We start from the raw sequence: 70,237 nt of genomic DNA, 5'->3' as shown, positions 1-70,237 counted from the left end.
GTTGTAATTTGCAAAGAGAAAAGCCAGGGCTTTAGAATGAGAACAGTTCAAGTCCTAAGTCTGCTTTCTATGGCCTGTGTGATCTGCAGCAAATTGCTTAACCTCTCTGAACCTTAATGTCTTCATCTTAAAATAGATTATTGTGGGAGATCCATGTGGTTTTGTGTGGTTAATGTTTTGACAATGAGCTTTCCAAGAGAAAATAATGCTCTGGTTTGTAGCATTTGCTGATGCTACAAATGTAGCATAGCATTTTGTTATGTAAGTACTCAGACCATGGCTAATTTCAAGCCGCCAACTTGGTGTCTTTGGATGCAGCTGGGAGGAGGGATCCGCAGACCGGCTCCAGCATATCACTGGTCCTCCCATGAGATGCCTCGCCCAGGATTTTGCAGGTGTCAGAGTCTCAACAAAGTTCCCTTCCTCACCGCCTTCCACTGGAGGGACTCTGTGTGACCTGAGAAAGAATTCTTGGGTTTATTTAACATGTTTATGCAACTATATATTTGTATGTATTGAGCTCCTATTATGTACAAAACCCTGTCCTTGGAGCAGAGTATAAGTGCAGGAAGAACAGGCAGGAGATCTGCTTTGAATCTGTTATTGTCAGCGACTCCAGCATGGCTAGGCGATTCTCCCATAGGCCGTCATCTCCCTCATGTAGCATTTTAACCACCTTTGTGCTTATCTTTCCCGCCAAGCTGTGATCGCCTTAAAGACAATGACTGTGTGTTTGGTTTCCACGCTCTCTGACACCTTGAAGGTCTCCAACAAGTATTTGTCAGGTGATTTCTGAAACTCAAAAGCTATCTAAGGAGGAGATGAAGCTAATGCATCTGAAACATTCAGAGAGTAATACAAGAGCCATAATTACAAAACTTTCAATTTGATGAGCATCCTAGTGCTTCAAAACATTTTCAGTTCAAACAGTTAATGCCTATTGAAGGCTTGTGGTATGTCAGGTATCAACAATCATTCAATGTTATCTCATTCAATCTTTGCAACAACCCAGTGAAACTGGTGCTGTTATTACCATTATCCCCATTTCATATATGAGTAAACTGAACAACAGCTGTTAAATATTTGTTTGGGAATGGGCCTTTTGGCCAACCCAATGGGTTTCCCAATGGTTTAAATTATATGGGTAGTGCCTGGATATGCACCTCAAACTTGATCATGACGCCCCAAGAAGCGGAGAAAGGGGGTATGCTGTTATTTCTATCAATATTACAACATCTCTCCTCCATAAAGGTGAGAAAACAGGCTTCAAGAGGGAGAGAGAGATTAAGTGACTTGTCCAAAGTCACACAGCTCACAGGACATGGAACCAGGATTAAGACCTAGGCTTTCTAACAGGATAATAAAGTACAGCGTGCGGGGACGCACAGAACAAACACTGTGTCAGAGAAAGGTGGCACTGCTGGATGCCAAGTGGTCAGGGGAGCTTCCAGAAGATACTGCACTTGAGTCGGAGCCTGGGGAGCTGGAGGTGGACCTGGATCCGCAGACGTCATCCTCCTGTCCTCAAACAGGGACACACACACACAGAGCCTAGTGGCCTTGATCCCTGGTCTCCAGTGTGGAAAGCAAGGGGATAGCGTTCAGACAAGCTCACCCCATCTCATGGAGACTCCACAGGACATGTGCCCAGCAGCAGCTGCTGTTTCTCCCATGTGGATGTCTGTTATTTGTATAAAGGATCCACCAGCCCCTAGGTTGCTTAGATGGCATTGACCTTTCTCATGGCCTTCATCTCTGACTCCAGGAGAGGCTATCATGCTTCCAATCACTTAGAAAGTGCCTGTCTCCTACACATAAGCTAGAGTCAGCCCCTCTCACTTTGAGGGCAGTGATGCAACCACAAGGGCAGAGCCTGAAGCCATGAATCACTGCTCGAGGAGGCAGTGTGGACACTATCCCCCAGGCAGGCAGAGTGTGAACCACGCTCTGGGCGGGCAGGAAGCCAGATGAGGGAGAGAGAAATGAGACAGTGAAGTTCACTGCTCCATCCCCAGATTCTGGAATCCCTGTCAGTGCTTAATTTGTGAGTCATGCTGCTGCTGCTGCTGCGTCGTTTCAGTCGTGTCCGACTCTGTGCGACCCCATAGATGGCAGCCCACCAGGCTCCCCTGTCCCTGGGATTCTCCAGGCAAGAACACTGGAGTGGGTTGCCATTTCCTTCTCCAATGCATGAAAGTGAAAAGTGAAAGTGAAGTCGCTCAGTCATGTCTGACTCTTAGCGACCCCATGGACGGCAGCCTACCAGGCTTCTCCATCCATGGGATTTTCCAGGCAAGAGTACTAGAGTGGGGTGCCATTGCCTTCTCCATTGTGAGTCATGTGAACTGTTAAATAATTTTCAAAAGATTAAAAACATATTAATCAAACAATTTCATATCAACAATTTATTTAGCTTATTAATGAAGCAACCAGTGAGATGACAAAGCTAGATTTGAAAGAGAATAAAGGAAGAAAAAAATCAGTGAAAGAAAGGAAACAAGCTGGAATAGGATTGCTAAATTTGATAAAGAACATTAATGTCTTATAGGGCAATAAAATCATAGAATTTGGGACTATCTTCTCTACTGGATGGAAGATATTTGCATATTACCAGTTTCTCCCAGTTAATATCCATCCTACAGGGTTGGGCCCCTAATGGATAGTGAACAGCAAATAAACAAACGACACTCCCCTCCAGTGGCCTTGTTGCCTTATTTCCACGTTTTCTTAACAGCTCAAAGGAACCCAGCTGGTCCTGTGCTGCTCGGGATTCTGCCAGTTGCTGAGTATGCTTAGTTCAAATATGCATTCCCAGACTGGGGTCAGAACCACAGCACGGGTTCGGTGACCCTTGGACCTATTGTGAGAAGCACTGAGCTCAAGGACCCGCTGATCGCCTGTCCTCCATAAGCTCCTATGAGGACTGGTGGATTGCAGTGATGTTTGGGTTTCCTGCATTGGTGCCTGTTCACAGCCAGAATGCAGTATATGCAGAGCTCAGAGAGATAGCGGCTTCAGGTCCAGACCACCCCAACAAAGCAAATATCTCAATAAAGTGAATCACATGAACTTTTTGGATTCCCAGTGCATACAAAAGTTATGTTTACACTATACTGTTGGTGATGGACAGGGAGGCCTGGCGTGCTGTGATTCATGGGGTCGCGGAGAGTCGGACACGACTGAGCGACTGAACTGAACTGAACTGAATACTGTAGTTTATATGTCCCCCAAAGTACATACCTTAATTAAAAAATACTCTATTGCTCAAAAATGCTAACCATGACCTGACAATGCAGGGTGGACACAAACCTTCAAATTTGTAAAAATGTAACATCTTTGAAGTGCAATAAAACAGGGTAGGCTGCAGTCCCAGAAAAGTCAGATTATTTCCTTTTCTCCAGTGCATGGTCACCCTGGTAACAGACTAAAGATCCCTTTGGGGAAGGCTGGGAGAAAGATTAACTATTAATTTTTCACCATGTAGTAAAGATCTTCCTCAAGGGGCCCTGGCCTCCCCTTCATTCAAGGGATTCTGGGTAAATGAATTGGGTCTGGGAATTGACTGAGGGGTGATGACTCCCTTTTTTGGTTATTCAAGTTAGACTCCTGTTCACTTGATGTAGAACTCGTCCACTTAAACACATCAGGTAAGATGACCATTCACGTCTCTCCTGGGAACACCACGGTCAACCAGCTGGTTCGACAGGTCCCTGTGAGTCAGACTTTTCTGACTGCTTCTTTGACTCTGCTCTCCATTAGGGCCTGGAGACAACGTGGGCTCTGGGGAAAGAGCCCATGAGAAAGAATAAGAAGTGAATTCTGGTGCTGCCTTTGCTACTAACTAGCTGGGTAACCTTGGGCAAATTAATAAGCCTCTCTGAGTCATCTTCCTTAACCTTTAAAAAAGGAGTACTAACCGTGCCCTGCTGGGAAAGAAAGCTGTTGTGAAACCTTTGAAAAATATAACCATGTCTTTATTATTATTTTTTCATTGGAGTATGGTTGATTTACAATGTTGTGTTAGTTTCAAGTGTGCAACAAAGTGATCCTGTTACACACAGTGTCTTTAGACCATGGCTGCTTGTGTAGTTTTGGAGTTTCAGATGGTGTGAGTGGAGGATGCATCTGATCTATCAAAGTGCTTTGGCTCAAGTGATGTGATGAATTTGTTGCCAGCACTTTAAAATAAGGGAATTTCAAATAAGTGTCTCAATTCTGGTTGTTTTTGAAGCACTGGGAGTTCTGGCACATTCTTGCATAAGGGTAATAGACTGTAAGGTATCCTTTAAGAGCTGTTCTTTCCAGTTTACCTGCCTTGCCTGCTACTTCACTCCCAAGGACTGAGTTTATGGAGGCAGCCCGCAGGTGCCTGGTGTGATGCTGAGAAGAGATGCTTACCAAATGCGGACATTGGGTTAGCAGTTCAGTGTGACAAGTGCCACCCAGGGGTCGGTGCCAATCTGAGTGGGAGCTAAGGAAGCCATCAGTTTTCCTGCATCGGGATGGACCTCTGTTCCCTAAACACCACCCCTAGACTCCTTCCTGATTTTCAGCCATCTTGTTCTGACTTTGGGGCTGATTTTCACTTCTCTGATCATCTCTCTAGTTCCATTTCTTAGAAGACCCATCTGACTTGTCTGAGCTGATTCACTTGCCAGATACTAAGGCTAGATCTGTTCTTTTTCAACTATGACTCCAGCTTGAAATCTTGGCTTTGAACTCCCCATTGCTATCCCCCTGGCAAATGCCATCTCGTTGGGAACAGCTCCAGGTTACCCTGCTACTCTGCCAGTGGAGTGTTTACTAATTCAGCACATTTTCCTGGGCATCTGTGGAAGAAGCCCTGCACTCTTCCACCTGCCCTTGGCAGCAGTGACCTGTACTGCCCTCTCACAGCTCAGGGCATGGCACACACTTGCCTCACCTGAGCCTCGTGAATTCTGGCCATTTGGCCTGCCCACCTTCCACCTGCCCAAGGCATCTTGGGCACCCCCTCCCCAGGGATCTAGGCTGCTTCTCAGCCTTATAATGGAAGCTAGTTAAGAATGTCGCCTTGTCTGAGCCTCATGTCATTGCTCTAAGGGAATCTGGGTGCCGAGTCCAGTGGTCAGGGAAGGTCTCCTTTAGGAGGTGGGCTTTGCCCTTGAATGGTCCATGGTATGTGGAGAGTGGGGCTGCAGGTGGATAAACAGCAGCTTTCAGAGTTGAGGGAATGGGGAGGGTGAGGCAGGAGGGTGGAAAAGCACAGATCAGCTCCACCTCTAGTCTCCTCCCCACAACAGAGCAGCAGGTTTCATTTAGGGAGGTCAAAAATAGAAGGATCTTGACTGTCTCCTTTGGGGGAAGTGGTTGGTTGAAGGTGTTTTGAGCAAGGTGGTGAGGGCAGTCAAAAGCCGTGGCTTGAAGAGGTGATCTCAGGAGAACTTGCAGGTAGTCTGGAGGTGAGGCTGGAGATGGAGTTCGGGGGAGAGACTCTGGGTTCTGGGTCCGCCATCATGTCACCTCCATCCACTTGTGGCCTCTGGGCCTGATCTCACCCCAGAGGCCGCGCTTGGCTCAGCTCCTTGAGGGTGGCTGAGGACTGCTGCCTGCTCCTTGTTGCCCCTTCCCAACTCAGGAGGACCTGAGTGAAGTCCGATCTGTCATTTACCAGCCTCTCTGGGAAGCAGGATGTGGCTTGAGGGAAGCAACAGGCAAATTGTGTTGCCCTTGCCCTTGGGTGGGGCAATCAGCAACCCCAGGCCCCTCTGCTTTGGCCCTTCCCAGGTTCCTTCTTTCTTGGCTGGACTGGGCCTGGGAGAGGTGATTAATACTGCTGCCAGGAAGCACCACATGGCAATTACTGAGACACCAGCTTCTTCCAAGGGGAAAACATCGTGGCAGGAACTCCTTGCTTATTAGAGTGGGAAGCAGCTCTGGGAGGGTGCCAGGAGTCCCTGTGTTTCCAGGAATAAGCAGAACAGGGAGTGTGGTCTCCAGCCACAGCTCCTCTGGCAACAGTGGCCAGCCAGTTACCTCCATGGCTGGTTTGCCCCACTGCTCTGGGTTCCCTTCTGGGCATGAGTGCTCTGCTGGCCCGTGGACCCAAGATCTCATCAGGACTTTCAGAAGGGTGTCAGAAGACGGCTGAGCCTTCCTGTCTCAGACCTCGTTATCCCTGTGACTCACCCAGCTCTGTTTCCGGGCCCCATCTCACTGAGTGATGGTGACTTCTTGCCTGAAGTTCTGAGCGTGTTCTATTGCTGGCCCCCTCTCAGAGACCTTTGGGGTCCTCTATGGGGTCTTGCCCTCATCACGGCCACAGACTTCTGCTTTAGTGGGCAGCATACAGCTGTCCCCAGACTGATGAGGCGGACTGGGGAATGCCCAGGCCCTCTGATTACCCTCCTTCCACCCCAAGCCCTCAGCCCTGGCTGGGCTGGAGCTCACATGGTGGCAGGTGGGAGGACACTGAGGGGAAGAAGCCTTAGAGCTGCTCCAGGGCGGCCACACATCCCTGTTAGAAAAGGAAACTGAGCCTCAGAGGTCACATGGCTAGAAGTGCAGGGCACAGCTGGCCTCCTGTGTCCATTTGTCCATCTTGTCCCCAGGCATTTACCCAGCTCCAGAACTTTGCCTGCGTGGCAGGTGATGATCGCAGCATGGCTGGCTGACCTGTGTGTTCTCGGAATGCTGAGAAAGCTGCATCATTTCTATCATTTTTTTCCCCCAGAGTGTGGTAGGGGAGCCTTGAAAAGTTTTAAAGTTTTCTTTGTCTTATTCTCACAGCCACTTTCGTCAGCCAGGCCAGGCCTCCTGTGCAACAGGGATGCAAATTCAACAGGAAACCCGAGAGAGCGGGCCAGGAACAGTGCGGGAGTTGGAGATGATTTTACGATCGTTAAAAACCGCCTCTCGAAGCCATGCCATTGCCAGTGCAGAGCAGTGGACAGAGGAATGGAACGTTCCTGAGCAGGGAGTGGGTCTCCAGCCCTTGGCCCACGCCGCTCCCGCTCCAGGCCCCAGGTGTGGGGGAAAGGCTGCTGTCTTTGGAGGCTGGACCAGAGTTTGGACTTCCAAGGGCTGTGACACGCTACCGGGTCCGTCCCGGCGGGCTCTGAGGGCTTCTGCACAGATCTGTGTCAGCTTAGCGTTCTCGGGTGAGTTCTAGCTCTGCTGTGGTCCAGGCTGCCATGGGATCGCAGGAGGCCAGTTGGGGTTCTGTGACCCCAGCCGGTCAGCACAGGCGGCAGGCGGGCAGGCAGAGGGGACAGTGTGGATGGTCCCGTGAAGCTTCTCCCGCTTCGGAACACAGAGAGCATGTCTCACTGTAGTGACAGCATCACCTTCTTCTGCCACAGACACCCACTTCCTGAATGGTACCCACATGACGACATGGCTCCCTGGGCTTCCTTTGGTTTAGTTGTGCATTACCAACCAGTGGCCTGAGGCCACAGGGACCTGGCTTTGGTGATGGCAGAAGAAGTTTGGGCTTTGGGGGAGACCAAGGGACCTGGCTGAGAACTCCAGATCTGTCATTTACCAGCTGTGTGGTGGTCAGGAAGTTTCTGGGTGGAATGACAGGTGAGAACCGTGTACGTGCGAAGTCACTTCACTTGTGTCTGACTCTGCAACCCCATACGCTGTAGCCCGCCAGGCTCCTCTGTCATTGGGATTCTCCAGGCAAGAATACTGGAGTGGGTTGCCATACCCTTCTCCAGGGGATCTCCTGACCCAGGGATCGAACCTGCATCTCTTAGTCTCCTGCGTCGGCAGGTGTGTTCTTTACCACTAGCGCCACCAGCAGCACCTTATTCTGGGAGAGATGGCATTCTGCTTTCTGTCTTCACACGTAGGCATGATAAATGCTACCTGAATCTTCTTATTTTCACAATGACTTGCCTAAACCTATGTTGTGAAATGGAGTTGTTGTACTGACTCTGGAGGACTGTTGTGAGGCTGAGTGGTGAGACCGGTAAATTCTCTGCGTGTCTTGGTTTCCAAGCACTTGGTAGGGGCTTATAGCCCAGTGGACAAGAGGGACTCTGCTACTAGACACACCCAGGCTTCAATTCCCCACCATGCTAAGTTATGACCCACTTAGACTCCCCTGCTTCGTCTGTAATGAAAGGATTAATAGTATTTACTTCTTAAGGTGGTTTTAAGAATTACGAAAAAGGAGTGTAAAGTGTGCAACACGGTATTGAGTACACAGCCAACGGTCAAGAAACAGTAGCTGCTGTTACTATGACTGTTGCTGTTGCTGTAAATGAGAATCCATTTTCTCTAGCACTTTCAGCAGTCCCAATTCTGACCCTCAATGGCACAGGGGTAGATAATGGTTTTCTCAGGAGAAATGGTTATAAGAAACACTTGGATGGCGAGGGTTCCTGGGTAATTAAGGGTGGGATCTGTGAACCTCAGGCTCAGAGAGCAGTTCCAGGGGGAACTGGAGCTAATTCTGTCTGTTTGCTTCCCGTGCGTGAAGCAGAGTCCATGTGTCCCAGCAGGAGTGATGCAAGCCCTGTGGCCTTCCAGGAAGCCCCAGGAGGAGGAACGGAGGACTGGCAGAGAGAAAAACTTCCTGGATCAGGACAGTGGGCAACTCACTGGAACTCACAGACTCAGGCCCCTGGAAAGGCACCAGAGCCTTGGCTGGGAAGCACCTCCAAGCCAGGCGACTCTCAGCACCTCTGTATCCGTCACGGGCTCTGGGGATAGGCTGACCTTGGGTAGATACTTGCTTCCACCACCTTCCAGCTGGGACTGTGCGTACATTGTTGACCCTCTCTGGGCCTCCGTCTCCTGAAAAATGGGGGCATTATGAGAATTAAAAGAGCGTGAATAAGGAATATTGCTATGTCCAGAACACATTAGGTAATCAAAATGACTGGTATTGATCAACTGGAAGATATTAATATTAATTTGCCTCTTTCTCCGTCACCTCCTGTCCTTGCACTGGAAGCTTGACGCCTATCTGACTCTCTGTGCTCCATCCAAGGAGGAATGGGTGGGGGACCTCCTCTTTGCTTGGGAGGAGTTCTGGCCTCCTGTCTGCTGGTAGGAGCTGTGGCCCTGCCCCTTCACTCAGACGCCTGGGTACTGGAGATGCCACCCCCTGACCATGCAACCCTCCACACCTGGACGCCTGTTTTTGTTTGAGATAATTTTAGACTTTCTGAAGAGTTGCAGAAGTAGTACAGAGAGTTCTCTTCTACCCTCCACCTAGCTTCCCCTAATGTTAGCATTCTATCTAGCCACAGGACAATGATCAAAACTAAGAAAGTAAGGTTTGTTCAGTGCTATAATTAAATGGCAGGCTCCACGTGGCACAGTGGTAAAAAGTCCGCCTGCCATGCAGGAGACGCATGAGATGTGAGCTTGTTCCTGGTTTGGGAAGATTCCCCTGGAGAAAGAAATGGCAACCCACTCCACTACTTTTGCCTGGAAAATCCCATGGACAGAAAAGCCTGGTGGGCTACAGTCCATGGGGCTGCAAAGAGCTGGACACAACTGAGCAACTAACACTCCTACTACTAGCACCCATTTATGATTAAGAAAAAAACTCTCCAGAAAACGGGCACAGAGGGAATCTACCTCAACATAATAAAGGCCATTACAACAAACCTACAGCTCGCATCATACTCAGTGTTGAAAAGCTGAAGGCATTTTCTGTAAGATCAGGAACAAGACAAGGATGTCCATTCTCACCGCTTCACACAGTAGAAGCCCTCCTGCCCAGCACGGTTGATCGACCAATTGAAAAATTTCATCAAAGAGAAGATGCATTAAAAATGATGCTTCAATCATTTCATTGTACCATTAACTTACCAGACTTTTGGTATATATTTTGAGTTTTTTCTTTGAGTATGAATCCACCTACTAGAGTTTTGCCTCATCTTATTTGCATTAGAATCCCCATAATGCTTTAGCTACAACTCCCAGTATTTTCACTTTTATTTTTAAAAGCAGAGCAAAGACTTGAACTTACAAAAGAATATAAATGTAGACTCCTGGATTTCAGAATTTTTTGTGTTATCTTATTCACACATAGCTAGTCAGTATTTTTTTTAAAGCAATTTTTCTTTATCAAAAAATGTCCTCAGCCTGTTCAAATTAGTTTTTATGGAATCAGGATTTTAATTTGGTATTCATCTTTTATTGTTTATTAAACAGTGAACTCGATTAATGGCAACTGGAAGGAAAATTAGCATGGATGGATTTGGGAACAGATGTGACGGGAAAGCAGACAGCTCTCCAGGTGTGCAGGGAGAGTAGCAGAGCTTGGGTTCCTACAGTGGATGGGCTCTGTGCCATGGGTACCAGTCAGCATCTTTTCCGGCAAGAGAACTAAATCGATGGGCCCGCAGCATGGAGGGTCTTGGAGAGCTTTCAAAGTATAAGATCTTTCTGGCCCTCCTCCTGTCAGGAGATGGAATCCACACCCTTCCTCTTAGAGCTTGGTGGGCCTTGGTGACTGCCCTGATGAGTAGAATACAGTAGAAGTGGTGCTGCGTGAGGTCCAAGGCAGCATTTGGAAAATCCCTACAGTGTCTGCAGGTTTCCCTTAGGGCAGACCCTCGAGGAGGGAGAGAAGAGAAATGCCCCAGAAGCCCCAGCTGCTCGAATCTTCCCAGCTCCAGCACCAGACCTATAAGTGAAGACAATCCACATCCAGCCACTTTCTGACGGTAATTGCATGAGAGACCCTGCAGGAGAACTGACCCGTGGACTCACCAGCTTCGTCAGTAACTAATGACATCATTACTGTTTTTCTTAAATGAGTCTGTTTATTCATTTACTTTTGGCTGTGCTGAGTCTTCCTCACTGTGCAGGCTCTTCTCTGGTTGTCATGAGCGGGAACTGCTCTAGAGTTGCTGTGCTCGGGCTTCTCATGGTGACTTCTCTTGTTGCAGAGCAGAGGCTCTAGGGCACCCAGGCTTCTGGAATTCAGTAGTTGTGGCCCCTGGACTCTAGAGCACAGGCCCAATACTTGTGTCACGTGGGCTTAGTTGTTCCTTGGCATGTGGGATCATCCCAAACTAGGGATCGAACCCGTGACTCCTGCATTGGCAGGTGGATTCTTTACCACAGAGCCATCAGGGAAGCTCTGTCATTACTGTTTTAAGCCACTGTTTTGGAGTGGTTTGTTAGGCAGTGAGGACCAAAGGCCTTTCACTGTTAATCCTTTATACATTCTGAACTTTGAATCACATCAATGTATTTCTTATTTAAAAAGTAAATAAAACTAAAATTATCCACCCCCTCAGATAAAGCACACGATCTTTCATCTTAATTTCATTGTTATTTGTGGGGCTCCCACTTCATGGCTAGCATGTCCCAGATGCTGGAGGTACAAAAGAGGAATAAGATACAGACCTTGCCTTGAAAGAGCACAGGAGATGAGAAGATGTAGACTTGCAGGTTTTGATACCACCGATGCCACAAAGAAACAAAATCCTATTTGTGGAATGGAAGAGGCGTAAACAAGTAACCCTCCCTTGAAGCAGATCATGGGAGGCTTCTTGGAGGAGGTGGCATCAGAAACCGCAGGTGCGAATGGAGTTTGAAGAAGCAGGGATCACTGAGCATCATCCTCTCAAAGAACTCAAGATGGTAGTGTTCTCTGAAAAGGATGCAGAAGGTACCAGCTGTTCATTGTCATTAGCATCCTCCCTGGGGGGGACAGGACCCTTGGGCTTCCCCTCCAACAAGTAAACCCTGGTGTATTTATTAGAATTAACAGATAAGGGAGGAGGGTGGGGCGACAGAACCAGTCTTCCCTTGGGGGAATCCCGGCACTTCACAGAGTGAAGACGGCAGCAGAGATATCTTGCGGGCACCTCTCCTAGCTCAGTAGCGGCCTGCCTATCGTGCTGGTACATGAGGCAAACTACAGACCTCGGTTTGCCACATGCCAGGAAGATGGAATGTTTTGTCTTAGGCTGCCATGTGCTGCACCCCATTTGCTGTAGAGATTACCACTTCCTGGGACGCAACTGTAATTAGATGATCAGTCATAGAAAGTCTAAAGCCAAGGCAGACTTGGGGGAGAGAGATTTGTTTTATGGCATCAGTTCAAATATCAGCTGGGCAGAAAGGGCCCCAAGAGAGGCTGTGCTTCAGACACAAGGGCCTCCAGCAGGAGTGCTGAAGCCTTCAGGCAGGGCGAGGAGTGGTAGGAAAATCTCGGCTTTGTCCAAATGGCACTGGTGTTTCCTAAAGCCTCCCTAGCCCTGAGGGTTCCCATCTTCCTGCGGCCACCAGGCTTCAGGGTGAGGATCAGGTGGGGAGATCCTAGAGTACTGTTCAGACCAGTCTTTGCAGTTCAGCAATGTCTCTGCAGCTCGGTTACCCCGGATACTGTTATAAAACAGGGGCTGCAAACTTAAATGTATGCGGGGCCTGGAAAGAAAGGGAACCTGAGTGACATCAGCTGGGTGCAGGGTTGTAAGGATTGGTGAGGGGATTTCCCTGATGGTCCAGTGGCTAAGCCTCCATGCTCCCACCGCAGGGGGCCTGGATTCGATCCCTGTTGAGGGAACTAGATCCCACATGCCGAGACTAAAGGGTCTGCGTGCTGCAACAAAGAGCTGGCACAGCCAAATAAATAAATGAGATCGGTGGGGCCTGTGGTAAACCTGAGGGCACCGTGCCCCGACTCGTTGGAAGGGGGAAGGAAGGGGAGGAGGGGAGCTCTGCCAAAGCCTTGGGACCTGGCCCCTTGCAAACTGGGGTGAGTGGGGAGAACGCAGCGGGTGGGAGCACAGAGTAGGGATGTAGCTCCTCCCGCCGCCTCTGTCCTTGGAGTGCAGAGACAGTCTCTTCCCCAAAGTGGGTCCCTCCCCTGGCTGGGCAGGGCCACTGCCTTCTTTAGTTACTGAGTGCTCTGTGTAAAGGGGGCCGCCTCTTTTGACCCCAGCTTGTTGTTCCCTTGTGAGAATGCTGACCCAGTGTTTCCAAAATCCTAAGATTCTTTTGATGGGAACCTGTATTTTCATGTGACATCTCCAAAGTTTACATATTGGCAACAAGGTGCAATCTTTCAACAATGCAATGTAAGCGCCACAAAACCTATCTGCAAACCACATGTGGCCCAAGGCTGCCAGTTGGCAACTTCTGGTATGAAAGGATTAGCTAGCCAGTGCTGGGTCTCTGTGGCTGGGCTGGCAGAAAACATAACCAAGGAGTTGGCAAACTTGTGACTAGAAAGGAATTTACCAGCCTGTCATCGCCAACCTTCACTTTTCCCAGACAACAAAATAGATGGATCCCGTGTTCTGGCATGTTCTGGAGTGTTCTGGCATGTTCCGGCATGTTCTGGCGTGTTCTGGTGTGTTCTGGACTTTTTGTTGGGCTAATGGGCTGTCTCCTTCCTTTCAGAGAGGACGATGGCTCGACTGGTAGGGACAGGAAGTGGGGGTGGACACCTCCTTTAATGACAGACATAACCACTGCTGAACTCCTATTCTGTGCCAGTCACCCTGTGAAGTGCCAGACACATGCACGCATTTAATCTGCACAGCAGCCCTGTGAGATTAGATCCTATTTCCATGTTAAGATGAAGAAACAGGCACAAAGATAGTAACTCACCCAACGTCACCCAACCGCAGTGACTTATGCACACAGATCTGCCTACAAGACTCGGGCTCCTCTCCTGATACCAGGGGGTGAGTCTGGGTCTACAGCGAGGTGTGAGGTCTGTGGGACCAAACCCCAGAGGCACCCAGGAGACAGGTGCCTTTATTTCCCTGCAGACAGGGTTCCTTCATGCCTGTGTCCAGAGTCTTACTTCACCAGGCTCTCAGGCTCAGGCTGGAGCCCACAGGAGGCCCTCGGACCCTTCAGAGCCTTCTAAAGAGGGAAGATGCAGTCCAGGCCATACCTGTGTTTCCTCAGGGTCCTGGGTGCCCTTAGGCAACCGGACGTTCTGGCATGTTCTGGCCTGCCCAAAGTTGTTCCTGCCTTGGGGCTTATGGCATGTGGCTCATTTGGAGGAAGACAGCCAACTCTGTTTCTCGGACACCCAGCAGGTTAGACTTCTTGGACAGCGACTTTGTGTGTGACAGCACGTGGCTTGTGGGGAGAAGCCGAGGTGCCTTGGCATCGGTGGGTTATTTTCATGAACTTGGCTGCTCCAGCTAATCCCCGAGAAGAACTTCCCCTCCCTCCTGCCACAGCCATCAGAGCTCTCCATCAGCCTGTGCCTCAGGGAGCTGTCACAGCCTCATTACTGCTAATTCATCTTCACTTAGTGCATCAAAAGGCTGGCGGATTTATCAAATAGGGTGGGTGCACGGGAAGTTTGATTAGCCACGTTGTGTTGTTTGCTCTGTTGGGCTGAGAAAACTTAGCTGCTCTGTGTCCCAGGAGTGCCAAGACAAGACCGAAGTGCTCCGCCTCAGATACTCTCAGGATCAGAAGCTAGTGTGAGAACTCCAGCCAGAGGTGTTTCCTTAGTGACTTCCCCGAGGGGTACCTTCTCTGTGTGTCTCTCCTTCCCTCCCTTCCTCTGTTTCCTGACTCCATAGGTGGGTTCCCAGCTGAGCAGGGTTTCTGGTCACATCCCTCATCCTCTGTGGCTGAGCGGCTCTGCCCCCTGGGAATCCTCTATCTCACGCATCCCTCCTGGACCCAGGTTATTGGCTCCTGCTGTTGTCTCCAGCCTTGTTCATGTCAGGCTACTGAGCAGCAAAACCAGAGATTCAGCCCTTTCCTTGGACTCCTGGGGAAGAATGTATGTGTGTGTGTGTGTGTGTGTGTGTGGCCCACTCTTTGATACCCCATGGACTATTGCTGGCCAGGCTCCTCTGTCCACAGAATTTAGGACAGAAAAGCTCCTCTGTCCACAGAATTTAGGACAGAAAAGCCTTCCCCAAAAGTTGTCTCAAGGATTAGCATCACACAAAGAAACTTAACACACCCTGTGGCCCCAGGCTGCTCCCCGAGTAGATGTTCAGGACACAGTCCACGAACATGTAACCTGTGATGAACAACCCTTCATCAATATCCAGGGGAAAGCGAGAGCAGGATGTCAGGTTTAGAGAGCAATGCTTATAAAGGAAGAATTATTTCTGGGGTGAATGGGCTGAGTAGGGACTGGAGGTATAGACGACTCCTGCTGTTGTTCATCTCTGCTGACGTATCTCTAGGGGAGATGAGCATACACAAGAAACTGGATGAATTCAGGTTAGACTGAGGAGAGCCTCCAGAGTCACCCTGTTTTTAGCTGACTTAATAGCTTTGAAGATGCAGCTGATGATGACGATCATAGAGGCCGTGATGGTAGCTAATACCTGCTATTTATTGAGCCCGTTGTAGGAGCCACGGAGGCCATGGAAGGTCAAGCTGGGGGCCTACCTAGAGACCTTAATGGCAATCCTGGTAATGAAAAGCACCAGCTCCGTGAACTTGGGTGAGTTTTTTCACTTTTCTGGGTCATAGTGTTTTGATCTGTAAAATAAAGGGACTATATTAGATAAGATTTTCTTTGACAAACAAAATTCAATATTCTACACTTTTTTCCCCGTCAAGAGAATAGGAACAACTGAATGTCTCCTCTGGGCCAGAGACTGTGCTAAGGGCTTGATGTATCTCATTTAACCTTCAAAATAACCCCACAAGGAAGGCGGTCTCACTGTGTTTCAGAGCTTCACCATTGCTGTCAGCACCCACCAGCACTACCAACACACGTTAACTCTTAGCAAGCTGGATCCTTCTCAAGAGGGGCTTCCCAGGTGGTGCAGTGGTGCAGAATCCGCCTGCCAATGCAGGAGACTCAGGAGACCTGGGTTCGATCCTTGGGTTAGGAAGACTGCTAGGAGAGGGAAATGGCAACCCGCTCCAGTATTCTTGCCTGTGAAAGCCTATGGACAGAGGACCCTGGCGGGCTACTGACCATGGAGTTGCAGAGAGTCGGATACGACTGAACGACTGAGCAGGCGTGCACGCGTGTCCTTCTCAGTAGATGCTAAGGATATACATGTGGGTTTAAGACAACCTCTGCCCTGCAGGCTTCACAGACCCATCACAGAGACTGAACAGACACCGAAGCCAGGAAGTACCAAAGAACATGTACAAACAGCGAGTGAATGGTACCAGCCCCCAACTCTCTAGTGAGGAGGTCTGTGGGATCAATTCACAGATGACAAATGAGGGTCTAGGTTGGAGTGCTCATAGTACGCTAACATTTTATAGGACTTTAGACTTTGTAGGACACTTTGAAATATATCAATCTACATGATTATTTCAGGTATGACCCCTCTCATTAAATTATTATCAATTATCAAATTGAGAATTAGGGAAGTAGCTCATCTAAGGGAACTGGATTATTCTTCTGCCTGTCAGACTCCAGCAGGTGGGTGAAATAATCCAGTGCTGATGGTGGACTCTCAGAGTCCCTCAGGTCTCACTGGATGCCTGGCCCACCTCTGCCTTAGAGAGTAGAGACATCCCATAGCTGTTTTATCCATAGTATTTATCAGGAAGGTTCCTGGCCACCTAGAGTTTTTCCTTGAGGTCAAGGCAGCTGCAGATACATGTAGGACACCCTGAGAAGATCGTAACCAAGGTCACCAGCCAGGTGTCCCCAACATCTCATGGCTTTTAGCTCAGGGCTGGTTGGTGGGAGCCAAATGTTGGCTGTGACTGGAGTCCCTCCAGAGTGTTCAGAGGCTTGGGGGCCATGGAGAAGTAGGAGGTCTCTTTTTCTCAAGGGCGCTCATCCCAGCATGGGTCTTTTGCTGGTGGTACTGGTGGGCACTTACAGCAACAGTGCTGCCCTGTGTGGCTCTAAAACAGGGTGAGACCACCTTTCTCATGGACTATTTTGAAGCTTAAACAAGATGCATCAAACCTTTAACATAGTCTTTGGCCCAGAGGAGACCCTTTTGCTGGGACCTGGCAGAGTTCCACACCCTCTACCCCTGTCCCTAACAGTGATACTAGCTTCTGGTTATTGAGCCTCTTATTGACCCCTTCATTTTGCATTTTCTACATTAATTTCACAACCACTCCAATGAGGAGGGATTTATTGTTCCCATTTTACAGATGAGAAAAACGAGGCCCAGAGCTATGACATTGTCAAGGCCACAGTGTTTGCAGATATTGGAAATGAGACTGAAACCCAGGTCTATCTGTTTGATTAAAAACAAACCAGGCCAACCTGGCTGCTCTCCTTCAATCCTCAGGACAGAAGGAAGCCCCTCCTCTTCCTTCTCTGGCCATCACTGCTTAAAAAAACCTTAATGTTGAGGACAGGGATGGGGGAGGGTAACGCAGTGCCAGTGGGCACATAGCTCACCATCAAGGCTCTGTGCCCATCACCGACACTGCCCTTCTGATCCACTTCTGTTCTGTGGGAGAGGAAGGTGAGGCTCTGTTTGCGACCCCCAGCCTTTCGCTGCAGCAGGGAGACTGCCCCCCACTGCCTTCTGTGACTGTGTGGTGCGTCCCTCCCCTGAGTGAGGTGCCAGAAGCCCAGGACGGGGCTGGGGGAGCGGCAGGGGGCACGGGATGCCTGGACCCACAGCGCCCCACCCCATGGAAGGAAAGGAAACTCAGGTAGGACAGGAGGAAGGCGGCTGAACTGGTGCAGAGGGATGAGCCTGGAGGCAGTCTATGCTCTTCCTTGCCGTGCAGAATCCAGTGTGTCTGTCCTCCTCTGCCTCATGTGGTCCAGGCAGCCTCATGCTCTGGAGACCTCTAGAGTGTTGTTTTCTGGAAAGCATCCTGTTGCCTAAGGGCAGTCAGGACTCTGAGGAAACACGGGTGAGGTTGGGACTGTGTCTTTCCACTTTGTTAGGCTGAGAGGGGTCTGAGGGGCTCCTGTGGGCTTCAGTCTGAGTCCTAATAGCCTGGTGAAGTTATCGACCCAGACTCATCCTCTGGTATAGGAGTGGAGCCTTGGTCCTGTAGGCAGATACACCTGTGTGCATAAGGCCCTGCGCTTGGGTGAACTTGGGCGAATTACCCTCCCTGTGCCTGTCACTTGGTCTGCAACATGGAAATAGTATCTAATCTCAGAGCTGCTGTGCGGGTTAAATGAATGCGTGTGGTTGCTGCTTCACACGGTGACTGCCATAGAACAGGAGTTCAGTAGTGGCTATGTTTGTCATTAAAGTGGGCGTCCACCCCCACTTCCTATCCCTACTAGCAGAGCCATTGTCCTCTGTGAAAAGGAGATAGCCCATGAGATCAAGGAAGGGTCCCAGAGCTCCAGCTGTCCTGGACAGGGCACAGCAGAGATGCAGACAAGGAGATGGTCTATCGGGGGTCCCCCTGGCAAGAAAGGAAGTCAGCATTTATAACAAGAGAGCAGGATGGGAAGGCTGGCTTGAAACCTGGTTTATATCCATGTTGTTTTGGGGGGAGAGTGGGTGATGAGAGCTAAAGAGAAAGTTAGATATTTTAAAAAACAGTTATAGAATATTGTAAACATGCACACAATTAGAAAGAATAATATAATGAACCTCAATGTATCCATCACCCAGCTTTAACCATAATCAGCTTACAGTGGATTTTCTTTCATCTGTTCCATCTCATATTATTTTCAGATAAATCCCAGGCATCACATAATTTCAACTGTAAATATCTCGAGTGTGTTTCTCTAAAATATAAGGACTCTAAAGCGATGAACCGGAATGCCATTGCCACACCTAAACTTGTTATCAGTAACTCCTTAATATCATCCAAGATGTACTCTTTAAATATTCAGTTGTCTCATGAATGTCACAAAAAGTTGGTTTCTTTTGAATCAAGATTCCAATAAGGTCCACACGTTGCAATTGGCTGATAGGCATTTAAGTTTCTGTTATTATGAAGGCGCTCTCCCCACCCCCATCTTTTTCTATTGCGTCCTTGCAATTTAATTTTGGAAGAAACCATACCATTTGTTCTGGTTCATTTTCCACAATCTGGATTTTGCTGATTGCATTCCTGTGAAGTTTTACCCTCTATTCGTCTTTGAGATACGGACACCAAACAGCTATTTGCGTGAGAGTCCTGAAGTTACAGCTTGCTTGCCACCACCCCTCCCACCCCCATTCAGAAAGGGCTTTATCCTTTGTGGAAAGGAAATGTCCCCGGTGTCCCCTGAGCCAGCCTGCTGGGGCTGAAGGATGGGGGAAGTCAGGAGAGGGGCTTCCAGGCGGTCCCCAGCACAAGACGGATGTGGGCTCTTATTTGGACTGGCTGCTCTCTCTGTTTTATGAACAGGGACGTCTTTTCATAAAGCAGAACAATTTTCTGCCAGATAGCGAGGATTGTTTTCCATCCTTCTAGAGCAATAAGGTTCAGGATTTGTCTCCCTCTTGACTTTCAAGAGTGTGTTTTCTCAATTCTTTCCTGAAATTAAAGTAAAGGTCAAGGAGGCTGGTCTGAGGCCCGGTCCCTCCTCCTCTCCATCTCCTGCTGGTGAGTTCGGCAGCTAAGTGGGGTCCTGTCCCCTGGACTAGGGTGACCTGGCCTGGCCCCCAGGGCAAACCGAGCCCCACTTCCCAATTTTTTTCTTCCTGGGAAGCTTGAGGAGGAAGAGGAAGGAAAACAGAAAACAGAGCCAGTCTGTGGACTGCCTTCTGACTTTAGATTTCCTGAGCAGCTTCTGGAGGTTTCGTCCCCACAGGGTCCGCTTCCTTGGGGAAGGGACCCCAGAGCCCCACAACCTCTGCCCTGCTTCCCGCCTGGCCTTCTGCAAATGAGCTCCCCCAGGGATCGGCACTGTGCTGAGCGCCGAGGAGTTTTTTCATCAAAAGGCAGAGCAGGCAGAGAACGGTGCCGCCGCCCCCCACTCCCCACCCCCTCCCCACTCTGAGTCACTCCAGCTAACAGTTAATTAATTTGTGACACTTTGACAGTTTGTGAGAAGACTTTTTTTTTTAATATGAAGCCATCAAAATCCACAGGGACGGGGTTGTCAGGCAGAGACACGTTCCTGCGTGCACCCTTCCTTCTTCTGTTAGACGTAGGGACCCTGGCCCAGCCCCTGGGAGACCTGGGGTGAGGCCATGGCGCCCTGATGGCCTCTCCCAGCACTTCAGACCCAGGGACACGCGGCCAGGCTCAGGGACACGTGGCCAGACCCAGGGACGCTGGCCGCCTTGGGGAGAAGCGGAACCTCAGAGGGGGCATCTGGGATGAAGTCTCAGAGGGGAGGAGGCTGGTTGCCTTCTACTCTGGCCTCCTGCTTTCACTCAGAAGCCCCTTTTCCCCAGCTATGGGAGCTGTGGGTGCCTCTCCCTGGGACCCCCACCCACTGCGGTTCCTTGGATGGCAGCATGCCCTGGGAAGGCTTTAGAGCTACCAGCTGGTGCTCAGAGAGGGGCTGACTCCTGGCCACCACCTTGGCTGGCTGTGACTTCACACCCACAGAGGGCACTAGTCTGGATGACACTGACAAACCCTGGGTCCCCAGGCCTTCTGGTAGACCAGAAGCCCTCCCTCCAGCCTCTGTGCTCCCCTTTCTATAGAATTCAAGTTATCTCCCCACCCACCTCCCGACACACCTACACTTATCTTCATGGAGCGTCCTCTTTTTTCTTTCAATGCTTCTTAACCCTGTGTGCCCAGGAATGGCCTACATGGATAACTGCCCAACCATCTGGACATCTAACCTCAGCTACCTCATGACTGGGACCCAGGGGGCCAGATCACAGAGGAGGCTCCTGGGTACCCCTTGAAGAGAATCCAGGGGAGAAACAACAGCCAGGGTAGAGGAAGACCAAGGGGCTGACTCCTTCACACCAGGGTGAAGCACTAGCTCCCATGGATGCCTCTCAGACAGTTAAGGCGCACCTGCCAGAGCCAGGCGCTGTGCTGGGAGGTGAGAAAGCCACACTGAGTCGAGACAGGTGTGAGTTGTACATTGGTGAAGCCCACACTTTGGCAAAAACAGACACTAAATAAATAATCAGACAGTTCAGTTGAGTTGCTCAGTCGTGTCCGACTCTGCGACCCCATGAATCGCAGCATGCTAGGCCTCCCTGTCCATCACCAACCCCCGGAGTTCACTCAAACTCATATCCACAGAGTCGGTGATGCCATCCAGCCATCTCATTCTCTGTCATCCCCTTCTCCTGCTCCCAATCCATCCCAGCATCAGAGTCTTTTCCAGTGAGTCAACTCTTCGCATGAGGTGGCCAAAGTATTGGAGTTTCAGCTTTAGCATCAGTCCTTCCAATGAACACCCAGGACTGATCTCCTTTAGAATGGACTGGTTGGATCTCCTTGCAGTCCAAGGGACTCTCAAGAGTCTTCTCCAGCACCACAGTTCAAAAGCATCAATTCTTTGGTGATCAGCTTTCTTCACAGACCAATTCTCACATCCATACATGACCACTGGAAAAACCATAGCCTTGACTAGACGGACCTTGGTTGGCAAAGTAATGTCTCTGCTTTTTAATATGCTATCTAGGTTGGTCATAACTTTCCTTCCAAGGAGTAAGCGTCTTTTAATTTCATGGCTGCAATCAGCATCCGCAGTGATTTTGGAGCCCCCCAAAATAAAGTCTGACACTGTTTCTACTATTTCCCCATCTATTTCCCATGAAGTGATGGGACTAGATGGATGCAGTCTCAAAAATGACAGACTGATCTCTGTTCGTTTCCAAGGCAAACCATTCAATATTACAGTAATCCAAGCCTATGCCCCAACCAGTAATGCTGAAGAAGCCGAAGTTGAACGGTTCTATGAAGACCTACAAGACCTTTTAGAACTAACATCCAAAAAAGATGTCCTTTTCAATATAGGGGACTGGAATGCAAAAGTAGGAATTCAAGAAACACCTGGATTAACAGGCAAATTTGGCTTTGGAGTACAGAATGAAGCAGGGCAAAGGCTAATAGAGTTTTGCCAAGAGAACGCACTGGTCATAGCAAACACCCTCTTTCAACAACACAAGAGAAGACTCTACACATGGACATCACCAGATGGTCAACACCGAAATCAGATTGATTATATTCTTTGCAGCCAAAGATGGAGAAGCTGTATACAGTTAGCAAAAACAAGACCAGGAGCTGACTGTGGCTCAGATCATGAACTCCTTATTGCCAAATTCAGACTTAAATTGAAGAAAGTAGAACCACTAGACCACTGAGGTATGACCTAAATCAAATCCCTTATGATTATACAGTGGAAGTGAGAAATAGATTTAAGGGACTAGATCTGATAGAGTGCCTGGTGAACTATGGATGGAGGTTCGTGACATTGTACAAGAGACAGGAACCAAGACCATCCCCATGGAAAAGAAATGCAAAAAAGCAAAATGGATGTCTGAGGAGGCCTTTCAAATAGCTGTGAAAAGAAGAGAAGTGGAAAGCAAAGGAGAAAAGGAAAAATAAGCATCTGAATGCATAGTTCCAAAGAATAGCAAGGAGAGATAAGAAAGCCTTCCTCAGTGATCAATGCAAAGAAATAGAGGAAAACAACAGAATAGGAAAGAGAAGAGATCTCTTCAAGAAAATTAGAGATACCACGGGAACATTTCATGCAAAGATGGGCTCGATAAAGGACAGAAATGATATGGACCTAACAGAAGCAGAAGTTATTAAGAAGAGCTGGCAAGAATACACAGAAGAACTGTACAGAAAAGATTTTCATAACCAAGATAATCACGATGGTGTGATCACTCACCTGGAGCCAGACATCTTGGAATGTGAAGTCAAGTGGGCCTTAGAAAGCATCACTATGAACAAAGCTAGTGGAGGTGATGGAATTCCAGTTGAGCTATTTCAAATCCTGAAAGATGATGCCGTGAGAGTGGTGCACTCAATATGCCAGCAAATTTGGAAAATTCAGCAGTGGCCACAGGACTGGAAAAGGTCAGTCTTCATTCCAATCCCAAAGAAAGGCAATGCCAAAGAATGCTCAAACAACTGCACAATTGCACTCATCTCACACTCTAGTAAAGTCATGCTCAAAAGTCTCCAAGCCAGACTTCAGCAATACGTGAACCGTGAACTTCCAGATGTTCAAGCAGGTTTTAGAAAAGGCAGAGGAACCAGAGATCAAATTGCCAACATCCGCTGGATCATGGAAAAAAATAATCAGACAAGTAACAGGTTAATTTTACCTGTGATAATGCCACCAAGGAGCATGTGCGCCACGAGAGCTTGAAGCAACAGGACAGCTCTGTACTGGAACATCAGGGAGCCTTGCTGGGGAGGGGCTGCCCTGAAGGGTGAGCAGGAGGAGGACCTGAGCCAGGAAGGGGTCCTGAGCCTGGGTGGGAGGGCTAGGCTGGGAAGGACAGGAGACACTGCAAGTTCAGTCTGTGGCTCTGGTGGAGTGAGCAAGCCTCCCAGGGTAGCTTCTGTTGGCTCTGAGGTGGGAGACGATGCCTGACCAGGTCACCAACTTTAGAGGCTGGGGAACTGAAGGCCCTCAAAGGCCCACCCTCCTGGCTCCATCTGGGTGGGACCAGACACAGCGGGACAGCAGGAACAGGAGGGCTTCACCCAAGTTGTTGCAGACACTCTAAGGAGCCCTGGGCAGTTCTCCCCACAATAAGCGGTCTGAGTTCTGCTGCTGAGTTGCCCTGTGGAACTCTGGGTTGGGCCGGGAGGCTTGAAGGCCTGGAGGAGGACTAGGGGGTGGTGTCAGTGTGACCTCTGCCCCCCCCCCCAGGTCACTGCAGACAGGTTTACCCACTAACCCTTTTCCCAAACGAGGTTCCTTGTTTGTTATTGTTCAGTCTCTCAGTCACATCTGACTCTTTGCGACTGCATGGACTGCAGCACACCAAGCTTCCCTGTCCATCACCAACTCCTGGAGTTTACTCAAAGTCATGTCCATTGAGTCGGTGATGCCACCCAACCATCTCATCCTCTGTCGCCCCCTTCTCCTCCTGCCTTCAATCTTTCCCAGCATCAGGGTTTTTTTCCAATGAGTTAGTTCTTCACATCAGGTGGTCGAAATAATCAGTTTCAGCATCAGTCCTTCCAATGAATATTCAGGGTTGATTTCCTTTAGGACTGACTGGTTTGATCTCAGTCCAAGGGACTCTCAAGAGTCTTCTCCAGAACCACAATTCAAAAGCATCGATTCTTTGGGGCTCAGCCTTCTTTATGGTTCCTTGCAGCAGTCCAGATCTGTCCCCCAAGAAGCAGCATTGAGGTTCTGGGCGGAGGGAGGCAGCCACATGGGCAGGCATGGGGAGAACCTAAGAATTTCTGGGAGCTGGACCTTGTCTGAGCCCCAAAGGGTCCCTCTCCAACAACTGCAGAAAAGCAAGTGGAATTCTGCCTTCCAGCTGCTGCTGCCTGACAGACTCACAGCCTCATCACCCAGCTCCCCTGTGCATGCCTGTGTGGGCCTGGGACACTGGGAAAGATACTCAAGGCCAGGAGAGGCTGAGCCCCGGGGCAGCATTCATTCACCCGTTGCACCAGCCCCACAGCTCAGTCTCCCCTATTCTCCTCCCCAGTATGCCTCCGTCTCCACTCCTCCTGCCCCCCACATTCCAAAGACCCTTCCCCACCGTCCCATCCCCTCCCCCAGCTTAGTAGCCTTTCTGCTCCTTAGCCTTTACAGGTAAGATGAGACTGCACCTGTCAATGCCCTTCGACACCCTTCCCAAGATCTGGGCACAGAAGGCTCTCTAGGCTGCCTGGCTGTCCTCGGGCCCTGGGCACTCCCTGCCCTGTGGAGGCTGCCCTCCAGGGTCAGTAAGTGAGGCCTTGTTCAGGGACTGTTCTCCTTTTTCCTTTGGAAAAGGAAGGAATGGAGTTGGGGCTTCTCCCCACCTTCCCCTCCCCACCTTCCTTCCCAGAGCTGCCTGAGGAGCTGGAGAAGTGCTCATCTCAAGTCACAGCCTGGACCTCGGTCTGGAGGCGCAGAGGGTGACCTGAGTCACTGGGGTTGTGGGGAGGAGCCCCCTTACCACTCACTCCCAATTCCCACCCAGCGCCAGCCAGCTGCTTTTGAAATGCAAATGCGGAGCGCCTCCCGCCCCCCTTCTTTTTCATTGAAATGCTTCAAGTCTCAGAAAAGAGGGAAAAATGATGTGTTTAAGACAGCAGTGTCTCACCCGCCATGGAGCTCGATAAGGGATTGTTAAATTTTAATTAGACAATTTGACTCCTTCAAATGCCAGCCTCCCAGGGGAGGCAGCAGCGGGGAAACAGGTTGCTGAAGTTTCTTCTGTGCCAAGTGTTCCTCACCCCTTCCTCCCAGCCCGCGCCCTGGAGTTTCGCTGGTGGATGGAATCCAAACCAGAGAACAGGATCCTCGCCCCTCTCCTCCCCGACGCCTCCAGCTCTCCTCCAGGGTCCCAGGCACCCTAGCAGATTGACCCTTTTGCCCTCACCCTGCCAGGCTAGGGACCAGGGCGACCACAGCCTCTCCGTCCTTCCTGAGAGGAAGATATCAGGCTGAGGTGTCAGCCTCGGACTGTGGAGCTTCAAAGGAGTTTTCCCTCTTCCAGCAGACCTGTTAGAAGCTGTTTCTGTTTACAGGCTGGAAAGTGACCTGTAGCTCAGCTCTCCTCCCAGCTGCCCTGTCTGCCCATTCCCCGCCCCTTAGGAAGGGCGGGTCTGAGCCTGGTGGGCTGCTGGCCTGGGCCCTCTTGGTGGGCCGGTTCAGCCCCAGGTGGCTGTCTGGGCTCACAGAGACTTAGCTTGAGAGCTGGCCTATTTTCAAATTAGAGCACACACACGAAATGCTAACAGCCAGAGAGCAGGCACTGTAATGGCAGAGGCCCTGGGGCTGGAAAAGCCCAGGTCCATAGTCCACTTGCCCTGATCGCCCCATGCAGTGCCATCCTCCTAGACATCTCCTGAGGAAACTCTGCCTCGGAGACTCTGAAGACAGCAGGATCACACCAGGCTGGAGTCAGACTGGCCCATTAGGGAGAACTTGACGGAGGGGCCCTGCCTGCCAATGCAGGAGACATCAGAGACGTGGGTTTGATCCCTGGGCTGGGCAGATCCCCTGGAGTAGGAAACGGCCACCCACTCCAGTATTCTTGCCCGGAGAATCCCACAGACAGAGGAGGCTGGAGGGCTACAGTCCATAGGGTCGCAAAGAGTCAGACATGACTGAAGCGATGTAGCAGGCACGCATGATGGTGGGGTGCTGACCACCAGCGTGGACGATTCTGGAAGATCTTTCAGTAGGTCTTTGGCCTTCTACGAGGGATGGGGCAGTGAGTCCTGAAGACACATGAGGCCCGGGTGAGCTCCGGCTCCGAAGGCCAGAGGCTTGCAGGCACCCACACAGATGGGCTCTCCCCTCGCTCCTGGCTCCCTGCACTTTCCCCCACACTAAGGCAGTTAAGGAAGAAAAGCCCAGGTGATGCCAGAGCACATCTGGATGAGGCTGGGGGTCAGGGCATAGTTGTCCCAACCTGCAGTTGCGCCTCTGCTGATGAGGCTGGGGCCAGGGCATGGTTGCCCCACTTTGCTGCCCAAGTGAGGATGGTACTTAGGGGAAGAGGCGACCACTCTGTGAGTGAGGCCTGGCATCTGCATGTGTCTTTGTCAGCTCGCTTGGGCTGCCTTCATAAAACACCTAGACTGGGGGGCTTCAATGAGAGAAATTACTTTTCTTATGATTCTGGAGGCTGGGAGTCCGAGACCAGGGGGCTAGGGTGGTCAGGCTGTGCGGAGAGCTCCTTTCCTGGCTGGTAGATGGCTGCTGCTCACTGTGTGCTCACATGGCTGGGAGAAAGAGAGGTCAAGCTCTCTGGTGTTTTTCCTTATTAGGGCAGCCACCCCTACCCTCAAGCTTCCTTGGTGGCTCAGAGCCTGGGAAAGAATCTTGGCAAAGAGTCTGCCTGCAATGCAGGAGACCCGGGTTCAATGGGTCGGGAAGATCCCTGGAGGAGGGCTTAGCAACCCTCTCCAATATTTTTGCTGGGAAATCCCATGGACAGTGGAACCTGGCAGGCTACAGTCCATGGGATCTCAAAGAGTCAGACATGACTGAGCAACTAACACACACATCCCTACCCTTATGAGGTCCCTTACCCCCGTGACCTTCTCATGACCAAAGGCCCCATCACCAAATCGGATCACGCTGAGGGTTAGGACTTCATATGAATTTTGTATGAACACAGTTCAGTCCATCACAGCAGACTCAGATCATCCATCCCTCTCCACGAGACAGAACCAGGTAGTTAACCCCCCTGAGAGCTTAGAAGTGGCCATGACCGTGCATGTGTTTGGACCTCACTGAGTGACACTGATTGGGGACTGCGGCTTGGAGCTTTTATGCATGTGGCAGGAGCCACCAGGGAGGAAGACAGACGTGGCATGTGGAGGCTGGTGAGCAAGTTGATCAGATTCTCATAATCCCAAATCAAAATTCTTGTTCTGACAAAACATTTTTTTTTTCAATAATATGTGATCTGATTTATCTGAGGTCTTTTAACTGTAAGAATACTTCTCCTTGGGTTATACATAAAGCCTAACTCCTTTTTTAAAAAGAGCAAGAAATGTGGACCATCCTGGCATATCCAGGGAGCCAGCTTTGTGTGGTATTTCCACCTATAGGAGCCCCTGATCTCACCTGGCTGGTCTCACCTGGCTTCTCTAGACCCAGGGCCAGACCAGACTTACCTAGAGCTCTCCTCTCCCCTGACAGGCACAGGTTCTGATACAGATGAAGTTTGAGGGGCAGGGCAGGGGCAGGAATTGGAGGGGTGCCTCTGGAGTGAGAAAGACCACAGCCTGGCTTCTCCTTTGTTCTATCTTCTGATGGATGCCCCTGGGAGCCCTGGGCAGAAGGAAAAGAGAAAGGACTGGGGATAGGGCTGGAGCAGGGGAGCCTGGGGACCAACAGGTTTTCTTAGAAAATTCCTCCTGAGAAAATGCCAGCAGAGAAATGCCTGTAGGTCACTATTTTATGCATTCTAAGATGTGGATCCTCTCCGACATTTTAAAGTCTCTGAAGTCATAATGGCTTTTACAATCAATGCCATCTAAGAACTGTATTGGAGTTTGATGGCATTTCTTCTTTCTGAGTGGTACATAAGACAACGGTGCACCTTACCTTTAATTCTGTCTTCAGTTCAGTTCAGTTCAGTTCAGTTGCTCAGTCGTGTCCGACTCTCCGCGACCCCATGAATCACAGCACGCCAGGCCTCCCTGTCCATCACCAACTCCCGGAGTTCACTCAAACTCATGTCCACAGAGTCGGTGATGCCATCCAGCCATCTCATTCTCTGTCGTCCCCTTCTCCTCCCGCCCCCAACCTTTCCCAGCATCAGAGTCTTTTCCAGTGAGTCAACTCGTCGCATGAGGTGGCCAAAGTATTGCAGTTTCAGCTTTAGCATCAGTCCCTCCAATGAACATCCAGGATTGATCTCCTCCAGAATGGACTGGTTGGATCTCCTTGCAGTATAAGGGACTCTCAAGAGTCTTCTCCAACACCACAGTTCAAAAGCATCGATTCTTCAGCGGTCAGCCTTCTTCACAGTCCAACTCTCACATCCATACATGACCACGGGAAAAACCATTGCCTTGACTAGATGGACCTTGGTTGGAAAAGTAATGTCTCTGCTTTTTAATATACTATCAAGGTTGGTCATAACTTTCCTTCCAAGGAGCAAGCGTCTTTTAATTTCATGGCTGCAATCAGCATCTGCAGTGATTTTGGAGCCCAAAAAAACAAAGTCTGACACTGTTTCCACTGTTTCCCCATCTATTTCCCATGAAGTGATGGGACCAGATGCCATGATCTTTGTTTTCTGAATGTTGAGCTTTAAGCCAACCTTTTCACTCTCCTCTTTCACTTTCATCAAGAGGCTTTTGAGTTCCTCTTCACTTTCTGCCATAAGGGTAGTGTCATCTGCATATCTGAGGTTATTGATATTTCTCCCGGCAATCTTGATTCCAGCTTGTGCTTCTTCCAGCCCAGCGTTCCTCATGATGTACTCTGCATATAAGTTAAATAAGCAAGGTGACAATATACAACCTTGACGTACACCTTTTCCTATTTGGAACCAGTCTGTTGTTCCATGTCCAGTTCTAACTGTTGCTTCCTGACCTGCATACAGGTTTCTCAAGAGGCAGGTCAGGTGGTCTGGGATTCCCATCTCTTTCAGAATGTTCCACAGTTTATTGTGATCCACACAGTCAAAGGCTTTGGCATAGTCAATAAAGCAGAAATAGAAGTTTTTCTGAAACTCTCTTGCTTTCTCCATGATCCAGCGGATGTTGGCAATTTGATCTCTGGTGCCTCTGCCTTTTCTAAAACCTGCTTGAACATCTGGGAGTTCACGGTTTATATACTGCTGAAGCCTGGCTTGGAGAATTTTGAGCATGACTTTACTAGCGTGTGAGATGAGTGCAATTGTGCGGTAGTTTGAGCATTCTTTGGCATTGCCTTTCTTTGGGATTGGAATGAAGACTGACCTCTTCCAGTCCTGTGGCCACTGCTGAGTTTTCCAAATCTGCTGGCATATTGAGTGCAGCACTTTCACAGCATCATCTTTCAAGACTTGAAATAGCTCAACTGGAATTCCATCACCTCCACTAGCTTTGTTCGTAGTGATGCTTTCTAAGGCCCACTTGACTTCACATTCCAAGATGTCTGGCTCTAGGTCAGTGATCACGTTATCGTGACTATCTTGGTCGTGAAGATCTTTTGTACAGTTCTTCTGTGTATTCCTGCCACCTCTTTTTAACATCTTCTGCTTCTGTTAGGTCCATACCATTTCTGTCCTTTATCGAGCCCATCTTTGCATGAAATGTTCCCTTGGAATCTCTAATTTTCTTGAAGAGCTCTCTTGTTTTTCCTATTCTGTTGTTTTCCTCTATTTCTTTGCATTGATCACTGAGGAAGGCTTTCTTATCTCTCCTTGCTATTCTTTGGAACTCTGCATTCAGATGCTTATATCTTTCCTTTTCTCCTTTGCTTTTCGCTTCTCTTCTTTTCACAGCTATTTGTAAGGCCTCCTCAGACAGCCATTTCGCTCTTTTGCATTTCTTTTCCATGGGGATGGTCTTGGTCCCTGTCTCCTGTACAATGTCACGAACCTCCGTCCAGAGTTCATCAGGCACTACGGCAGTCTCCAGTGAGGAGCAAGTGGGCTGGGAGAGCTGGTCCTTCCAGGCCAGCTGCTACCCCATCCCGAGGGCCTTTCAGATTCATCCAGCAACCACAGTCCGGGAATACACTTTATCTTTTTTTTCCTTCATTCCTTCCCAAGGGCTCGACTGCTGCATCTTGGAATTCTCTCCTCGTCTAGAGCCCACTTTCCAAGGACAAGCAGCCAGGTGTCACAGGAGGAGCCCAGCAGGTCCTCTGACCTTGATGGGCTGCATTTGGACAGCACCTGTCACTTCATCTCTTGGGACCTTAGGCTTGTTTTCTGATTGCTTGTTTCTTTGGATTATTTTATCGGGTTTGTTTTCTCAAAGGTTTGATTTTTCCATGAGGGTTTACCCATGCCGGCCATATACGCATCACTTTACTCAATCCTCACAACAATAATTGCTGTCCCTATTTTGCAGGTGGGAAAACTGAGGCTTAGGAAAGCCAAAATACCTGGCCAAGACCCCCGAGTTAGGAGAGCTACAGTTGGTATTTAACCCAGGTATTCTGGTCTCCACTCCCTATATTATAGCAGTGTCTCTCATGCCAATAAACCCCATCTGTGGGGGTGGATTTGCTGATGTCCAGATCCTAGATCAGTCTGAGAGCCAGTCAGGCAGCCCCTGTGGTTAAGAGATGTCAGCCCCGATTAGGAAGGTTGCTGAGGACACAGGAGAAGCTGGAGCTCACTCTGAGCACTGGTTAATAGGGTCTACAGGTAATTAGGCATGTTCCATACTTCCCCATTTTTTTCTGCAATGTAATTATGTTACATTTGTATCAGCAAAAAGCTACAAAAACAATTAAGGATAAATGTTCAATTTGAAAATTAAATGCATGAGGCTTTCCAGCCTTTGGCAAGACTTACTCTGTGGAGTAACCAACACCAAAGGGGAGTAAGTGTTACCCCCAGCCACCACCCCTGCTCCCCATCTCTCCCATCAGTACTCACATTTGCCATCAAAATTGCACCCTTAATGTAAGTCTCAGCTGAAGTGCTCCCCTCTCCAGGAAGCCTTCCGTGAACACTGCAGCTTTGCCCACACACACATGCTCCCTGGGGCCTGAGCATCCCTGTATCCCCAGCAGATCTGCATGTTGTCTGCTTTCTGGGGACCAACGTGTAACACCCATGATATTCTTGGGTTGCATTTCCCCTTTGTCACTTGTTGATCTGATAGGTTACGCTAGCAGTTACATTTCAAGTGTGGAGGGGTTTTCTTCCCAATTGGACTCACCCTTTGATTCAGTTCTGCAAGCATATGTTAAACACTTACTGCCCGTTGATCATAGCATTAAGAGTCAAAAGGGAAAAACAAGATAGTATGCTTTTTGTTTATCCCACGAATACGATGAGGATGGGCAAGATACGGTGTAACCCTGGAGATGCTTACACACACACACACACACACACAAATACAAATGAACCAGACGCATGAATGGAGAATGTTCCAGAACAGAACCATGAGGCAATGCCTTGGGAGTCCCCAGGAAGGAGGAAGGTCGTCCAGCCAGGAGAACTTGGGACAGATTCCAGGACAGGAGGATTCTGGGAGGAGCTTGCTTTGAAAGATACGTAGGACTGGCCAGTAGGGGCAAGGGAAAGAAGTTTTCCTCTGATTCGTAGAGTGAGGATGAGAACTACAAGCCTTAGAGGTTATTTTGAGGGTAAATGAGATAGTGTATCTAAAAAAGAAAAAAACCTGGCAAGCGGTCACATCCTTTGCAGGCAGATGAAGCTGTCATCATATGTAGGGTCAGAATTGCGCTGCAGAAATGAAAGTCTGATTGGGCATGGAGAATGGGTGGGATGGGAGGGCCAGGGGGCTTAGAGTCCCCTGCAGATGCCGCTGGCTCTACAGAGAGAGGAACCAAAGAGAGGAGCCGGGCAGAGAGGTGCAGTCAGGATCGTGGGGAAGCAAGTGTGTCTCTGACCTCTCAGACCCCTGGCCATGCAGGCACAGTGCTTTCTGCCCGGCAAGCTCGATAGATACTGATGGAGTAAATGAACATGGGAGCAGCCCCTGCTGCCTGATCAATACAGACATGCTGGTCTCCTGCTGTGTGCTCCAAATGGGAAGGGGAGCCAGTGGGCTTTGCGGAGGGCAGCCTCCACATGGCACAGGGATTCGCTCCCTTGGAACTGGAAGACTTGTTGCAAGGGTGGCTTTCCTCATCACTCCACATGGAATTAGGCATTTTGCTTTCCCCTACTAGGCTCTGGTGGAGAAGGCAATGGCAAGCCACTCCAGTACTCTTGCCTAGAAAATCCCATGGACGGAGGAGCCTGGTAGGCTGCAGTCCGTGGGGTCGCTAAGGGTCGGACATGACTGAGCGACTTCACTTTCACTTTTCACTTTCACACATTGGAGAAGGAAATGGCAACCCACTCCAGTGTTCTTGCCTGGAGAATCCCAGGGACGGGGGAGCCTGGTGGACTTCCGTCTGTGGGGTCACACAGAGTCGGACACGACTGAAGTGACTTAGCAGCAGCAGCAGCAGCAGCAATAGGCTCTGGAGTGGTGGTGTGGGCTGGACATCGTCTATACTCCTCTGCTGAGAGCTGGCAGAGCAGATGTGTTAGCGAGGTGAAGCTGGGCAGACCCTTCTCCAGGGCTCCCCTCTGACCCGTCAAGGCTGGAGTGCCCTCCTCCCTGATTTGGATATTGTACCTTGTTCAGATCGATTGGAATAAACTGCTGGATTTCAAACCCGTTCAGGTAGCAAAACACCTGGAAGTTGTGGAGTTCTGTATGGAATGCCTTGAAGCACTGTTCATTTTAGTTCCATTGTGTGAAATAGGAACACTTTTGTTAGCAGGAGAGCCAACTGTATTATGTGTGCATTATGTTTCAATCACAACCAAAACACAGGCTGTCAGGCTCATCCATGCCTGCTGCCTCTGAGCCCCTCCGCTTTCTTTTTTCAGTAAGAAGCATCTCCAAGCCTCTCAGAGCCCAATACAGAAATCTGAAGTTATCCTCGTCTGCTTCTCTCCCGGCTTGCCCACCCCCACTCCCACCCCACATCTATCCAGTGACCAAATTCCATGAAATCGACAGGTTAGCTACTGACTCTGAACATGTCTCCCCATGTTCATTCCCATGCCATCATTCAGAAGACCACCATCTCTTACCTGAATCACAGTCACAACCTCACTTCCTGCTAACATCCCCGCTGACTGCACCGTTAGTAACCTTTCCTAAACACTAATCCAATGGAATCATTCCTCTGCACCTGGACTTTCAGGGACTCCAAGCTTATAAGACCCATTCTGGCCCCACGAAGAGCCTTCTGGTTTAATTTTCCCCAGCTCCTCCATCGTGCTGTACAGTTTTAGCCAAACAGAATTGATTGCTATTTGGGACCACGTTGTGTTCCCTCTGGCTGGGACGTAGCCCCTGGCCTCAGTTGCCCAGCTCACTCCTCTGTCTACTGCATCTCTGATGACGCCTCCCTCAGGAAGTCTTTTCCCTCTGAGATGAGATGCCCGTTTCTCAGGGCTCTCAGAGCACAAAGGCAGAACCTCACCGGCTCTTCCTGGGGTCCCGGCAGCCTCGCAGCTGGTGACCTGCCTCTTCACTTAGCAGCACCCTTCTATTCTCTGCACGGCAGTCAGCCTCTTCTCTCTCAAAGGCAAGTCTCACCAGGTGGCTCCAGCTGCCCTTGAGGTCAAGTCTAAGCTCCTGGAGTGATTTATAAAACCTTCTAGGATCAAGCCCATTGCAGCCTCCGGTTCAACTCGCTCCAAACTCTCTGCGCTCCAGCTGCCCCGGATCCCCCGCTATCCCTCTCACATGGCACCCACTCTCCAGCTCCATCATTTGCTTACCTGCTTCCTATGTCTGGACCCTTCCCCTGGCTTCTAACTGTTTACCTGATGACACCCTGCAGGTGTCTGTTGAACATCACTTCCTCAGGAAAGCCTTCTTTGAATTCCTAAATTAGGTTGTGTCTCTCTCCTCATTCCATTTTCTAACGCCTACCACTCAGACTTTTAATTGCTTGGTTAATTGGCTATTGTTTATTTTAGAATGTGAGCTGGAGAACTATGTATATTTTTTTCCTGCCTGTTTCTGGAATTATATGGAACAATGTTCAATAAGCAATTACAGAATCAAGAGGGAATGAATGCATATTTCTGTTCTTACCACTAGAAGTTAGAATTCCTTGCGGATTTGTGTGGGGCATGGGATGTGCTTAATTGTTTGTTGAATAAGTGGGTGAATAAATGATCAGTTCTTTTCAAGCTCATTGATTTTATTATACTTAAAAAAATGGTACTTTCTCATTTGTTTTACCATCAGCAAGAACTTGCTAGCAGAAGAGTGGCAGCAGGCCGCAATATTTCAGGAAAATTTTTGGATGCAAACTAAAAATCCTGAGGCTGGAGAATTCTCTTTTAACCTCCAGTGGTGGGTGTTAGCCCCGAGCCTCCCATGGGTAACAGGATGCTTTGGGAGGTCCTCCTGCTCACTCCCTGTGTCCGTTTCTCCTGGCCAGAGCCTGGCCACCCAGTGGCCCCGCTGCCCCCATGGATCCGCTGAACCTGTCCTGGTATGATGATGATCCAGAGAGCCGGAACTGGAGCCGGCCCTTCAACGGGTCGGAAGGGAAGGCTGACAGGCCTCACTACAACTACTATGCCATGCTGCTCACCCTGCTCATCTTCATCATCGTCTTTGGCAACGTGCTGGTGTGCATGGCTGTGTCCCGCGAGAAGGCGCTGCAGACCACCACCAACTATCTGATCGTCAGCCTCGCTGTGGCTGACCTCCTGGTGGCCACGCTGGTCATGCCCTGGGTGGTCTACCTGGAGGTAGGTCTGGGCCCCTGCAGTGCTCTGGCACCTCCCCTGGAGATGCTCCTCACTGGTTCCCATCCAGTGAGGAGTCCAGGCTCCTCACTGGTACCCATCCAGAGTGTGCCTTCTCAGGAAGGCCCTCTCTCCACTCTGGGCTCAGTCTCACAAAAATGGGTGGATCATCTCCTTAACAGTCCTGACTATGGGTTATAAGGTGCTTACTAAGTAAATGCCAGGGGCTTCCCAGGTGGTGCTAGTGGTAAGCAACCTGCCTGCCAGTGTAGAAGATGTAAGCGATGCGGGTTCGATCCCTGGGTCAGAAAGATCCCCTGGAGGAGGAAATGGCACCCTGCTCCTGTATTCTTGCCTGGAGAAGCCCATTCACAGAGGAGCCTGGCGGGCTACAGTTCATGGGGTTGCAGAGTTGGACATAACCGAAGCGTGCATGCACTAGGTGTGAGGCCTTGCGTTAGTCTTTCAAAGACAGCATCTCCCCACTGAGTCCTCACGGCATCTTCTAGATGGTGAGCTGGATGGTCAGAGAAGTTAGGTGCTTCTCCAGCCTCACATGGTGACTGGAGCCAGGGCCCCAGAGTTGGATCATTAGGTCTCTTGGAGAATGGGAGCCATTGACGAGGCTCCCTGAGGATGGCAGAGGCTCGTGCTCCCAGGCCTGACGTCTTCACCCCTCTCCCCCTGACTTCAGAGTTGGGGCTGTGGCTCCACACTCTCCTCTCTGCCTCCCCACCCCACCGTGTGTCCGGGACCTCGAGGTTGAGGTGGCTGTCAACTGCACTCCAGCTCCTTTCTTCAAGAAGGACCCCACAGTGACCCACTGCTCGTCTGGGGACAGATCCCACCTAGCCCGAAGCCCCTGCTGTGGGCAAGGAGCTACCACGCTCTTTATAGACCCACTCTCAGCAAATACTCCTGCTGCTCCTGAGTTGATACCATTCTTCGCACTTTAAGGAAGGGGAAACAGAAGCTGTGAGAAGTTGCCTGTCTGTAATCAGATCACACAGCAAAGGGAGAAACCTCTGGGATTCCCAAAGCTGGGCCCCACCTCCAGGAGGACACTGCCCAGAACTGACAGGTGGGAGGGTCTAGGGCAGTGGCGTGGGCACAGGCTGGTCCTTCTTGAGAAGTTGCCTGTCTGTATCCAGATCACACAGCAAAGGGAGAAACCACTGGGATTCCCAAAGCAGGGCCCCGCCTCCAGAAGGACACAGTCTAGAGGTGACAGGTAGATGTGGGAGGGACTAGGGGACTGGGGTGGGCACAGGCTGGGTGCCCTTTTCTCTTCCCAGGGTTCTGGGGTGGTATCTGGCTGCATGGGAAGCTGGGCTGGTATTCAGATGCCAAGGTCACTAAGATCTCTGTGTCGTGACCTTCCTGCCCTGGATGCGAGGGGAAATTACCTGTGCTGTAGAGGCAAGCCCCTGCCTGGGAGGGAAAGGCTTCCACCTTTCAAAGAAAACAAGAAACTGTTGTTGGTTGAGGTTGAGCAGAGGAGACATCCAGAGAAGAAGCAGAGGTGGGGAGGGGACGTTGGTCCCTCTGTCTCCATGTCCCCAGGGCCTCCTGTTGTCACGGCCTCAGGGAGCTCTGGGCCATCACTCCCCTGGTTTCCTTTGGCATGACCCAGACAGGTTGTAGCTTTCAAAGAGACCAGAATGTTAAGAGAGAACCAGCAAGAAACAAACAATAGAAACCACACAAGCTAAAAACACACAGGTACCATGGGCCAGGCATCCGCTTCCTCCCTGATGGCACATTTACGGGGACCCCGAGCCTCGGTCCATCCCACGTCCTGTCTGAGGGCCTCTCACTCCAGAACGCCTTTCTGATTCTTGGGGCTATTCCCCTCCTGCTCCCAGGAAGTGGGTTCCCAGGCCACAGACAAGTAGGAAAAAAGTGATGGGTGTCTGGCCGAGCAAGAGACTTCTCTGTGCTTGGTCTTCTCATCTACAGAATGGAGATCATCACAGTACTTACGTCATAAGCGTTGTTTGAGAATCACGTGGATTAATATACAAAGGGTACTTAGACTGGCAGCAGGCACACAGTAAGCAGCGTGTGAAAGTAGCCATGACGACGGTGATGAAGATGAAGGTGACGATAGATTGTCACCCTCCTCCACACTGAAGGACTCTCCCCGTGGCCAGGCAAAGAGATGCCCTCTTCCAGAGGAAGGCATGCTCTTCCCAGGGCTCTGGGCGTGGGTTCTGGGACCTTCAGACCCACCACCCCTACCTAGACCCTCTAAGGCAGGGCCCCATGTGTGCGTTAGGGCACCTAGGAATCTTTAAGTCCGTCACACGGATATTTTAAACATATCTGTTCACATTATTTTAAAGGTGAAGCTCAGTGTTTCAGGGGAGAGTGGAAAGTGGTTCAGATGGCAGTGCTCAAACTCTTCCATCAAAACAAGAGCTGGACAGCGGGCCTTGCTTACATGACCTCATCCCAGTTACTTATTGCCCCTAGAGTGTCCCAAGTGGAGTCTCACCCTATTCCAATATCCTGTTAAAGCATCCTCTCAGCCGATACTTGTTCTCTCCAGGAGATGCTCTGGTTGTCCAGAAGTTTCCATCCAGTTCCAGTTCCAGGGATGTTATATCCTCTGATAACATCAGTCGGCACCCTGCTAGGTGGCACTGGATGTGCATCCTTTATTCTGCTCAGAATAAGGAAAGCACACTGGTTTTGGAGTGAGAGGACCTGGTTCTGATCTTGACCCTATCACTTTGCATCTGGAGAAGCTGAGAGAAGACATGTGCTGTTTTGGCCTCACAGTCCTTTGAAGGGAGGGTTTGCTGGGTGCATTTTCCAGACGAGCAGAGGGAACAGACTCAGATCACAGTTACTGGTTTGGTCAATAGCCACAAGCATCCTCGGGGTTGGGGTCTGAGACCCCGGCAGGGCCATTACAGTGGAGTCTGATGGAGATGACAAAGCCCGTTCTGCAGATCCTAGTCTCATGTGAGCAAGGATATTGATGAACGTTGTCAAAGGTTCCGAGGAAACAGCCCTGGAGTGGGACTGGCAACAAACATGAGGGCCAGTCCTCCCTCTGCTACTAAATCACCAGGAGCGCCTGGACAAATCTTTTTCCTCCCTGACCTCGAGTTAGTCTACCTGTGCAGTTATAATCGCTCCTTTCCCACTTTATGCTTATCTAGTGCTTGTGCTCAGTCAGCCGTGTCCGACTCTGTGACCACACGGACTGCAGCCCACCAGGCTCCTCTATCCATGGAATTTTCCAGGCAAGAATACTGTAGGAGTGGGATGCCATTTCCTCCTCCAGGGGATCTTCCTGCTCCAGGGATCAAACCCGTGTCTCTTGCCTCTCCTGCATTGGTAGGCAGATTCTTTACCACTAGCGCCACCTGGAAAGCCTTGTTTATCTAAGGACTTTTTACACAACTGTCTCCTCTTTTGACAAGCTAGACGGTCCCTTCCAAGGCAGCTCAGGAGAGAGCATAGGATGTGCTGTCCCCCAAAACTTGCTTCAAATCCCGGCCCTGCTGCACACGATCTGGGTGTACTCCAGAACTTCACCCCTCATCCAGGAGTGGGCGTAAGCAGCACCCTCTTGTATGAGCTTTCAGTTACAATAAATGAGGTAAAGTGCTCGCAGGAAATGTTCTATAAACAGTGGCTACTGACACTCTTTCTCAAGCCTTTGATTCAGAAGCCCCAACCTGCATTCCAGAGCAGCTGTTCCTGGGACCTTGCAGGAAGCCCCGCTCCCACTTCTTCTGTGCTCTGGGAAACGCTTTAGGGACGGGGGTTGAAAGCTCCCTAAAGACTGTCAGGATTGTTCACCGCTGTGCCCCAGAGTCTAGAACAGAACTGGGCACATAATAAGATGCTCAGTAAGTGTCTATTAGAAGTAAGGAAGGCAGGGAGAGGGAAGGAAGCGAGGAGGATGGAGGAGACGACCCTGATATCTCGGACCTAGGTTGCCAGGTGGGTGAGAGCAGCTTGGAAATACTGGTCCTACCCTAGGAGGATGTCAAGGTGGGCACAGAGCCAGGTGTGCCTGGGACTCTCCCAGGGGTGCCTTAAAGGTAGACTCTGTTGATGAGAGTGAAGCTCCTCCTATCCCATACCCCCGACCCTGGCCGCGTGCCTGCCTGGCCAGCGCTTAGATACCCTTGTCCCACGTGAGCCCCAGAGAGGGCAGTGCCACACAAGAGGCTTCCTGTCTTCCAGGAAAAGCTAAAGTTTCCTCCATGCCCTGCCCATCACTGTCCTTACGCCAGCAACTGGTTTTATGCCTGCGAGCAGCTAAGAGGGCAGCACTGAGAATGAGCTTTGTAACTAGCCCTTCTGTGCCCCACAGAGCAGCTACTTTTCTGCTCCCATCGCCAGGACGGGCTTTCCTGCTCCTCTTTCTCCAATAGGTTGCGGACCAAGTTGTATCTCCCTGTCTTGACTCTGTCGCCAGGGATGGGGCTGCTCCAAGCTTCCACAGCTGCCAGGGTAGCCTGCTAAGTGAGTGTGTGTGTCTGTATGTGTAAAGGGGAGTTGTGGGGAGGGGGTGTGCGTGTGGGGTATGTGACTGTGTGTCAGGGGAAAGAAGGGTGCAAAATGCTTGTGTCATAAGCTGGACTCATGGTTCTGCACTGAACCAGGGATGATTTATTACACATCTGCCCTAGCCCATTCTGTTCTTCCTAAAGCTTCCCCCTCATTCATTTTCCAAGTGCAGCAAGGAGTAGAAATGTCTTCACTGTTTTATAATCACCATTGTTCTTCACAGATACTTCCTGAGCCCCAGCTCTGTGTTATACCCCATGCTGGGCACTGAGGGAGCAGCCCAGCCCGCCACCCCCAGACACCTGGGCCAGGGCGCGTCCAGAAACTGAGCTGGAAGGCCTCGGGCGAGTCCCCACCCTTTTCCCGGGCAGTTTCCCTATTGGTAACTCGAGAGTCATAAGGTGTTCACACAAAAGTTTTACAGATGAAGGTTCAAAGCTGAAGCACTTGTATAATTTCATCATCTTTCTTCTCCCAAACTTCTTGGCACAAAGTGAGTGGCCTTATGTGTCTAGGAGGAGAGGTGACCCGGACAAGGACCTCATTCACCCACAAGCAAAACTCCCCATGGCTGCCCCTTTTCTCCCCAGGCTGGAGACCCATCACTGAGACCCATCAGGCCTTAGCTGAGCCCTTCTCCCCAAGAGACCTGCCCCAGGAGACCAAGCTCTGGGGCATGGGCCGGCATCCTCTGCTGTCCACCCATTATGTTGCTTTGTTTCCAGGTGGTAGGCGAGTGGAAATTCAGCAGGATTCACTGTGACATCTTTGTCACCCTGGACGTCATGATGTGCACAGCCAGCATCCTGAACCTGTGTGCCATCAGCATCGACAGGTGAGCCCTGCCAGGGCGGGAGAGGTGACCCAGACCACTCACCCTGTGGGCTGCCCTGCCTCTCCTGCAGGGTCAGATTCTATCCATGATGCTGTACGGCTGGCTGTGTGCCCGAGTCCACGTGTCTGTATGCATGTGTGTGCGCATGTGTGTCTGGCTGGCAGAGGACAGACCCCATAAAGGGAGGAGTGTGTGAACAATGATGCCACCAAGAATCCCTGGACAGCGATCAGCACAGAAGAGAAAGCGCTCGACATGACTGCAGGAGGCCCTCTCATTCCTTACTCACATGACCTTGGGCAGATTGTGGATGTTCTTAGAACCTGAGTTTCACTGTCTAGAAACCAACATGATGACACCTGCCCATGTGTGACTCTACCGTCAGTTGAGCGTTTTGTCTCTCGCATAGGGCACCTGGCCAAGGGGATTCAGGCTCAGCTTACTTTGCTAAGTTCTACATTTGGAGCCTTTTAGTAAATGGCAACCCACTCCAGTGTTCTTGCCTGGAGAATCCCAGGGACGGGGGAGCCTGGGGGGGCTTCCGTCTATGGAGTCGGACACGACTGAAGTGACTTAGCAGCAGCAGTAATTTGCACACACAAGTCATATGGGCTTCCAGAAGCCCTGGCTCTCTGCCCTTCACAGGATTCTTGGAAGACGAATGGAGCTGATGTCAGAGAAGTGCTGAGTAGAACCATGTGTGGCATCATAAACAGTTACCGTTGTCACTCTTTTCTGCTGAATGAGACCTAATTCTTGCTTTATGGGGCCCAGGTACCAATCCATCAATAAACACGTCTGCCCTCCGTGGGCCCCGCACAGGTGCAGCAGGTGCAGTTTCAAAGACGCAACGACCCAGGCCATGGCCCCTCAAGAAACCTGAAATCCAAGCGGGGAGGCTGGAGTGGTAGACACAGTCTGGGACAGAATGGCAGCCTGTCAGTCATTAAGCACTTGATGAGTGTCATCGACGTCCTTGCTAAGTCCAGGGCAGGAAAGGGGTGATTTAGGGTAAACAGGAGGGGGACCGATTTTCCATCCTCCCACAGTGGGGTGTCTCTGTGGCGTGAGGAGTCCCTGGGCCTGCACCCCAGACTCAGGGTCCACACCGTGCACCCTTGCAGGTACACAGCCGTGGCCATGCCCATGCTCTACAACACACGTTACAGCTCCAAGCGCCGAGTCACCGTCATGATCGCCATCGTCTGGGTCCTGTCCTTCACCATCTCCTGCCCGATGCTCTTCGGACTCAACAACACAGGTGAGTCCTGCCTCTGTCCTCCTGGGCCTCAACTGGCTCCTGAGGGAGCTGAACCCTGGCGTGGACATGGGTGGTGGCCCACCAAGAGCCTGTTCACCACCCTGGACTGAAGCCAGGCTGAGTCTCCTGGGTCAAGCTGACTCACGTCTCCGGCATTGTTCCGGGTAAGGTCAGAGAGGAAACATGGCTCGGAGCACAATGGGGTTGGGTGAGGAATGGGGATAGTGTTTCAGGAGGATGCCTGGCGATTTTCAACTTTGTTTATTAAATCGGAGCCGACCAGACAGCCTGGCGGACTGCATGTCTGTGCCTGTCTGTGTTCACCCAGGGTGCGAGGCTGCTGGGCCTCCATCACCCCTGATAATGAAGCTGCAGCCCCAAGGGCTGGCCAAACTCAGGCCAGGCCTGAGCCACCTGGAGCAGAAAATATAGAAGAAAGTAAGAGGCTAGCCCTTGTGACCGGGTCCTGTGTGAGGCAGTCAGGAGCATCTCAGACACAGAAGGCACAGCCGCCACATGGGAGCCTCTGGAGGCTCATAATGCCCCACATAATGCCTGGCACATAATGCCAGTGTGCCTCTGGAGACCATTACTGGACAGGACACAAGGAAGACTCAAAAGCATGTGGTTCAAAATCTAAGTGTCCTGGGAGCTTCAAGAAGCAGGAATGGGGCTAAACATGCTTGAATTAATCTGGAAAGGCCCTGGGAGAGAGCACAGTCATCTGCTAGATCTGACAGGGAACTTGGAAAGACGGTGGAACACAGGCTGAGTTCAGCAAAGAGGACCAAGTTGTCTTGTTCCTAAAATTAAAAGGTCTCGGATCTTCCCTCGCAATACACAGGAAAAGCTACAATAATAATCAACTTTTAAAAAATTGTTTTCTCCCATTATTTTTTCCAAAAAAACCCTGGCTCCACTTGTGGGCTCACGGATGACAAAAGCAATGAGGAAGCAAGAGGGGTTATTAATGGAAACACTTGGAAGCAGCTTTTTGTTCACGGTTGTTTTTAATGCTCTGATTTGCGCGTTTGTTTCCATCTAACGCTTCCAGGCCACCTTAGGCATCTAGTCTTGCTCTCTGTAACCTTGCTCCTTGGCGGCAGGAAGGCACTGTAGCCCCAGGTGGGGGGCCTCGCTGACGCACCCTCCCCCCCGCCCGGGGCTTTCCTCCCCTCCCCCAGACCAGAACGAGTGCATCATCGCCAACCCCGCCTTCGTGGTCTACTCCTCCATCGTCTCCTTCTACGTGCCCTTCATCGTCACCCTGCTGGTCTACATCAAGATCTACATCGTCCTCCGCAGGCGCCGCAAGCGCGTCAACACCAAGCGCAGCAGCCGGGCTTTCCGGGCCAACCTGAAGGCCCCGCTCAAGGTCCCGAGACCGCCTCCCCCATGCCTCTGCCTCAAGTGACCCGGGTGCGGGGCGCGGGGCATGGGCTGCGGGCCAGGCTGAAGGAGCCACGAGGAGGGCACTTGCAGAGCTGGGGCCTCAATGGGCAGCTTGAGTCTCCAGGACGGGGAGGTGGGGAGGGGGCAGGAGCGGGTGGAGACCCCCTGGGAGGAAACCTTTGTCTGAGCGCAGCAGCTCTCTGCAACGGCTTGCCCCTCTCCTTTGCTTTCCTTCCTCTTCCTTCGCTCCCTCTAGCCTTCCATCTCCCTTTCCGGCCCTCTGATGCCTTCATCCCATCTTCTTTCTTTTCCGTGCTCCTCCTCCTCTGCTCACCTGCTCTCACCTGCTTCCCTCCTCTGCCCCCTTTGCATTTCCACCCTTGTGACTTCTTCCTCCCCTCCCTCCCCACTCAGCCCTGCCTGACGAAGGTGGTATGTGGGCACAGAAGGAATAAGAGCTTGGGGCTTAGACACATGGCGTTCAAATCCTGGCACTGCCGCTTTTTTGCTGAGTGACCTCGGGCAAGTTGCTTAACCTCTCTGAGCCTCAGTCTTCTCATCTGTTAAGTGTGAATCAGAATCCGGATCTCACAGGGTGGTCTTGAGGATTCAGCATGAGAGGGACTGGGCGTGCCCAGTAGGGTGCCAGATCCTTAGCAGGTGCCACATAAAAGTCAGAGTGCTGCTGTCCCTCCTCCTGCCCACCTCATCACATCACAGTACCGACCTTCAGCCTTGCCTCAGGTGCCTCCTCAGGCCCCACCCTCCCAATCTCTGCCTCTCCTTGAGCTCCCGTGCCCAGTCTGACTACCCTGTGTTGCGTTTCTGTCCCCACCGCACTCCCCACCATGACCTGTGTGCTGGCTCGCTCCACAGGGCAACTGTACTCACCCAGAGGACAGGAAACTCTGCACCGTTATCATGAAGTCTAATGGGAGTTTCCCAGTGAACAGGCGGAGAGTGGTAAGTGTTCAGGTCAGAGACCCAGAGCCTGGTCTGTTTGCCTCCAGGGAAACGACCTGCCATGATTCTCAGAGACCTCACCAGCTGGTCCGAGGGATAAGCCCCTCCGAGGACCCCCACTTTGCCTCAGCTGAGGCCAGGCTCACCACACACACTCATAAGTAGGCGTGGAACCGGACAGCTCAATTAATTCTACTGGGCACAGAGAAGTACCCTGAGTGTAAGGAGGTGGATGGGAGAAAGCACTTGGCCAATAACAATAATATTAATGGCTATGACCATTCATTAAATACCTACCATCTTTCTATTTTCTCATCAAATCCTCACAGCGACCCTGAGAGGTAAGTCTTATTGATTTTATGGATCTTCATTTTACAGAAGAGGAAACAGAGGCTCAGAGAGGTTAGGTAACTCACCCAAGGCTAAACAGTTAGCGAGAGAATGAATAGCTGAGCCCAGACCCACGTGACTCTCTGAAACCTATGCCCGGCAGGTTTGGGGGCCGGAGGCTGGGAGCTTGTGGCAGGAGGGAGGGAGCAGAGGACTCGGGGCTTACAGTGCAGTGCAGCCCGTAATTAGAGCCCAGAAACCCACAATCTCAGCATTTCTCAGCTTTGCCCAGGGATAGTAGTACCGGGGTCCAAGCAGCAGATGTCCCTTCCCCCAGCTCGAGCAGAGGATGAGGGCCAGGGAACACACGGAAACTGTACACCAAGTCCAGGTCAGGTGTCTTCAGCAAGCAGGGTCCCTGCTTGTCATCTGAACAGTCAATGTTCACCTGCAAGGGCAGGATTCCAAGGAACCATTTGAGGGCAAGGATCAGGGCACAGTGAGGCTGCATTTCAAAAGCCCAGGCTGAGACCCCAAAACCTGGAATAAGGGGGCATGGGGAGGGACCTGGGAAGCTGTGAAGACCTGAGATCAGGGCCCTCCAGATCAGCCCAGCAGGGAAGATGTGGGGATAGAGGGGTTTGCCCTTCGGCACCTCTCGCAGTCTAGCAGGAGAAGTGGAGCTCACCTGTGAGTGCTGGTGCAAGTGCCTCGGGTCAGCCGGGGCAAGAAGAATAGGGTGCCCTCTCTGTGGTTAGAACATGAGCTCCTGGAGAGGCAGGCACTAAATGTCAATCACTAACTTACTCTCAGCATCCAGCTTGGCTCCTGGCACTCAGCTTGGCACTTGGCAAGTGTTGCTCAGCTCCTGGAAGAGAAGTGCCTCGGTATGAAGCCCCCACAGAGTGGTGGTGGGATCACTGAGGCTGCTTGAGGATTGCTCCAGGAAGGGGCTGGGGGTGACCTGGCAAGCGGAGGCTGCCGTGGGCCCTGGGTCCTGTACCCACACAGCCCTTGCCTCCCTGGCAGAGGGACCCTGGGATGCTTGCAGGGGTCTCCAGAGGAGATAACGGAGTCTAGGTGAGGCCAGGTGAGCCCAGTTGAGGCCAGGGAGGCCAAGCAAGGCTGGGTGGCTGAGGGCTGAGAGCTTGCCTGGCTCCACCCAGTGCTCTCTGCCTGTGTGCAGGAGGCCGCCCGCCGAGCCCAGGAGCTAGAGATGGAGATGCTCTCCAGCACCAGCCCGCCCGAGAGGACCCGGTACAGCCCCATCCCCCCCAGCCACCACCAGCTGACCCTCCCCGACCCATCCCACCACGGCCTCCACAGCACACCCGACAGCCCCGCCAAGCCAGAGAAGAACGGGCATGCCAAAGACCACCCCAAGATTGCCAAGATCTTTGAGATCCAGTCCATGCCTAATGGCAAAACCCGGACCTCTCTCAAGACCATGAGCCGCAGGAAGCTCTCCCAGCAGAAGGAGAAGAAGGCCACCCAGATGCTCGCCATTGTTCTCGGTGAGTCGACCCTGGCCACTGGCCACAGCCTGGCCCTGCCCGACCCTGGCTGGCAGCAATTTAGGCCCCCTTACCACAGGAGCGGCACTTTTCAGGCACAGGTCAAACCCAGTGACATACCTGACTAGGTAGATGCTATAATTATGCTCATTTTAAAGATGGGGAAATTGAGGTTCAGAGAGCTTGTTAACTTGATCAGAGAGGATGTGTGATTTAAACTCAGGCAGCATTCTTGCCTGGAGAATCCCATGGACAGAAGAGCCTGGCGGGCTGCAGTCCATAGGATTCACAGAGTCGGGACACCAGTGAAGCAATTTAGCATACATGTAAGCACATGCCGGTTCTAGAATCTGAACTTGACCAGTGTACCATCGTGACTCTGAGAACCCAGTGACCCTGAGTAAGTCACTTCTGTCAGCCTCCTTGTCAGCAGAGTAGACTGCCTCTTAGGGTTGTTGTGGTCATCAGGTGAGGGATGGCGGTGAAAGCGTTTTACAGCTGCAAGTCAGTACCCTGCACTGTTGTTAATGCTGCTGTTGTTGAGGGATCAGGACGTTTACTTGCCTCAACCAAGACCCAGTGGAACGGACGCTGTGAACAATTAAAGGGGCAGTGAGGAACCCCCCACCCCCCTCCCCCGAGCTAAATGAGGGCGTGCACCTCGGTGCCTGGGCGGGGCTGCAGCAAGCGATGGGGTCCGGGACCCCTGCCCCTGCCCCACCCCGGCGCCCTCGGGCCCGCCCTTCCCGGCCCCCCCGCCCGGCCCCCTGACCGCCGCCGTCTCCCCCAGGCGTGTTCATCATCTGCTGGCTGCCCTTCTTCATCACCCACATCCTGAACATACACTGTGACTGCAACATCCCGCCCGTGCTGTACAGCGCCTTCACGTGGCTGGGCTACGTCAACAGCGCCGTGAACCCCATCATCTACACCACCTTCAACATCGAGTTCCGCAAGGCCTTCCTGAAGATCCTACACTGCTGACCTTGCTGCCAACCTGCACAGCAGCCCGCCTCTTCCCTTCCCTGCCCCGCGGCCCCGCCCGGGGCCCCGGGAGCCGCGGGAGCCGCGGGCAAGGGGGGCGCAGGGCAGCCTCGGCCGTGTCCTCGCCCGCGGGCCCTGCAGTGTTAGCTTGGCTCCCGCCCCGCACCGTCCGCACACCTAGCACCGCCAGCGCTAGAGAGCGAGGCGCCACGGGCGGACCCCGGGCTCAGGGGCAGCTCACGGGGCCCCCTGCCCACACCCAGACCCTCTCCTTGGCACCAAAGACGCCGCTGCCTTCTCCGACCTTGCTCTGGGGCTCTGGGGTTGCGGGGCCAGCATCGAGGCTCGGAGGCCTGGTTTTTCACCGGCCGCCCCGGAGCGGGCGGTGGGACGGGGTGGACAGTCACAGCCCCCAGGGCCCACACCTGAGAAGCCAGAGCTCTGGCCACGGCCCCAGGCAGTGTCAGGCCTGGGAGACCCGCATACACCCCAGGTCTGGACGGACCCCAGAGAAGCAGAAGTCCAAACTCCTCACCCCTGCTCCCACCTGGCCTGGCAGGAGCCGCTCAGTTATCCACAGCAGCGGTCCTGATCCACCCGCTCACCACGAGGTTTCCACGCCCCTGAGATGGAGGAGCCCCGGTCTCCAAGGGCATGGGGGGGGTGGTCCTGTGTGGACAGGACCCCTCACTCCAAGCCCACTTTGCTGACGGACACGGGTACAGCCCTTCTTTTAGCAAATGCTGGGCCAGCGGGGGCTCTGGCAGAGAAGGCAGGCTTGTCACATGTCTGGGGCCGGGGTTGGAGGTGTCTGGGGTCCTTGGCAGGGGGCCTGCCACCCTCTGCCACAAACCACTGTCCTTTTCTCTTCCCCTTGCCTCTTTGCAGTCCCGTCCCCTTTCTCTGTTGCCTCTGCCTTAGAGGAGCCCATGGCTGAGCAGCTGCTGAGGGGAGAGGGGACGCCTCTCCTCAGGCCCCACACTCTGTAACATCATCCACACTAATAAAATTTTGACAAGAGTCCCCTCCAGGCTCCCTCAGGTGGGGGAGGTGCAGTGTCCCCTCCGTCCTCCGCATCGGGTGTGGCCAGGGCTCTGTGTGTGTGGGTCTGCGAGCCGGCGAGACCCTGGGCGGGGGGGCCCTGACACTGTCAGAGGGACAGGACTGGGTGCTGGGGGTGGGGAGGAGCACAGGGTCTGTGGCGGGAGGACCAGGAGAAGAGGCACGTGCCTGTGTGTGTCCTGCTTATCCCAGCCCCTCCTCCCCAGTGGACCTGAGCGCTCAGTGCTGCTGGGGGGTGGCCCTGAGCTTCAACTGTCGGCCAGGATGGGGGGGCAGAACATTTCCAGTGGGAATTGTGTGTAGTTCTCAGGGCTCCCTAAAGCACCACAGCGGCAGGGCAAGCCAGACTGCCCCCTGCCTCTCGCCTCCTCTCTCCAGGTCTGAGCACCTCTGCAAGCCCAGGCTTCAGCCCTGCTCACCCACCAGGGCAGACGAGGCTTCTGGAAACAGGGGCCTTCGAGGCGCGGCCCTGCCCGGGCTCGTGTCTGCCTCTCGCCCTGTCTGGCTTCAGGACCCACCTACTGCGCGACGTGGCCTGCTGTCCTCCTGCCTCCTGGCCTCCAGACTGGCCACAGCTCCGAGCCTTCTGGGGCCACGACTCAGCACTGACCCAACAACAGAAGTTTAGCTTTTAAAAAATGAAATATAAGTCAAGCCGGTGAAGGAGGAATATTCTTACCGCCTTGAGAATAACAGCGGTGGTAACAAACAAGGTGCTGGCACCCACGGGCTCAGGCTCCTGGGAGCTGTCAGGGCATAATTTGCATGCTAAATACAATATTTTTAGCACCAAAAGTTTGGAGCACTTGACTTGCCCTGAACACTTAATTATGGACTTTGATCTCCCTGAACCTGAACATAGTGCTAAGCCCTGGGAGAGGTTCCTGTCCCCAGAACACCTGATTCCAGAAGATGGGCAGAGCAGGCTCCTAGTCTAGCTCAGGGGAGGGGGTCGATAACCCAGCCACCCCCTCCTGGGAAAGGCATTAGGCCCCCAAGGGGGTTAGAACCCCCAGGGACCTCTCAGCTCTGTTACGCAGCCCAGAGTCAAGGCACATGCATGAGGGCGCGTGCATGCACACACTTGCACATACACACACGTGTGCACACGCGCGCACACATACACACACACAGAGTCTATAAATGATCTTGACCTGGAAGGGGAGCTTAAAAACTCCTGTTATCATTAGAAATCTTAGGGGGTCACACAGGGTGGAAGAGATGACAAAAGGATGGAGACAGATAAAGAGGAAGAAAGAGAGGAGGGGGGATGGGAGGAAAGAGGGAGGGGAGGGAGGGAAGGCAGCCTGAGAGCAGGTTGGGAAGAGCGCTGACAGGAGAAGAGGGGAAGAGGGCAGGCAGGGGTGGGAGGCGGGGCAGGGAAAGCTGCCCACAGCTGTCACGAGGCTTCAAGTCTTTGTGCCAGACAGCAGATTGACAGCTGGAGTGGGCAGGGGGAGGGCTGGGCTCCACCTCCTCCCCGCTCAGTGCTTCGGGGGCAAAGGGATGGATGGCGGGGGACCCAGGAGCACCAAGGTGAAAGGGAGTGGCCCAGGCTCTGGCTGTCTCCCCAGAGGGCCCGACAGCCCATTTTTGCCCCGATCACCGAGGGCAGAAGGGAGCCCCAGGCTGGGCATAGCAGCCCTCTGATTTTCTCTTTTCTGGCCATTCCCCTGTGCTTCTGCCTGCGTGCCCGTCTTTGTCTGTAGAAGGCCTTTTAATCAAAGGATCATTGATCTGCCTTTATGGTACACGGAGTCTGCACCCTGGGCACCCTCCCCCAGCGTGCAGCCAGGAAGCACCACTTAAGGGAGGAGCCTTCCTGGTCGGGCACGGTGGGGCGCTGTGCAGCCATCCTCTCAGATGTCTGCTTGTGGCCACGCATCTCCAAAGCTTCAGTCCCTTATTCATCCCTGCTGGGCTCTGGAGGAGTTCCAGGTGGCCGCGGGCTCAGGAGATGTCCCAGGAATTGAGAAGGCGGTAATGCAGGATGAACTGCATACATTCATCCATCCATCCACCCAGCACGGTCTTACTCAGAGATTATTCACTGAGCGACTGTTTACGGTACTCCAGACCCTGAGCGAAGCGCTAGGAATGAGCAGTGAAGGAGGGGGTTACCGTCCCTGCCTTTGCAGAGTTCACAGCCCAGTGGACGTCGGGCATTAGCCCGACAATCACACGACAGTGGTGAAAGCTCTGGGCAGAGGCCCGGCTGGGTGCGGCGACCACGGTCATGGGCATGTGATAGGTGGCGAGGGGGACTCGGGAGGTAGCAGCCCCAGCGTGCCTTGACCCGGGAGCAGATAGGTAGGGACCTGGCGAGGGCAGGAAGTCTGATGGCAGAGGACTTCCTTGATGGTGGGGCGGAGGCTCCCCTGGAAGTGACTGCACGTTCTGCTCCAGGTGGGCTCAGAACAGGGCAGTCAGCTGCCTGCACCCAGGGCCTTTGAGGACTGGTGTGCCCTGGGGGTCTTGCCAGGGTGCCCACCTACCTGGCTTGCCTTCCCACACCACCCCGGTCCTGGGGATGTGTGGCCCGGCCTGTGCCCCCGCCTCTCCGCCCTCCTGGGCCCCAGGACCCAGGCTGTGTGCATGGCGTTAGCAGCCGCCTCTGCCTCCCACGCCGTCCTGTCCTCCTCGTGAGCCTCAGTGGTCAGTCCATATGACCCCCCATTACAGAGGAGAGACCTTTTAAGTAGGGAGAGTGGTTGTTGGGTGTCACGGCTGGCCTTTGAGCCCAAGCCTTTCAAATCTGCATCTGATGTTATTCATCCAGCCCCTTCCCTGACCAGCCCTGAGTGAAGCTAGGAGAGGGCTCTGTAGTCAGGAAAAAAAATTTTTTAAAGAGGAGAGAGTAAAAGAAAACCATTTGGGACCAGACTTTTAGGATGTGGCCCGTAGAATGACTGTGAATAGAATAATGACCATTTGGGCAGCTGGACCACATGGGTATGTGCTGGGGGTGGGCGTGCAGGTTAGGAGGAGTGGGTTTTAGTGGGTTTTCAGTAGCAGTAGGCAGGAGGCTGGGCATCAGTGTGACTGAAGTTTTCCTCCAGCCAACCAGGCATCCCTCCCTGCCTCCAGTTCTGGGGGGATCAAGGGAAGTAGGAAGCTGGCGGGGAGAGAGTAGACCCTTTTTGCAGAGGGGGACCACGCTGGCTTAGTGGATCTCTGGGGGGTGGGGAGAAGGGCACACTTGGTAGGAACAGCTTCCCACTACCTCTCCCATCCCAGATCCGCTCCTTGGCAAACAATGCAGGGTGAGCGCTGCTGGGCACAGCCCCCGGCCTGCAGGGCGTCTTGAAAGGACTTGTACGTGGTTGGAGGCATGCAGCTCCGAGTGCACAGAAAGTGCTGTGTGCCCACCACACTCGATGGTGCTTTCTGCCATCTTCACCCGGGGCTCTGTCTGCAGACGTGTGTGGGGGGGGACTGGAGTGAGGAAGGTAGCCCCCCACACCCCACAACCCCCCGGATCCTCAGGGTCAGATGCTGGGAGTCAGATACTGACGAGGAAGGCGAGAGTTGGGGGTGGGGAGGTGGTACCACCTGGGACATGGGAGAGGCAGGGGGTTTCTTTCGGAGGGTTTTCCTGACCAGGTCCAACTGCACACACTGTCCTGTTGGCCCCATGAGTGTAGTCTATGGAGGTCAGGCTCCGCGCTGCATCCAGGACGCGGAAAGGATGGCGTGGGCAAGAGAGAAAGGAAGTTGCCTGGAGGAGACAAGTGTTGTGGTCTGTTTCTTCCCACAGCAGGTGCTGCTCTGGGTCACAGAGCCAAAAAGCCCAAAGCAGGGTCACCCCCATCCCGACCGTTCTCTCTTCCCCCGCCGCATCCTGCACCCTCTGCCATTCTCTCTTCATCCTCAGAGCAGGTTGAGCCCTCACGCTGAGCCTCTGCCCACTGGAACGTCAGGCCTGGACCCTTCCCTCTCCTGGTAGATGCAGGCATGGCCTCCCTCCTTACTTTGCTGACATGGAAGCCCTTGTACGTCTCCTGGGGACTTGCAGATGTGTGTCAAGGGGCACGACCCACTGATGGGGCTTGCCCTGCCCTCCAGCTGGCCTGACACTGCTTTAGGTGTGTCGCAAGAGGTGTCAGGGTCACAGCCCACCCCAAGGTACTGAAGGAGAGCCACCCTTTCCTCCTCTGGATGGGCTGGCAACAAAAAATAGCTCCTTCCAAGACTGTCCTTGACAAAAGACTGCAGAAGGCTGGGTTGTCAGTGACCTTTTCCAAGAGAAAAATTCCTCTGACTTGGGAGAAACTGCAAGAAAAAAGTACTTACTAACAGACCTGCCCTTTGACCACAGGGCATCTGATTATTATCACAAGCAAGTTAGATAAGCTGTTAGATGATGCAACCAAGTCTAAGAAAGTTTCAGCAGCCTAAGGTCACATACTAGGAGAAGGCAATGGCAATCCACTCCAGTACTCTTGCCTGGAAAATCCCATGGACGGAGGAGCCTGGTGGGCTGCAGTCCGTGGGGTTGCTAAGAGTCAGACACGACTGAGTGAATTCACTTTCACTTTTAACTTTCATGCATTGGAGAAGGAAATGGCAACCCACTCCGGTGTTCTTGACTGGAGAATCCCAGGGACGGAGGAGCCGGGTGGGCTGCCGTCTTTAGGGTTGCACAGAATTGGACACGACTAAAGCAACTTAGCAGCAGCAAGGTCACACGCTGGTGTGATGAGGGCACAGCAACCAACTGTAGTCTTCTTGCCTAGGACATCATGGACACAGGAGCCTGGCGGGCTACGGTCCATGCGGTCGCAAAGAGTCAGGTACGACTTAGTGACTGACACACACACACAATCATATGCTAGTGGATGGCCCAGCTTCAAAGTCCATGATCTTTCCACTACCCAGCCCCCAACACCTTCCCTCCCCACCTCAGCCCTGCCTGGCAGCTACCTCCATCCCTTCAGCTACAGTAACGACCCTGCTGCCTGTACCTGCTCCAGGAGGCATGGATGGAGCGTGGAGGAAGAACCAGGTATTAACAGAATGGGGAAATAAGCAGACGCAGCGATGGCTTACACCCAGGCAGGAGCCTCGCTGTAGGGAGTGCTGGGACAGAGTGACTGTCTCCATCCAGGCACTCGGAGAAGTCTTCGTGGGCAGGGACAGGTGAGTTGGGTCTTGAAAGACCTCTGACCCACACTGGGAGGAGAAGGGCCCGGGACCATGAAGGGAAGGGGTGTGGAGTGGGCCTGTGCTTGTGAGCACGGTGGCAGGACTGGCTGGAGGGTCAGAGGCACACGGGCCTGGGGTGCTGGAGCCCCCTCTGGGGTTGTGTCCTATGGGTGCTGGTGGGGGCGGGAAGGCGGTGAATGGTCTTGAACAGAGGACCAGAGCTGCTGTTCCTTTGCTCAGGGAGCCCCGAGGCTCCTCTGGTGCTCTGCCCACTGGCTGTACCTCCCCCACTCCCGGCCACAGGCTGGAGACCAGCCCAGTCCTCCATCCAGCCCATCATTCTTTCATGGGGCTCCACCCTCCCCGGTTGGCTTTGGTGGGACAGTCTCCCAGACCCCTTATTTCCTTGATACTTCTAGGGTGTCTTTTCAGTCCCGGGCTTTTTCTGTTGGTCCCTGGGGGAATCCCCGTGACTGCGGTGTGAAGTTACACAGGTGCCACACCTAGGGACTGGTTCTCACAGTTGGTCTGGACTTCCTCCCTGCCTGTAACTCCTGTTAATACAGCTTGCCAAGCCCTCTGCTCGTTCCAGGCTCCTAGCCCCACAACCCGGAGAAACCCCCTGAGGGACCATTCTTCCCAGCACAGGAGGCCTCCCAGGCAGAACAAACCATCAGCATCTCTGGGACAGCTAGACACGTAGTGCCATCTCCCAGGGTGGGGCTTCCCTGATAGCTCAGTTTGTAAAGAATCCGCCTTCGATTCCTGGGTCAGGAAGACTAACTGGCACAGGGATAGGCTACCCACTCCAGTATTCTTGGGCTTCCCTGGTGGCTCAGCTGGTAAAGAATCCACCTGCAATGTGGGAGACCTGGCTTCAATCCCTGGGTTGGGAAGATCCCCTGGAGAAGGGAAAGGCTCCAGTATTCTTGCCTGGAGAATTCCATGGACTGTATAGTCCATGGGGTCACAAAGGGTCGGACACAACTGAGCGACTTTCACTTTTCATCTTCCAGGGCTCTCCTTGGTGGGTGGCAGGGTGGGGGTGGGATGTATTGGCTTAAGCAGTGGTGTTGAGGCTTGTCTAGACAGAGAGTAGTAAGAGAGTGAGTGAAAGTCTCTCAGTCGTGTCCGACCCTTTGCGACCCCATGGACTATACAGTCCATGGAATTCTCCAGGTCAGGATACTGGAGTGGGTAGCCTTTCCCTTCTCCAGGGGATCTTCCCAACCCAGGGATCAAACCCAGGTCTCCCGCATTGCGGGCGGATTCTTAGCCTGCTGAGCCACCAGGGTAGTGAGTAGGTGAATAAAATGATGATGAGAAAAAGGTGGGACCAGACGATGGAGGAGAAGAAAGTGAAGGAGTCCTGGTACCGACTGGTGATGTGTATCCTCTCATTTCATCCCCTCAACAACACGTGTCACAAAGAGGGAGGCGGCGCTCAGAGTCTAGGTAAAGAATCCACCCCAGGGACTCCCCTGGTGGTCCAGTGGCTAAGACTCTGTGCTCCTAATGTGGAGGGCCCGGGTTCAATCCCTGGTCAGGGAACGAGATCCCACATGCTGCAACTAAGACCCAGTACAGTCAAACAAATAAATATTAAAAAAAAAAAAGAGAGAGAATCCACCCCAGCTCTGCCAGACTCCAAGGCCCCTCACAGGAGGACTCCCTTCTCCATCACCCCTTTCCTCCTCTTACATGTGATGAGGGTCTTTGCAAGACATGGTTTGTTCTGAAGGCATCCTCCTTCTCGGTGGAGTGACCGCAGCTCCCAACTCCCCTGCAGCTGAGTCCAAGCCCTGGAATTAGGAAGGGTGTCAAGGTGTCCCCGTGAAGGGCCCACCCTCTGGCCCGCCAGCTGCTCTTCCGCTGGGCTGTCCACACCCACAGACAGGCCTGTCGCTCTTTCACATTGCCTGGCCTCTGCAGTCCCCACCCCTTCCAGCTGGTCCAGACCTTGCCCCTTGTCTGCTGTGTTCTTTTTGCCCTCCAACACTGCGGCTCCCGGAAAGCCCTTCCTGGTGAGCTTAGTAACTGATTGGATGGGAGGCGCCGACAGGAGAGGGAGAGGAGGAGGGTAGACCCCTGTCTGTGCACCAGCCACCTGTGGCCGCTCAAATTTAACAGATCGAAATTCAAAATCGGATCCCTCAGTTGCATCAGCCACATTTCAAGTGCTCAGCAGCACGTGGAGTTAGTGGCATACACGGATTATTTCCATTCTCCTGGAAAGTTCTGTTGGACAGTGCTGGTCTGGAAAGACTCCTAGATTGGGGGCTGGGGTCCCCACAACTAAATGACTCAATGGCACATCCATCTAATGGACATGAGTTTGAGCAAACTCTGGGATTTAGTGAAGGATGGGGAAGCCTGGCGTGCTGCAGTCCATGGGTCGCAAAGAGTCAGACACGACTCAGTGGCTGAACAACACAACTAAGTGGAGGAGTAGGGCTCGTGGGAGTTCAGTTTGGGACACTGAGTTTAAGGGTCCGTAGGACCCCCACGTGGAAAGGTCCAGTAGGAAATCAAAGGTTCCTATCCTTCTCCTCCCCAATCTCCCCTAAACAGGTTTGAAATTCAACTGAGATCCTCTCCTTGGGAATTTCGAGGGCCTTAAGTAAAATCCAATTCTAAATATCCCTAGGAAACCTCTAGAAGGCAGCAGTGCTGAAATGGCACTCAGGGTAGAAGCTGTGTGTGTTTGTAGGGTCTGGGTCTGTGTCTGGTTTGGGTTGGCTCGGGAAGGGAGAAGAAGGTACTAGTAGGCAACAAGAGGGCTGTGTCGGCTGGAGCTGGCCTGACACTGCGAACTCCATTATCTCTTGGAGGAAGAGAGTAGGAAAGCAAGAGTCTGGGGAATCACCGTTTAGACCCTGGGATCATCAGAGCTGAAGTGAATCCTCAGGATAGTCCTGTTTGCATCTTTGTGGGATCCTCGCCATTTATGGGACAATGGGCGCCAAAAAAAAAAAAAATCATTTACTTTTTCTAACTTGGTCCTTCAAAGCCTCTCCTATTTATCCAATAGGATAAACCAGATACTATTGCCCTTCCATGGTTCCCTCCTGACTACTGATCTGAGCTCACCTGTCTTTGAACATGAAGCCCCACACCCCTTCTCTGGTTAGTGCAGAATTCTAGGCGTGGAGCTAAACGCAGACCTCAGGGTGTGAGGAGAAACAAACAGCATCGTGTCCCCTCTTTCCCTCTTCTCGCTCCAGCATGTTCTAGAAGAGACACAACTCCCAGGGGCATTTGGAACTATAAGTTTTGCCCAAGGAGGACGGGCCAGGCAGCCAGCAGGGAGCAGGCAGATGGAACAGCCCACTGAGTGCACCCTGTCCCGGTTCCCAGGGTCCCCACTTACCCAACCAGGGGAGGAAAGACCACCGTCCTGGGCTGCTGGCCAGTGACGGGCTTCACAGCGATGAGAAGGGCGCAGAGAGAAAAACCACAGGGCGCCCCCTGGCGGTTACCCTCAGCCTTGGCTGTTCTCCAGCTAATACCAGGATCAAAGGGCACAGCATGGACATGAGTTTGAGTGAACTCCGGGAGTTGGTGATGGACAGGGAGGCCTGGTGTGCTGTGATTCATGGGGTCGCAAAGAGTTGGACACGACTGAGCGACTGAACTGAACTGGAGGGCATAGCTCAGTCAGTAAAGAATCTGACTGCAATGCAGGGGACCCGGCTTCGATTCCTGGGTGGGGAAGATCTTCTCGAGAATGAAATGGCAGCCCACTCCAGTGTTCTCACCTGGAGAATCCCACAGACAGAGGAGCCTGGCGGGCTGCAGTCCCTGGGATCCTAAGAGTTGACATGACTTAGCAACTAAACCACCACCACCTTGGTTTAGGTTTAACTGGTTTAGGGTGGGGTCAGTTCTGGTTTAAATGCTCAAGGGTAGGGCCAGGTTTTTAAAAAAACTTACATTCCTCCTCACCCTGCACACCTCACCCAGGAGGTCCTAATATGCAGGCTTGATTTATAACCTGTGTTCCAGGGCACAACCCCTTTCAAAGCAGCTCCCGGGGCTCTCTGTGGCAGACTGTGGTTTGTGTGGGGTGAAGTATCCAGGGCCCATAAGGCTGTTACCACGATCCAGAGACCACAGCGTAGGAGACACGTTACTGCCAGCATTGCTAGAAAGGACTCCTGTGCTCAGCATGTACAGGTGTCTTCTGCTCCACGTCTGGAGCAGAGGCTGGTGGCAGCAGCCCACAACAGGGACACTCAAAGGCAGGCCTGCAGTTGTAGCTTCTTAGGGGTTGTGAAACCGCATGACTCAGATCGGGACTTAGACCAACCAGGCCCACTTACAATCCACGGACAGAGGGTGGGTCATCTCTGAAGGTGACAGTGGCCTCAGAATATGGCATAGTTAGTTTTAAGGGCTGGGTAATTTCATAGGCTAATGAGTAGGAGGAGCATTCCAACTATTTGGGGAAGGAGTTGGGGGGATGATTTCCAGGAATTGGGCCTCCACCTGCTCTTTGATGGTTGGCCTCGGAACGTCAGGGTACATCAGGTGGATATGTCACTTAGCTTACTGATGTGTTACCATAAGCCTATATTGAGGCTCAAGGTCTAGTGGAAGTTGGCCCTTCTGCCATCTTGGACCCATTTGGTTTCAATGTTGATGGCATGTCCTCAGGTTATGTCATTCTTTCAAATGTTGTGCCCTGCCCTCTCCCCTCCTGTTTCATTTGGGGTGGAAGATTTTCTCTTCTCTGACAACTGCAAACATCCTTGAGCTGTAGGGGGTTTCCTCGGTAGCTCAGACAGTAAAGAGTCTGCCTGCAATGCAGAAGCCCCAGGTTCCATTCCTGGGTCAGGAAGATCCCCTGGAGAAGGAAATGGTAACCCATTCCAGTATTCTTGCCTGGAAAAATCCCATGGACGGAGGAGCCTGGTGGGCTACAGTCCATGGGATCTCAAAGAGCCAGACACAACTGAGCAACTAACACTTTTTGAGTTGGAGGGGCTGCTCCAGCATCATGAAGAGGGAGAAAGGAGCTGGATAGGATGCCTAGGGTACCCCTACACCCACCCAGAGTCCTGCCCCACCCAACAGTGGGCCAGCCCTAGCAGAGCCAGAGAGGAAACAGAAGCCACTGGCTGCGGGCCTAGGCTGGGTCACACAAGGCTAGTGTGAGCAGTCCCAGCCCTGCTCCAACCAGCAGACCAGACCAGGCAGCTGACGGCAGGAGAGAGCTCCCTGAGCCGCTTCCCAGGAGGAAGTCCCTGCCCAGCGAGCTCCACACAGCTCAGAGAACCGCCCCCGGCCCCCCAGGTGACATCGCCACCCCTCCACCTCCCCGCACCTGCGCTCTGCCTCCCCTTGGTGGGAACTCACACATGCACGTCATACACTCACCACACATGTGCGCGCGCACACACACTCACCCCGTAGTAACACTGCTGGCCCCCATATCCAACCTGGCCCCACAGCTCAGTCCACCTCTCGGGAGTGACTCAGAAACACAGCTTGACTGAAGTCAGATTTGAAACTTGGTCATTTAACTGGGCAGAATGGGGGCGGGGCTGGGGGGACAGGGACCAACGTCCCATGTAGGATCACTCATGAGAAGCTAGAGCAGACCCTCCCGTCCCCCACAAGAGACTGTACAGCAGACCTGGGCGCTGGGACCAGGGCCACCAGGGAGGTGGTCAGTGTAGCAACAGGGGTCTGGCTAGGGCTCTCAACCGGAAGTGGACATTTCCTCTGAACTTTTAGCGCCTGCCCTTCCACAAACACATGCGTCTGTCTGTCCTGACCCTGCCCCAGTCACACAGACGTGAGCTGGGAGGGAGCGCTTCCCTCTTCTCCATGCCTCCACCCTTCTTCAGAGAGAGTTCTAGGATGCAAGTGCTCCTGTGATTTCTGGGCTAAGTGATTAAATGTGGAAAGAATCTGGGAACAAAGAGGGAACTCACTGTGGGGGCTTGAGTCCGGGTGCAGAGAGGAGCAGGCTGGGAGTCTGCTCGAGATACACCTGGAGGTGCATGGATGTCTGCACGGTGCTCCAGGAGGTGGATGATGCTCAGGAAGGCCCCTCTCTGGACCACCAGGTGAAGGGGTGTCCAGCCTGACTTCTCGGCGGCATTGGGGTCAGCCCCACATTTCAGCAGGGTGGACATCACCACCTCTGCCTTGTGGCGGGCAGCCAGGTGCAGGGGGGTCCAGTTCATGCCTCCAGAAGCCCCCACATCTGCCTGGCTCTCAGCCAGCAGGTGGATGTCTCCAGGTGGCCCTTGTAAGCTGCTAGATGCAGAGGTGTCCAGCCCTGCTGGGTCGGCAGCTCCAGGCTGGCCCCATACCTGAGCAGCATCTTGCAGATAAGGTACTTGCCCCTGGCAGCCACAGTGTGCAGTGGGCTGTAGCCGCTCTGGTCGAGGGCATCAGGGGCTGCCCCGCTTTTTAACAGACGTTGGGTGGCTTCACTCCACTGCCAGGTGCAGAGGCATCCTCCGGTTTCTCTGCTGAGCATCCAACTCTGCCCCCTGGGCTGTCGGCTGCTTGACCAGGCTGATGTGGCCAAAGTAGGCGGCCACGTGGAGAGGGGTCTTGTCCTCAGCCTCTCGCAGGTTGGGGTCAGCTTGATGGGAGACCAGAAGTTGGGCCACATTCTCAGGGTTGTTCTGTGCAGCCAGGTGGAGTGGGTCCCACCCCTCGTGCTCCTGGACATCCACGCGGGCCCCCTGGTCCAGAAGCAGAGGAGCAGAGTGGTCATCCCCATTTTGGGCTGCAAAGTGCAAGGGGGCCCAGCCGTCCTCATCTGCCAGGTTGGCATCGGTGCCATGCTCCAGGAGCAGAGCACAGAGGTCAGCTTGTTGGTCCTGGGCAGTGATAAGGAAGGGCATGTAGCCGCAGGCTGTCTGGCAGTCCACGTCCACCTCCTGAGCCAGCAGCAGCCTTACTCCCTCCAGGGGGCCCCGGGCTACCAGGAAGTGGACGGGGTGGCCTTGTTCTCATAGAGGCACACCTGCTCATCGCTAGGGACCAGGCTCTCACTGTCTGAGAGACGCAGGACCTGCTTCAAATAGTCTCCTGAGTCTGCTGGGAGGAAGACGAGATTGAGAAAAGGACCTCTGACTTTGTCCAGGGGTCATCTCAGCCATCCCCCTATCTCCTGGAAGTACCATCCAGGAACAGAGTTTCCTGGATGGGGTGAGTGTGGGTTCTTTCCCTAGATCCCGGATCTTTACGCAGGCTCCACCACCCTAGACAGCAGCTGAGTGTGGCAGTTCTTCCTGTAAGGATGAGGCAGAAAGAGGCCGGTCGGAAGTAAACCCTGACTCCACCCCTTAGCACCGCATGCTCTGTCTCTTTGAGCCTAGCGGTCCTGATCCTTAAGAAGGACACGAACAATGCCTACCTTGTGCTACTTCACTACACTATGTGAAGACAAATCCTATAGGTAAGAACTTCTGGAGAAGTGCCCGGCAGAAACTAAATAAATGCAAATTGAAGATAAATTTGCGGTGGCATTCTGTGATGTGAACTCCTCCCGAGGCGCTCAGGGACCCATTTCTTCCTGCTTTACCCAGTGGTGTATTAGAATTAAAAGCAACAATTTCCAAAAAAAAAAAAAAAACCCACAAATATATGAAAATCACTGCCCAAGAGATTCTGAGTCAATTATTCTAGGGTGGCTCAGGCATCGGGTACTCTTTCATTCCCTCAAGAAATTCCATTATGCCACCAGGACTGAAAACTGATGTTCCCCTTTCCTGGGCCAGGGAGGGAGCAGTCCAGCCTCAAAAGAACACAGTCCTGAAGGGGAAGCAGAGCCAGGCCCCCCAGGGGCACAGGCATTTCTGTAGCTCAGGGCCGGGTACCCAGAGAGGGAACAGAGACTCCAGACCTGGGGAGGAGGGTAGGCCAGGGAGGATGGCAGAGGATATGGTTTGAGTCTCCTTTCTTCTCCGCTGTGTGTTCTGGGGTTCCAGCTAAGACCTGTCTGGACTCACCGCTGTCTGTTGAGTTCAGCTGATCAGTCCTGTCCGACTCTTTGTGATCCCATGGACCACAGCACGCGAGGCGTCCCTGTCTATCACCAACTTCGGGAGTTCACCCAAACTCATGTCCATTGAGTTTGTGATGCCACCCAACCATCTCATCCTCTGTCGTCCCCTTCTCCTGCTCCCAATCTTTCCCAGCGTCAGGTCTTTTCAAATGAGTCAGCTCGTCGCATCAGGTGGCCAAAGTGTTGGAGCTTCAGCTTCAGCATCAGTCCTTCCAATGAACACTCAGGACTGATCTTGCAGTCCAAGGGCCTCTCAGGAGTCTGTTAGCTCCTGGCAGACCTCCTCAATGACCTGGGGAACCGAAAGACAGGGGTAGATCAGATGAGCTCAGGGCGATTCTGGTCTATGCCAGCCTCGCCTCCTCCCTTCGCCTCTCAGGACTCTCCTCCCACCCTTTGCCAGGAGACCCCTCTTCGCTCATGCCCGCCACCAGCTGTGTCTAGGGGGAGGCCCTGCCCAAGAAAGAGTGGCCCAGGGCCTCGGCTGCCCCCTGGGCCACAGGGAAGGCAGGGTGGTGGCCCTGTGGGTTCAGCCCGGAGCCCCGCACTAGCTCACGGCTGGTTCCCCGGTGAGGAGGGTAAGGACGGCGGAGCAGGGATGACGCTGCCGGGCAGGGGGCAAAGCGGGGCGAGCCGCGGGCGCCCTCTGCAGGACGGGCCCCGTTTAACCCCACACACGTCAGGGAAGGCATGTCCTTTTCCGGGGTGGCCGCGGCCACCACCAGCCCTCGGAGCACCCTCGAACAAACTGGGGAACGGAATCACTGAGCGACTGCGCGGCTGGGCCAGCAGAGCACGCGCTGAGTCTGGTCCCCTCCTGCCCCTCAGCCAGCGGCCTCGCGGAGCGCGCACACCTGCGCATCCTCAGTGCCCGCCAGAGGCCCCGCCCCGCCGCGCACGTTCTCACCTCCCGGGCTGGCGCGCTGCGCAGGACCCCTTCCCGGCCAAGGCCTCACTCTCACGGTGGGCCACCGGACTCTGGAGCAGCGAAAGCAGCATGTCTGTCTCCGCTACGATGTCTGCTCCAAGAAACAGTGTAGTGTAGTGTAATGTTAGACGCTCAGTCGTGTCCGACTCTTTGCAACCCCATGGATTGTAGCCCGCCAGGCTCCTCTGTCCAGGCAGGAATACTGGACTGGGTAGCCATCTCCTTCTTCAGAGGATCTTCCCAACCCAGGGATCGAACCCGGGTCTTCTGCATTGCAGGCAGATTGTTTACTATCTGAGCTACAGGGAAGTCCCCAAGAAATAGGGACACAGCGAAAGAAGCCACAGGTTGGCCTGCAGTTCTTCCCCATTGTCCCCTGTATCTCCTCCCAAAACCCAGCCTCGGGCCCTGCCTTGGAGGGTGTGTGTGTGTGTGTGTGTGCGCGCGCTTTGCTTCAGTCATGTCTGACTCTTTGAGACTCTATGGACTGTAGTGTGTGTGTGTGTGTGTGTAGTGTGTGTGTGTGTGTGTGTGTGTGTATGCAAGCTTTGCTTCAGTCATGTCTGACTCTTTGAGACTCTATGGACTGTAGCCTACCAGGATCCTCTGTCCACGGGATTCTCCAGGCAAGGATATTGGAGTGGGTTACCATGTCCTCCTCTAGGAGATCTTCCTGGCCCAGGAATCAAACCCACGTCTCGTATGTCTCTTGCATTGGCAGGCAAGTTCTTTACTACTAATGCCACCTGGGAAGCCCTTTGAGGGTAGACCTTTTCCATAAAACACAAGGGCAAGTCTAGGTAATCTCTAAGATGTTCACACTTACACACAAGTGTGCATTTACATCATCCCTAGAGGAGTGGATGATCGCAACATCCATCCAAGCCTGTGAGCTTATGGTCTGGGAACATTTTACAAATGAGGACGCTGCAGCCTGACAGGACCCAGGCCGACTGGAGACTCAGAAGCAGCAGAGCCAGGCCCAGTTAGCTTCTGGCAATGTGTACCTTCCCACAGAGTACACGTTAAGCCAGAGACCAGACCACCGTCCTCAGCTCCCCTGGCCCCTCTGCCATCCCCCACCCCCCACCACACCATGGTGCAGACTCTGCCCTAGTGCCATGCAGGGCTCGCCCTGTGGGTATTGGGAGTGGCCTGGGGCTTCGGTCATCTCTCCTGGCCCATGGGCACCCCAGCTCTCCCATCTGCGTCTAGGTCAGTCTGGTGAGAACCTGGAAAGCAGGGCCTCTTCTTGGGCCCCTGGTCCCAGCAGCGCCTCATCAGGTCCACCATCTGCTGGGACTCATCTGAGACAGGCTGCAGGGAGGGCCGCACGCCTGTGGCCACTTGGATGATGAAGGTCATGATGTTGAAGCCTGTGAGAGGAAGCCCAGACTGTGCGGGCGAGGGCAGGCAGGGGCAGAGGGGCTGGGTGGGAGGCTGGGGCTCTGCCCATGCATACAGCAGGGGCTCCATAAATGCACAGTGAGTTAATACCTACATTGCAGGCTGACTTGAGGCTTAGATTTGAGCAGCCGGGTCTCTGTACCAGCTCCAGATCCTCCCAGGCCAAGACTGGCCGTGGCCCCTCACTGTGAGTCTTTGCTGTCCAAAGGCAGCTGGACTGACTGGCAGGCCTAGTTACAGGCTTTGGTTTTGAATTTTGCTGGATTATCCAAGTTCCCTGACAGTCTGTTTACCTGATATCGTGGCAGGGCTGGGGGTGGGAGAGACAGGAAAGAATATTTTGAAGCAAAGGAATCAGAGGCAGAAAGCATGGTCTGGGCTGAAGTTTGCCCTTTCTTTCACTGACGTGTGAGCCCTAGAAACAGGGGAGGAAGGTAAGAGGGTGAGGTCCCCACATAAAGCTGCACCTGCCCCGCCCCCACCAACTCCCAGCCTCCCACAGTCCCTTCAAGGTCCCCATCTGACGGCACCACTGCCACCTGCTACCTGAACACGGCTTCTTCTGAGTGAGGATCTCCCAGATCACGATCCCGAAGCTGCAGACAGGGCAAGTGTGCCCTGAGTGACTTCCTTGGATATCCAGCCAGGCAGGCCCCGTGGACCACAAAATCCCAGGCAGAGCCTCTCTGGCCGGGGTCCCACCGCACTCCTCCTCCTCCTACGTGGGCAGGGCGGGGGCCGATGTCACCCCTGTCCTGCCCTCTGCGCCTTGGGGTCCAGGCAGCATGGTGACAACAAGCTGCTTGCTGGGTATGTGGCCTGGAGCCCCGCCTCCAGCTCAACTGTACACGTCGTATTTGGACCCTGGACCCTTGTTACTCTCCAGGAACATCTCAGGGGGGATGTAGCTGAGGGTGCCCTGCAGAGCTGACCTCTTGATGCACCACATCCAGGTCGACTGTTCCATCCTCTTGGACAGGCCAAAGTCTGAAACCTGGAAGGAAGCCCAGGGTGGGGATGGGAGGGCAATACGGTCTTGCCTCCAGAAAGCTGCCTGAGTTCCTCATCCGTCCTGCCTTCCTATTTTCCAGTGGTGTGTAGCCACTGAGAGCACAGGCTCTCTCCCATAGCCACCATGGACAACAGGAGGACCTCGGACAAGTTACCTTCTCAGAGCCTTCATTTCCTTATCTATAAAATAGGAATAATACCAGAGCTAAACTTGTAGTGCTATTATGAGCATAAATGAGGAAATATACAAAAAGCACTTAGAGCAGTGCCTGGTGCACAATGAGTACTTGGTAGGCGTGGCCATTACCCAAAGGACTTGTGGATAAAGCTGCTGCCTTTGGTGAGCTTCTGTTCATCCCACTTCCACGGGCCCCGAAGCATTGACACCATGTATATTGATCCCACACTCTGCTTCCATCCATCGATTCCTTCATATACCAATTGCCAATTCACTGAATTCCAGCTAGGCTGGGTACTGAGAATCAGGCAGCAGATAAGAAGGATGAAACCAGGACTTCCCTGGTGGTCCAGTGGTTGAGAATCCACCTTCCAATGCAGGGGACACGAACTTAATCTCTGATTGGGGAACCAAGATCCCACATGCTGTGGGGAAACTAAGCCCACGAGCTGCAACTACTGAGCCTGTGTGCTCTAGAGCCCGTGGTCCCCAACGAGAAGCCCACATGCCACAGCTAAACAAAGCCCCCCGCGCCACAACGAAGAGCCCACAAACCACAATGAAGACACAATGTGGCCAGAAAACCAATTTCTTCTATGAAAGATGAACCCCCCACACCCATTACTCTCCTGAATGGTTATTCAAATAGGGAGTGGAGTCACTAATGAGACAGTTTCATACATGACTATATACTTACAATTGGGGTTAGCAATGTGGAGACAGAGAGTGAGGATATATAACAGAGGCATGCGGGGGTGGATCAGGGAAAACTTCCCTGAGGAGGTGTTATTTAAGCTGAGAGCTGAAAGATGAGTAGGCCTTTGCTAGACAAGGAGGGACTGGGGGAACAGTGTTCTTGACAGTGGAAACAAACAGTGCCAAAGTTCCAGGGCGGAAATGAAAGTGTAACGTGTCTTAGGAACTGGAAAAAAAAAAGGTCATCATTGCCCCTCTTAAAAACATCGCACTTACACACATCCTTACTTGAATCAAAGAATGGGATAGAGATGATTCTGTCCACATTAGAAATGGAAGACTGAGGTCCAAAGAGGGTTATTGTAGGCATCCTGATATGCAGTTTCATGCACCAAATTTCACTATGCATCCATTTGTTTTAGGTGAGATCCCTGCCGTTAGTATTTGTCCATGAAGGGAGCTGCTTAGAACTCTTTGACAGGCCAAACAGGCAGTAGATAATTCACCTTATGTGGAGAAGACTCTGGAGTGACAGGGGACAGACAGGGTCCTCACCTTGACATGCAGGCAGCTGTCTAGGAGGATGTTGCCTGGCTTGAGGTCCAGGTGGTGCAGCGGTGGCTTAATGCCATGGAGGAAGTTCTTGGCCAGGCTGGTCTCATGGATGGTGCGGACCTTGAGCTGCCAGCCGAGGCTGTGAGTGGGAAGTATCTTCTCCAGGGAGCTGTTGGCCATGAACTCCATCACAACACCCAGGGGCTGCCTACAAACCCCACAGATGGACACCATGTGCTGAAATTTGATCTCCATTTTGGCTGCTTCTTCAGTGAGGTGATTCAATCAGAGCTATGGAGAAAGGGGAGTGAAAGAAGGAAGCTGGTGACCCTTTAATTACAGGAGGAACTAGCAGGACACACAAACTAGGCTTGATGCCAGGCTGCACAGACCCAGAGACCCCCTTGGGAGCTTGTGAGGTGGTGGAGGAGGAAAGAGAGATACGAAAGGATGCTCAGATTAGGGTCTGGCAACAAAACAGGAAGCGAAGGAGTCTGTGAATTTAGGAGTCAGCCCATTCTACAGACGCAGCCACAAAAAGCCTGCTGTTCATTCTGGCTACCTATATATGTCTATCTCCCACAGGAGACCACAAGCCCATGGAGGACCAAACACGCCTCCTGCTTCTGTTTTAAAATATTTATCGAGGTACCAGCTCACACCAATCAGAATGACCATATTAAAATGTGTACAAATGGCAAATGCTGGAGAGGATGGGGAAAAAAGAGAACCCTCCTCCACTGTTGGTGGGAATGTAAGTTGGTGCAGCCACTGTGGAAAACAGTATGGAGATTCCTCAAAAAGCTAAAAACTACCAAACAATCCGGCAATCCCACTCCTGGGCATATATTGAGACAAAACTATAACTCAGATACATGCACCCCTATGTTCATATCAGCACTATCCGCAATAGGCAAGACATGGAAACAACCTAAATATCCATCAACAGATGAGTGTGTTAAGAAGATGTGGTACGCATATACAGTGGAATACTACTCAGCCATAAAAATGAGATAATGCCATTTGCAGCAACGTGGATGCGACTAGAGATTATCATACTAACTGAAGTCAGAAAGAGAAAGACAAATGCATATGATATCACTTATAGTGGAACCTAAAATATGACGCAAATGAACTTATCTATGAAACAGAACAGAATCATGAACATGGAGAACAGACCAGTGGTTTCCAAGGGGAAGGGGGTTCATAGAGGGATGGAGTGGAAGGCTGGGTTAGCAGATGCAAGCTTTTATATATAGAAAGGATAGATAATAAGTTCCTACTGTATAGCACAGACAACTATATTCAGTATCCTATGATAAACCATAATGGAAAAGAATATTTAGAAAAAGCATGTGTGTGTGTATATATATATGTAACTGAGCCACTTTGCCGTATAGCAGAAATTAACACGACATTGTAAATTAACTTTACTTCAATATCATTTATTGCCTTTTTGATTATGAAAGTTATATATATATATATATGTATATATATGCACACACACACCTTGTAGAACATCAAGGGACTAGAAAAGAAAATTAGGGAATTCCCTGGTGGTCCCATGGTTAGCACTCAGCACTTTCACTGTGGGACCTAGGTTCAATTCCTGATTGGGGAACTAAGATCCCACGAGCCACATGGCATGCCCCCTCCCCCCACCAATTAAATCATCAGTAACCCAACCTTCCAGAGTTGACCTCTGCTAATAACTGACTATATTCTTTTACGTTGCCAGGAGCCTCCCTCCTCTCCTCCTCCCTGTCCCTCTTTCCTCCTCCACTCTCCCTTGCCGTCACATAGTGTGGGCTGTTTCTGACCTGCTTTTCCCTGTCAGGGTAGCGTGAGCATGTTCTGAATCATTATTCTCCCGAAGCGAGCTCTGTAATGGCTGTATGGGATTCCATTTTGGAGATGAACTATAATTATTCATCTTTGTACTCGTCACGGCACACGGCCACGCATAGCACAAGGCATCTTTGCTGAATTGAAGTCAGGACTGAAGGGAAAGCCTTACAGAATAAGAATTTGCAAAAGCTTTCACTCTTTTCATTGTCCATGCCCACAGAACAGCAAATATGCAAATTGTTATAGATTATTTGGGGGTGGTGGGGATGAAGATTAAGGAGAAATGACTTTTTTTTAAAAAAAGCAAAGTATTTGGAAAGCTGTGCTGGCATTGCAGTCAGAGGCTGCTGGAAATGTGCTCATAGGGCCTCCCTGGGAAGCCAGCCAGAGACGCCTCACCTCCAGGAAAAGACACCTGCTCCCCCGGCCCCCCGCAACTGGACAGGTTGGCTGGTCCAGGCTTAGGTCTTCTTGTCTTCTCTACTATTCAAGAGAGCTCCCTGCCCCTCCCCCAACCTCTGCAATGTATTTTTTTTAATCTGTCTCCTCTTGTCCTTTTGAGATCATAAGAGTTGAGAAGACATCCATTACGGGGTGGAAAAAACACGGGATCTGGGGCTGCATTGCCTTGATTTCCAATCCCGGTTTCATCTCTGTATGACCTCGAACAAGCAAACTCTCTGGGTTTCAGACTGTTAACTGTAAAATGGAAGCTACGGGGACACGCACAACGCCCCTTGACACCTGGATCCTACCGTCTCTCTCTTTTCCTCACCTCCCCAACCCTTCCATCTGGCTTCCAGTCCTAATACCTTACTGATCAGCTGTTACTATAGCCTACAGGCAATTTTCTGTTCTTGGCATGGGATTGGTCCCTCCTCTGCAGGCTCCTGTGCTGGTACTTGATCACTAGACCCAATCCCAGTGTCTCCAGGCAACCTCAGCATCTCTAACTGGGTATTCACACTTAAAGTGTCTAAAACTGAACTCCCGACTGTCTCTTCAAACCCACTGCCCGCTCAGCCTTCCCCATCTCAGTGAATGGGCTCCATCCCTCTAGTCTTCAAAGATTTATCCTGGACTCCTCTCTTCCTCTCCTTCCCACAACCTGCTCCCCGGCACATCCCGTCACTGATACCTTCAAAATACAGCAAGAATCTGGGGGAAGAGGGAAGGAATTAATTGGGAGTTTAGGATTGACATATACACAGTGCATGTTTGCATGCTAATTTGCTTCATTCATGTCCAACTCTTTGCGACCCCATGGAATGTAGCCCGCCAGGCTCCTCTGTCCATGGGATTCTCCAGGCAAGAATACTGGTGTGAGTAGCCATGCACTCCTCCAGGGGATCTTCTCGACCCAGGGATCAAACCTGTGTCTCTTACGTCTCCTGCATTGGCAGGCAGGTTCTTTACCACTAGTGCCACCTGGGAAGCCCCATATACACACTGCTATATCTAAAATAGTTGGCTTCCTAGATGCAGATAGTGGTTAAGAACCCTCCTGCCAATACAGGAGACCTGAAAGATGCAGGTTTGATCCCTGGGTCAGGAAGATCACCTTGGAGGAGTGCATGGCTACTCACACCAGTATTCTTGCCTGGAGAATCTTGCATGGACAGAGGAGCCTGCGGGCTACGGTCCATAAGGTTGGTAGAGTCAGACAGAACTGAAGCGACTTAGCATACACAACATATACACATTTAAAATAGATAACCAAAATACCCAAACATAAAACAGAGGCAATATTGTAACAAATTCTACAAAGATTTTTAAAATGGTCCACATCCAAAAAAATCTTAAAAGATAACCAAGGAAGACCTATTGTATAGCTCAGGGAACTCTGCTCAATATTCATATCGGTAATAATCTAAATGGAAAAAGAATTTGAAAAAGAAAAGATATATGTACATATATAAATGAATCACTTTGCCATACACATGAAACTAACACAACACTGTTAATCGACTGTGTGCTGTGTGTTTAATTGCTCAGTTGTGTCTGACTCTATGTGACCCCATAGACTGTAGCCCACCAGGCTCCTCTCTCCATGGGATTCTCCAGGCAAGAATACTGGAGTGGGTTGCCATGCTCTCCTCCAACAATAAAACCCTACCTTGCTTTAATTTTTCATGAGTTCAGTATAAGCTGGACTGCTCAAATGGACAAACCCTAGGATATCAACCCACGCAAAGACAGAAGAGTTCCTGTGACATTCTACTTATCTATTTGTTATAAGCGTTATAACAAATGTATAAGCAAAAACAAAATTATAAGCACTGTTAGATTTTCATGTAAGTTTCCTGCAGCTCCTGCTTTGGCAGGTGGATTCTTTACCACTGAGTCACCATGGAAGCATATCTGTTGCATTCATCATTATATTCATTATATCTTAGGGTCCAGCAGAGCACCTGACACATAATAGGTGAGCAATAAACATTCATCAAGAGGACAAATGAATGAAAAGATGGAAGGAGGATCCAGTGAAGTCATGCTCATGAAACTCCTAGGAGAGCACTCCATAGGTGGCAGGCCCTAATTACTGTAAATAAATCTCTTAGTCTTTTGGGATTGGGAAGGGAATTGAGATGGGGGTTTCTGTCAATGTCTCATGAGTAGTCTTATCAATGCCATCTGTTTCCTTTTTTTCTTTGCTTCAAAGGCTGTAAATGATCTGGACAGATTCTAGTATGATCTGACTTTACTCCCAAGCCAGGATGCTGAGGGAGTTAGATTG

The 70,237-nt window shown here is 52.1% G+C and overlaps 2 protein-coding genes across 4 annotated transcripts; one reads left to right on the top strand and one right to left on the bottom strand.

Moving 5' to 3' along the window:
- Positions 1-34,517: 34,517 nt before the first annotated feature.
- On the top strand, positions 34,518-47,294 carry DRD2 (dopamine receptor D2). 3 transcript variants are annotated; one of them, XM_088843446.1, is made up of 7 exons: positions 34,518-34,833; positions 40,092-40,194; positions 41,319-41,455; positions 42,640-42,830; positions 43,724-43,810; positions 45,327-45,654; positions 46,445-47,294. In XM_088843446.1, exons 1-7 carry the CDS (start codon positions 34,545-34,547, stop codon positions 46,636-46,638), a joined length of 1,329 nt encoding a protein of 442 aa, XP_088699572.1. In that variant the 5' UTR covers positions 34,518-34,544; the 3' UTR covers positions 46,639-47,294. The 3 variants fall into 3 exon arrangements, with proteins under 3 accessions (XP_088699572.1, XP_055278459.2, XP_088699571.1); XM_055422484.2 differs by having other exon boundaries at positions 34,524-34,829; positions 40,085-40,194; XM_088843445.1 differs by lacking the exon at positions 43,724-43,810 and having other exon boundaries at positions 34,545-34,829; positions 40,085-40,194.
- On the bottom strand, positions 46,782-65,931 carry ANKK1 (ankyrin repeat and kinase domain containing 1; the record flags this gene model as incomplete). The annotated part of the gene is given in 15 exon segments (XM_088843371.1): positions 46,782-47,107; positions 47,244-47,307; positions 49,822-50,018; positions 50,196-50,268; positions 51,020-51,112; positions 58,785-59,089; positions 59,092-59,291; positions 59,293-59,803; positions 59,806-59,907; positions 61,434-61,615; positions 61,785-61,896; positions 63,038-63,181; positions 63,759-63,830; positions 64,056-64,206; positions 65,653-65,931. Coding segments are annotated over 15 exon segments (2,811 nt in total), but the record flags the coding sequence as incomplete, so codon positions are not given.
- Positions 65,932-70,237: the final 4,306 nt, after the last annotated feature.

This window comes from Moschus berezovskii, chromosome 14 (assembly GCF_049115385.1).
Source record: "Moschus berezovskii isolate FMDL1 chromosome 14, NW_MosBer_1.0, whole genome shotgun sequence".
In the NCBI taxonomy this organism is placed as follows: Eukaryota; Metazoa; Chordata; class Mammalia; order Artiodactyla; family Moschidae; genus Moschus; species Moschus berezovskii.
The sequence above is the reverse complement of the archived record's forward strand: the minus strand, read 5'-3'. Positions and strand labels throughout refer to the sequence as shown.

Excerpts from the sequence above, each read along its gene's own strand:
- DRD2 (XM_055422484.2), top strand. The coding sequence starts at position 34,545 with ATGGATCCGCTGAACCTGTCCTGGTATGATGATGATCCAGAGAGCCGG. Across the intron at positions 41,456-42,639 it reads CTTCGGACTCAACAACACAG|ACCAGAACGAGTGCATCATC; the intron begins GTGAGTCCTGCC and ends CCCCTCCCCCAG. Across the intron at positions 45,655-46,444 it reads GATGCTCGCCATTGTTCTCG|GCGTGTTCATCATCTGCTGG; the intron begins GTGAGTCGACCC and ends CGTCTCCCCCAG.